Source organism: Frieseomelitta varia, unplaced genomic scaffold, assembly GCF_011392965.1.
Source record: "Frieseomelitta varia isolate USP_RPSP 00005682 unplaced genomic scaffold, Fvar_1.2 scaffold_731, whole genome shotgun sequence".
In the NCBI taxonomy this organism is placed as follows: Eukaryota; Metazoa; Arthropoda; class Insecta; order Hymenoptera; family Apidae; genus Frieseomelitta; species Frieseomelitta varia.
In genome coordinates this window covers 36,181-108,269 of record NW_025110514.1, presented here as the reverse complement: position 1 = coordinate 108,269, position 72,089 = coordinate 36,181, and the positions used below count along the sequence as shown (strand labels likewise).

General features: G+C 29.0%; 7 protein-coding genes and 1 pseudogene across 16 annotated transcripts in view; 4 read left to right on the top strand and 4 right to left on the bottom strand.

The window, feature by feature from the left end:
* Positions 1 to 2,199, top strand: part of LOC122535516 (dynein beta chain, ciliary-like) — a 93,545-nt gene extending 91,346 nt beyond the window's left edge. Inside the window, exons 55-57 of the mRNA XM_043667113.1 lie at positions 547 to 720; positions 1,444 to 1,592; positions 1,905 to 2,199. Of these exons, the coding sequence (XP_043523048.1) occupies positions 547 to 720; positions 1,444 to 1,592; positions 1,905 to 2,199 (618 nt within the window). The remainder of the gene's footprint in view (positions 1 to 546; positions 721 to 1,443; positions 1,593 to 1,904) is intronic.
* A 305-nt stretch (positions 2,200 to 2,504) lies between these two features.
* On the bottom strand, positions 2,505 to 6,525 carry LOC122535523 (PHD finger-like domain-containing protein 5A). 2 transcript variants are annotated; one of them, XM_043667128.1, is made up of 3 exons: positions 6,257 to 6,525; positions 4,031 to 4,221; positions 2,505 to 2,675 (listed from the first exon to the last, which is right to left on the bottom strand). In XM_043667128.1, the coding sequence occupies exons 1-3, from the start codon at positions 6,306 to 6,308 to the stop codon at positions 2,586 to 2,588; spliced, it is 333 nt and encodes a 110-aa protein (XP_043523063.1). In that variant the 5' UTR covers positions 6,309 to 6,525; the 3' UTR covers positions 2,505 to 2,585. The 2 variants fall into 2 exon arrangements, with proteins under 2 accessions (XP_043523063.1, XP_043523064.1); XM_043667129.1 differs by lacking the exon at positions 6,257 to 6,525 and adding an exon at positions 5,877 to 5,937.
* Positions 6,526 to 7,648: 1,123 nt separating this feature from the next.
* Positions 7,649 to 10,651, top strand: LOC122535522 (26S proteasome non-ATPase regulatory subunit 10-like). Its single transcript, XM_043667127.1, has 4 exons — positions 7,649 to 7,852; positions 7,921 to 8,019; positions 9,759 to 10,047; positions 10,362 to 10,651. Exons 1-4 carry the CDS (start codon positions 7,751 to 7,753, stop codon positions 10,550 to 10,552), a joined length of 681 nt encoding a protein of 226 aa, XP_043523062.1. The 5' UTR covers positions 7,649 to 7,750; the 3' UTR covers positions 10,553 to 10,651.
* Positions 10,652 to 14,292: 3,641 nt separating this feature from the next.
* On the bottom strand, positions 14,293 to 39,347 carry LOC122535520 (myosin heavy chain, non-muscle). 2 transcript variants are annotated; one of them, XM_043667118.1, is made up of 13 exons: positions 38,683 to 39,347; positions 30,637 to 30,793; positions 30,272 to 30,390; positions 27,081 to 27,104; positions 25,243 to 25,335; positions 24,697 to 24,859; positions 22,406 to 23,095; positions 21,330 to 21,976; positions 20,069 to 21,049; positions 19,067 to 19,930; positions 18,629 to 18,898; positions 16,473 to 17,893; positions 14,293 to 15,383 (listed from the first exon to the last, which is right to left on the bottom strand). In XM_043667118.1, the coding sequence occupies exons 1-13, from the start codon at positions 39,037 to 39,039 to the stop codon at positions 15,257 to 15,259; spliced, it is 5,913 nt and encodes a 1,970-aa protein (XP_043523053.1). In that variant the 5' UTR covers positions 39,040 to 39,347; the 3' UTR covers positions 14,293 to 15,256. The 2 variants fall into 2 exon arrangements, with proteins under 2 accessions (XP_043523053.1, XP_043523054.1); XM_043667119.1 differs by lacking the exon at positions 27,081 to 27,104.
* Positions 39,348 to 41,330: 1,983 nt separating this feature from the next.
* LOC122535521 (probable low-specificity L-threonine aldolase 2) lies at positions 41,331 to 51,223 on the top strand. Of its 8 annotated transcripts, none has more exons than XM_043667121.1 (6): positions 41,331 to 41,466; positions 42,038 to 42,155; positions 42,285 to 42,368; positions 46,099 to 46,503; positions 49,357 to 49,499; positions 49,575 to 51,223. In XM_043667121.1, exons 1-5 carry the CDS (start codon positions 41,419 to 41,421, stop codon positions 49,458 to 49,460), a joined length of 759 nt encoding a protein of 252 aa, XP_043523056.1. In that variant the 5' UTR covers positions 41,331 to 41,418; the 3' UTR covers positions 49,461 to 49,499; positions 49,575 to 51,223. The 8 variants fall into 8 exon arrangements, 6 of the variants coding, with proteins under 6 accessions (XP_043523056.1, XP_043523057.1, XP_043523055.1 ...); XM_043667122.1 differs by having other exon boundaries at positions 49,357 to 49,504; XR_006308191.1 differs by lacking the exon at positions 49,575 to 51,223 and adding an exon at positions 48,246 to 48,391 and having other exon boundaries at positions 41,334 to 41,466; positions 49,357 to 49,409.
* Positions 51,224 to 55,545: 4,322 nt separating this feature from the next.
* Positions 55,546 to 55,668, top strand: LOC122535527 (annotated as a pseudogene).
* An 11,694-nt stretch (positions 55,669 to 67,362) lies between these two features.
* Positions 67,363 to 68,466, bottom strand: LOC122535515. Its single transcript, XM_043667112.1, has 3 exons — positions 68,325 to 68,466; positions 67,715 to 67,994; positions 67,363 to 67,636 (listed from the first exon to the last, which is right to left on the bottom strand). The coding sequence occupies exons 1-3, from the start codon at positions 68,464 to 68,466 to the stop codon at positions 67,363 to 67,365; spliced, it is 696 nt and encodes a 231-aa protein (XP_043523047.1).
* A 1,721-nt stretch (positions 68,467 to 70,187) lies between these two features.
* On the bottom strand, positions 70,188 to 70,742 carry LOC122535514. The gene has a single exon (XM_043667111.1). It carries the CDS (start codon positions 70,740 to 70,742, stop codon positions 70,188 to 70,190), a length of 555 nt encoding a protein of 184 aa, XP_043523046.1.
* Positions 70,743 to 72,089: the final 1,347 nt, after the last annotated feature.

The window sequence follows — 72,089 nt, the reverse complement described above, 5'->3', positions numbered from 1 at the left end:
AACGAGAAAAACATTATTCTCATAAATTATTTTATTTGAATTAAATTGTACGTTTTTAAATGATCTAAAAGAGATAAATATAAATATACGTTTTTAAATGATTTTAGAAAGATATAAATATAAATATACGTATAAAAATGAACTATATTAGAAGTATATTAAATATATGTATAAAATATTACATATTTTGTGCAGTGTCGTGGTATATTTAATCGTTTATTCACAATAACTGATCATTTTTTGATAAACATAATTCCAATTAGTAAAATATATTTGCATTAGTTACTATTGTATAGACTGCTTGCGATGAACTTCTTCGTGTGCTAAACATTTTTTATATTCTGAGAATTCATTGCAATGGAGTTAAATGATTGAAACGTTCTGACAAATGTATATCAGAACAACAAATAAATTAATTCTTATTTTCCAATTTTTTAATTTTAGATACTAATTTTAAAAAATAAAGATCGTTAATATTATTCATATAAGTTAAATAATAAAATTTAAAAAAGTAAATTAATTGATAATTAATTACTTTCTTGAAAGGGAGAATTAACTATCAATGCTGAGATGGAAGAGTTAGAAAATTGTATACTGATGGATATTGTTCCAATATCTTGGACAAAAAGAGCTTATCCTTCGGAATTAGGATTAAACAGTTGGTTTGCGGATTTGTTGAATCGAATAACTGAATTATCTAATTGGACTTCCGATTTCAATGTAAAGTTTTATTTATCATATAAAGTAATGTCCTGTTAATATCGAAATGTTTAAATTTATGGCAAATTTTAAGACTTGGAGTTCAATTCAAGTTATATAAATATATAAATATAAGAAATTTTAACTATTTTTATTCTTTCTCGATTGAAAATATTGTAAAAGATTGCTCAATTAAAATGACTTTAAATATTTTAATTAATTCATAAAGTATCATAAAGAAAAATTCATTCATTCATTCATAAAGAAATTAAATGAAAAAAAAATTAATCAGTTAAATCATCAATAAAATTAATTTTAAAATTCATCTAAGAAGGAATTTCTAAAACATAAAATATAATTGTTTTCCATTATGTTTGTGTTTATGTTTATATTACTCAATAAAATGTTTTCCTTGCAAAATTTCTTTATAAATTCATGTCAATTGAAAACATCTGACAAATCTATTTTCATTGAGAAAAAATAAAAATCCATTCTCAATTTTTTCGTGCATCTATGTTTAATATAAATTTGTTTTATCAATTACAGTTTGGAAAATGAATTATATTTGTAGAGTAACAAAAATGACAAAGTTAATATTTAGGTCTTTTCCCGACGATATTAACAAGTCATTATTATTTACATATGAAGCACATAATTTTTTAAATTTATCAATTAATGTTAAACTGTAAAAAATTCGTCAATTCGTAATTATAGCAATTAACCTATTTTAATAAAAATTTACAGTTACCACCATCGGTATGGCTAGGTGGTTTCTTCAATCCTCAATCATTTCTAACTGCAATTATGCAACAAACTGCACGCAAAAATGAATGGCCACTGGACAAAATGTGTTTATATTGCGAAGTATTGAGAAAATACAAAGAAGAAATCACGTAATTATTAAAAATGTTATTCTGTTTTTCCTTTCAATATACTTTTATTTATATTTTTCTTTTCTTCATATTTTAAATATTGGATATATTTTTTTAATATATGTATATATTTTTAAATACTTTTAATATTTTATTTCAAGTATATATATTCAATAAACCATCATTGACGAAATTCTTTAGCATCTGAATATTTCTAATAATTCTTTTGTATTCAAATACTTTTTTAAAATTCTTTTATATTATAAAAGAATTTTAAGCATTAAACAAATATTGTTCAAAACGTATAATAAATTTTTTATTATAACTTCACAGATCAGCGCCAAGAGAAGGCGCATATATAAACGGATTATACATGGAAGGTGCACGATGGGATATGCAAGCAGGATGTATTATGGACTCTCGATTTAAAGAATTGTTTCCATTATTACCAGTAATATATATTAGAGCGATTACACAGGACAAACAAGATTTAAAAAATATGTATGAATGTCCTGTATACAAAACACGATCACGAGGGCCTACTTACGTATGGACGTTCAATTTGAGAACTAAGGAAAAGTCTAGTAAGTGGATTCTTGGTGGAGTGGCAATTTTATTACAAATCTAATATTTTATGTATTAAATTATGAATTAAATTAAATAAAAGATTAAACATCAAAATTAACAAAAATTGTTAGCGTACATTTTAAAAAATATAATGTTATATTATATTATATAATATTACATACATATATTATATAAATATTATATAAATATAAATAATAATGTTATTTTATATAAAAAATGCATCATCTACGCACGATTTTTATTTATTTTATCCACATTTAATTTTTTTACATAATAAAAATTCATGTATCCAATTCATAAAATTATGAATATGAAAATATATTTTTAAATATCATAAAGAAAAAATTATTACAAAAAACGCAATTTATTTAGAACATATAATACTAGAAATATTTTATACATGTTACAATTTTTTATTAACAATTCTTATCTTCTCTTGAATCCATATTTTTTCCTTTCGTAAAATAGATCAGTTTTCGAACTTCCAAGATTTACGATCTTTGGACAACCATCTCTCTGCAATAAACCAAATTTAAAATCTTAATTTGATATTGTATTATATATTGTATTATACATAAAATTATATAAGTTATAATTATATAAAGAATTCTGGATAATATTCTGCAATAGGCCTTACACTTTCATTTTTAAACATTGTAAATATATGTATGTTATATATGTATTATTTTAGAATATGAGAAACATACCTACGTAGTGATTAATTTTAAAGAATGAATTATTTAAAAAGGAGGCAGATTTACATTTTTGGTATTCAAAATTATCATTATTATAAACTGCAATTTGTTACTATGTAACAAAGATCTTCAAGATCAAAGAAATATTTATAGATATTTAATTAAAATGGTTTTTATTAATCATAAAATGTTTTCCAGACCATAGCTAATATACCAAACTAATATAATTATTTTCAAATTTTCTTCATTTTCTAGTATTGTTTCTATTGCATATATAATATAATAGTTTCCATTACATACAAATATAATATTACATAAAAAATTTGCAAGTAAATACACTAATCAAAAGACCAATAATTTATTACGATATTATAAATTTCATGAAATGAAATATATAAATGAAATGATGAAAATACATTGACCAAAATTTTGAAATAGCTTGTGAATTTAGTAATACAAACTGATTGTACAAAATTAAATGTTACATTAACATAATATTGATAGGTTTAATAGATTAAGAAACATTCATTTAATAATCTTCAATTAATCAATTAATCTTTAAATCTTTTGATCTTATTTTCTTATAAATCTTTTACTTCTTAGCATTTTTTTACAAGGAATTTATGAATAATCAAATAATATTTTAAATCTGCTTCAAAAAATAACATAAAATATAAAATAATAAAGATGAAACAGTAGTCATTAATCTAATCATTTAATAAAATGATGAAAATAAAAAATTTCATAATTTCATAACATGTGTTCGTTATCTGAAGAAGAGAATGACTTTACATAAAAAAATAAGATGAAAAATATTAAAATTTTTTTCGTTCAATATCTCATCAGATAAATAGAATTTAAACATGCTTACTTAAAAATTGACGTGATAAGTGTGTACCTGATAAATTTTCAAATTTAATTCTCTGAGAAACAAAACTTCTCATAAAAAAATTTTATTCTACACTTTTTTATTTATTTTCATATATAGAATAATCTTTTATTTATTATTCACTCTTATTCAGTTGAGATTTTCTTAAAAACAAAATCTTGAAAGAAAAAATTTCATTCTTTTTTTTTTATTTATTATATCATGTAGATATTTTTCCAATTGTTTTCGTAGATTAGAAATATCTTACATATTACAACAAATGTTAAATTATTTTTTTAATAACTCACATCTTTCTCCTGAATCGTGCATTCCTTGCAGTAATAAGCATCAGATACACCAGGTCCTCCACAAATAACACATCGACCCTGGTAAGATCCATAATTGCATTCATCACAAATTCTAACCAGAGTACAAGGCCTTACATAGGAATCACAAATTACACATTTACCATCACATTTTTCACATAATCTTCCTATTGCTGAAAATGAAAAATCTTATTTACTTCAATACTTGCACTTTATATTATATATATATATATATATATATATATATATATATATATATATATATATATATATGTATGTATGTATGTATTTCATATACAAAATTATAAGTATGTTTATAATTTTGTGTTCATTATATAAATTATTGCATAAATTGAATTAATTATATACAAACTAAAATTAAAATATGAATACATATATATTTTAAAAAATTATTGTTGTATAATTGTTTTATAATTACCAATGAAGATTCAAATAACAAATCTAATTATTTATTAAGGAAGCTCACTATTTGTTTATGCAATACCACTATACATTCCGAGACAAAAAATAGCACATTCTAAAAATTATTAGACTTCTGTTTATTGATGAAACAAATGATATAAAATTAAAAGATATAACATTTTTTTTGTTATATGCATTCTTCTGTAGTGCTTTTATCAACATGCATTAAACTTTTCGCAATACATTTTGTGTTATTAAAAAAGAAATAGAAATATGACAAACTGATAGCACAAGAACAATGGATAGAAACAAAAGAAACGAATTTGACAATTGTTTAATACTTAGTAATACTTATGATCTCTTTTGCATTTAATAAAGGCAGCCATTCTTTGAGGCAAAGATTTAGTTTATAGTTTAGTTTATAGTTTCTTAATGATTTTTTGGTTTAATTTTTTCCATTCCTTCATACTTTTAATTCATTAATATTTACAAATTGTCTTCCAGTCTGGTATATGACCCTCGTCAAATTCCCTCAACAATTTTCTATAATATTTAAGTTTGGAAACTTGACTGGCTATTTAAAATTTTTTTGTAAAGTAAATTTTTTTGTTTTACTGCTATCACGGTGTACAGGATGGCATTATCATGTTGCAAAATGTACTTATTTCCAGCAGTTTGTGTTACATGTTACTTTGTTCGTCAATCATTTCAACATACTTTCTACTATTTAATTTCTCTGTAATAAATTTTATTCCCATTACCATAATAACTAATACCTCCTCAAATCATTATACCACCGATTTTTATAGATTGATAACTCACAATCAGTTGCTGCTTCTTTCATAAATTAAGACATAATCAAGTCTGTCTGAACTGAATTAACAAGTTTCTCTGCAAATTACAAACGGTACAACTTATGCTTTTGCTTTAACCAAGGTTTTCGTTGCATTTTTAATCCTTGCATTTTTAATTCTTTAAAAGACATCGAACATTCCAAACATTTGACATATCCAGATTTTTCTGTAATTTGTCTCGCAATCTTGAATTTGACGCTACACGTATAATAGCACGTTTATCCAGAGCTGTTAGATACTGTAGTTGTCCACAACTTTTTCTTGATTTTCTATGATTATTGGAATCCTTTATTAAATTCATTATCACTTTATGACTTCAATGTTGGCTATTTCTTTCACAGAATAATGTTCTTTACTTAATTTCAATATTTGTATTTCAACTAAATTTAACATTTTCCTGCGACCCATTTTGTAAATTTATTTATTATGTTAATATGCACATAACTGACTGTATTTTACACGAATGTTACGCTTTCGACAATTTCTGTACGACTAAGGAGCGTAAATATTCGACTTGTGCTATCTTTTTCTCATGACTGCACAATATTTACATTTTCTTTTGTATCTCTTTGCGAAATTACATCTCAGTGATGACATTCAGTGTACTACACATTCACCACAAAAAATATTAATGTAATAATCTACGTATTCTCTCTATTTCACGGTACGTAATATAAGAAAATATAGAGTGTGTTATGTTTTTGTCTCGGAGTATATGTACTTTAAATGACAATAGTATATTTGAATTAAATACAAAATTCAAAATAATTAAATATTTACTAAAACTAAGAATAATAATAAAATAATTCTATTTTTTTGCTGAGCACGAATTTCATAAAAAATTAGTATTCTTCAAACAAATAATAAATTAATCAATAATACATGATTCTAACCTAAAATTGTCTAAATTGTAATTTAATATAAATCTTACCAACTCCTGGTTGTTTTCTGCAAAAAATTAAATCAGGATGATGTTTTGCCATATCAAAGAATTAGCGGAATATTTTAAACATATACAAACTGTTGCATAAATTTTTTTTAGAACAGTCTTAACTTTGTTTATGTTTTATGATCTTTTAAAACAACAGTTTTAGCAATTCAGCAATGATATTTAAAATATACAAATATTAAAATAAAGATTACAAATATTTTCAACTTTGTTTTATCTTATTTGTATTAAAATAATACAATATCAATGCACTTATTTTAGCAATTATTTTTAGGATTATTTCACATGGATTAGTAGTTGGTACCTATGAAATTGAGTCACTTTATTCGATGAAGCCCGCGAACAATTGAAATCAATTATTGAAATATAAGAAAATTACATTATGTTATATTATATATTATTATGTTATTATAACTTGCTCTAGATATTAATATTCTAAAATACAAAAAAGTCAATTCTTCTTGAATTGGAAATCTTTCTCCTAGATCTGCGTGGTTCAATGTTAAAATGATCATCAATGAAGAATTTTCACATTGTTATTACTCTTAGTGCAATTTATAATATTTTTACTTTTAAAATTAGAATTATGTATAATTAAGTCTTATTTTCAGAAATAGATCTTTAAAAATCATATGTAATTCAACTGAAACTTTTAATTTATTACAATATATAACAATTAAATTCGAAGTTTTCTATTGGTATTTCTTATTATTTATTTTATCCGCATTTCTTTTTAAAATGCTGCATGGATCTCTTTCGCATTTACATATACTACAGATGATTTCGAATTTTGCTCTTAATATACGCATCGATATTACATATAAAGCCAAGTTCATACGCTAGCATAACAATATTAATGCATAAAATTTCATGAAATGAAATATGCATTGAATATGATGAAATGACAATAAAATAAAATTTAATGTTAGGAGAATAATTTTATTTTATAAGTATATTACAATATTTACTTTACTTATTTATTCCTTTTTCTTTCTAACTTATTTAATATACATATGTAAGAAATATGTAAAATATGCATTAACAAAGTTTTTAGTAGATTTGTTCAGATAAAAAATTTATTTGTAAATAAAGTATACATTCATACAGTTTACTGTTTATTTGGTTACTGTTACAAATATATACTACCTTTTAGTTTTGTAATAATTTAAAAATGAAACACTATGGAGATATAAAAGACTGATTTTTTGACTAAAGATAAAATTTAAAAGAAAAGACAGATCTCCAACTAATAAATTTATAATTCTAAATATATTGAAATTATGAATTAATAGTTTTTACGTTATTTCAATGAGTATATTATTAATAGAAAAATGATTCCTAATTACAATTATATACCCTTATTTATACTTTTAGATTTGAAATTAACATTCGAGATTCGAAGAACTTGCGAATGCTTCAAACTTCAAATATAAACATCATCATTTGCTATATCTAGTTAAATACACAGCAGTAAATATGTCCGAACATTCGATATATGATATGGCTTATCGTGGTAAAATTACAGATGTTAAAAATTTACTGAGAGAAAATGAAAAATTAAAAACAGCCAAAGATGGTGTAAGTGTATAATTATTTATATAATATATTTTTTAAGGTTATGTCATTAGTCAAATTTATCTCCTCAGAATGGTCGAATGTTATTACATTGGGCAGCACTTGGAGGACATGATGATTTAGTAAGATTTTTATTATCTCTTGATGTACCAGTAGATCCTACTGACGACGTAAGTAAAATAAAACATTAATAAATAGTTTATCATATCTATAGTAAATTATAAAATGTTTTTTTCATTAGTTACTAGTTCTATTCAATATTACCAACATTTATTTTAAATATTTATCATTTCTAACTATATCTCGACATTTATAAAGCAATTTTTCTATTCATGTAGAGATTTTACAAAATTAGAGGGTTGCAGCAAGGAAGTAGCTACATATTTTTTGTTATATACATTATTTCATTAAAAAAACATGATCTTTCAGTTGATATAAAAGAAGTTAGTTGATAAAAATTTATCAACATGAATGTTATTTGACTATAAATTTATAGCAACTTTGAAACAGTATCAGATTTTTAATTGCTTTTTATTAAAACTATCGAAAAGTGGAATGAAAAAATCTCTTTGCAGCAGCACTTTAATTACTATGTGAAAGAAGATTCTAAAATTATTTAATTCTATGTCATGAGAAAATTTAAGCGAATTAGAATATTATTTTGAATTTTATTCAATATGTCATCTTTTAATATGTTATTTTGGTATATATAATAATTTGATATATAAAATCAATGTTGTTATTCATAAAATACATAAATATAAAAATTAATTAAAAACGATTTAAAAAAAGATATTTTTCTATATGAAATAAAATTTTAATTATTTTGAATTAATTTTTATAAACAGCAATAAAGTTATTTATTTAATTTTTATGAATAAACAATAAAATTTGTATTCTCATTTTGCATTTATAATTATCTTCATTTTTTTTAATTTTAAAGAAATTTGAAACACTGTAATTTGTAATTTATGATACATTAAATTATTTTATTTTTCCACGCGAAAGCAATTCAGATTGTGATTCTCCTATGATATATATTATATTCTAAAAATCAAAAACTAACAAAAATTAACAAATATATTATTATATATTATACGTTATTTTAAAATTATTTTAGTTTATTTACATAGTAATTCTTTGATGATTTGAGTCATTAAATTTACTTATAAAGTCGAAATCGTAAAATCTTGTTTTTTAAGTGGAATTGTAAAAAACGTTGTTTGTTCTCTCTATCGAATTATGTTATTATGTTATTATGTTCTAAAGTAAATTTTACTTATTAAACTTTCGATAATCTACTTATGGTGAATAAACGATATTATTTCTTTGTGTTATTCGTAAGATTTCTTGCATTTCTAATATTGGATACAAGAAATATATATTTTAAATTCATTAATTATTTGGGCATTTCTTAAAATTATTATATGAAAATTAATATACATGTAAGAAGTAAATATTAATACTTATTTTATATGTAAAAATAATCAAAATAATATCTTGAAATTAAAATAATATCTTAATAATAATAAAATAATATCTTGCAAATATCAATATATTAAGAATAATAATTTTTTAAATTTGACACATTTTAAAAAATGATATCCTATATAAAAGAATGAAAGAATTTTATTTTATATTTTCAGTTATGCAAAAAATTACCTTCTTTCTAATTGCATCAATTGTAACTTTTCAATTTTATTAAATATAAAAAATATTAAAGAAAGATTAAACAAATTTATATTTTATACTACAAATTGAGTTAACTTGAGTTATTATAATTTTATGTTAATATCTCTTTTTGTTATTATTATATTTATTAATATAATAACATATTAATTAAATTAATTAAATATTTAAATAACATATATTAATTAAATTAATTAAATATTTTAATTTTGATGTTTAGACGAATATGACACCATTAATTTTAGCAGCGTCAGCTGGTCGTGAAAAAGTTGTTAATACTTTACTAACTGAAGATGCAAATGTCAATGCCAAAACACAAGAGGGTCATTCAGCATTGCAATACGCGGCATCAAAAAATTGGAAATCCATTTGTGCTGCATTATTAGAAAAAGATGCCAATGTTAATGTTACTGACAATCGTGGTGCTACGCCACTGCATAGAGCCGCATCTAAAGGCAATATTGCTATTGTGAACCTTCTGATAGAACACGGACAAAATTTAGATATTGGTAGATATTTAAACTTAAATCCTTCTTTAATCCACAAATTATTATATGTAAATTTCCAATTTTCTATTAAATTTCAAATAATTATTTCTACTTAAAAGTCAAAATCAATATTTCAATTATGTTAGTTTAATTAAGATTATTATGCTAGTTTTTTTTTCAATTAATGTAATTTAAATTTTGAACTTCCTATTGTTTTTAAATAAATTTAGCTAAATTTATTTTTGTTAATCTTGAATAATAATTTACATAAGTTATAAATATTAATTTTTTCATAATGTGTATATTTTATCTAAAAAAAAAACTCTTCTTTTCAGACAGTAAAGATGCTGATGGCAATAGTGCATTACATTTGGCATGTGAGGAAAATCGTGTCGATGAAGCTAAGCTATTAGTAGAAAATGGTGCTAGTACGACGTTAATGAATAAACAAAAGAAAACTCCTCTTGATTTAGCAAGTCCAGGGTTGATACGACAACTAAAAGAAATAGAGGAAAATTTGTCTTAAATAGTAAAAGAAAGTATTAGTGTTTTGGTTCAGTGATATTCAATTTATTTCTTTAGTGTTAATGCAAATTTGAATTTTAGCAATAAAACAGATGTTTTATGTTTATTAAATTCATAAATATAATATTTTTATTACACGAGTAATTTTGTTATATTAAAATTAAAAATAATAAAATTTTTAATCTATGAGATATAATTATAATTAATGCTTGAATGAATTCCCATGTATTTTTTAAATTAAAAATATGTGAAGGGAGAATGAAAAACAGAATATTTTATACCTTATATAATTAGCATTTTGATGTACATCAATATTTATAGTTGTAATAGATATAAAATGAATAAAAATAACATTAATATCTTTTCTAATTTGAAAATATAATATTTCTATATGTTATATGAAAATGTTATAGAGGAAAATCAAATAATGTATGGAATAATGTTTAAAATTATAACATATAATTAAAAACGTAAAATGTTTAAAAAATTTTACAACATTTTTATAACTAGTCTTCATATAAAGTTTAATGAAATCATTTAATTTAGCACCATTTAAACTATTCCATCTTTTATCCACACAGTCTGGATAATTGAAAATGTTTCTTCAAACGAAAAGAGAGAAACATGGTGAATATTATACAAATTAAAATGTTATAGGTCATTTATATTTAATATGAAATTATAGAAATATTCATTTTAGTAAAAATATATATACATACTAAATAAGACAAACATTTCATAATTATATTAGTATATTGTAATTAAAATCATTTATTATTATAAAATTTCAAAATTATGTGCACATAGTTTAAAAAACAAAAAAGTACGAATAATAATAACAAATAACATAATTAAATATTTAATTTTTTTCTATTAATAAATTGAAATACTATTCATTTTTTTAAATACTAGAAAGGATTCAATAAAAAATACACAATTATAAAGGAATAATATATCAATCATTAATTACATAGTTAATTGAAAATCACTGACCATAACAGTTTCGTTATTATTTTCAATTTTTAGCATTTATTATGCCTTCCTTTTAACATACTTAAGTGTATTATTAATATTTGATTTATATTTATATAAAAGGTATCAAAAAAGTTCATCATTTTGCTGGTCAAATCCTATTTACTTATCGACCTCTCTTTCTTATTCTTTCAGTTAATTTATTTTTTCCATAATTATTTATTCCAACCCTATCAGAATTCATATTTTTATATAGAAATAACGCTTAAAATTTCAGAATTAGTTGCTTAAATAAAACGCACCACAGTTGAGAATTATTTTCTGCGCTTATTTACACAAATTCACAGCGATTCGCATAACATTAGATGGTTTAGATTTCTTTTTTCGTCAGAGAAATTTTGGATGGTTTATAAAAAATATATTATTAACGTTTTTAGTTTTTAGCTTATTTTTATATATAAAGTTTTCTATATTATTTATTATCTTAGACAAATAATTTGTTACAAAACAAATGATCAATGTAAAAAGTATATACATTATTGTAATTTTTTCTAATTCTATATTAAATTTACACTCAACTTTTTGAGAATAAATAAAACAACAAATATTCATCCTCTAAAATATTAATCCTTTTTAAAATTTTGAATAAATTAGTTGAAAATCTTTAATAATGGATCAGGAAAGAATGGCATTTAAAATATATATACTTATATGTATACAAGTATATTAAAAATAAAAAAATTCTTACTATTTATCATAAATTTTTTTCATTAATTGAAAAAGGAAATGAAGGAAAAATAAAAAAATTTTTATTATGGCTATATTGAAGATATTTTAGTATAATTGTTATGTTGATTGAATTCCTTTTACATTATTTATTTATTATCTATTCATTATTTATAATAAAAATAATATTATAGTACGATTTTGCACAGTTAAAGATGTATATTTTTTACAATCATCCAAATTTTCATCAAAAAGAAATACGTTTGATGAAAAGGTTGATGTTTCGGCGTTCGGTGTTCAAGCTTTCTATGCCTTATAAAAGATCCTGAGGCTCAGAGTTTTTATCTATGTTTCCAGACCTAAAGAAGTACAAATACGTGTATTTTCTTACAACTCACTTTCGCTCTCTACTCGCGCATCGTCGATATTTAAATTCAATAAACACAATTGAATATAGTAATTTATTTTATGTACGAAATTATAATTTATTTATTATTATGTAAATTCGTCGAAAATCTGTATAAAGTTTATTAATCAAAAGATTTTCAAATTTAATGATCATTGTTACGTAGAGGAAATAATCCACAATGGTGTGAAATGGCAGTTCAATTGCGAATTTGAAAAGCTTGCCTAAAAAATCACTAGAAAGCTGTTTAATGTAAAGAACAGGCCGGTTTTGTCCAAATACAATCATTCTACCATATCAAAAAATAGAATAACCCTGACATACATATATATGTATATGTATATTCATATAGAGAGAGAGAGAGAAAGAGACAGAGTATACAGCAAAGTATGCTGCATCTAAAAAATAATATTTTTGTACCAAAAATTAATTTAATTGTTTTCAATACAAAAATTGACAGTATGCATGCTAGATACTTTTAAAACAAAAGATACATATCTATATAAATTTTTTGATTTTGTTCTATGTTTTGATATTTAATTAAAGAATTAAATAAATCTATATAAAAAAAGTTATATAAAAACATTCAGAAAATTATTTTCGATACAAACTTGTTCAACCAAATGCTCCATACTTTGTGATACTCTGTATATGTATACATATGATCGCTTATTAACCTCCTTTTATCTTTCATTCTACGTTATGAATACTTTTATAAATACTTATTTAATTAAATGTTGATTGATAACTTGAGGTAACAGACAAAAGCACATCGGAAATATTTTCAAACAAATGATTTTTCATATACCTTATCTGGAAAAAAAAATAATTTTCTGCATGTAAACTAATTCTCCCTTTTAAATTTTACATTTTTCGTTTAAAGGAGGTTAAAAAATGCGTTTTTCTAATGCACAAGAAATGCACAAGTCGTAAAAAATGCACATATAAAAACAATTGCTTTCTTTTTTTTTCTTAATATTGTTCTGTGATTTTTGAAGATCCAATTTTAAATGCATAGAGAAATTCATGGGAACATTATTTTCTTACCTAAAAACGTAGGTTTTTGAAATTCCAGTTTGGAAAGCTTTAATACACATATATAATATATGATATTATATATATGCATATAATTTATATATATATATGTATAATTCTAAAAAATCGATCTTTATTAGTATCACAATTTTAAACTCATGCACATTATAAAAACAATAATTTGAAAGCGTACGTAGATTTTTCGATGCATTTAAAATTGAATAATACGAAACAGTTCTTGATCTACGATCGGCCCTAAGTACCAATTGATAAATCTCGATCGTCGATATCTAGTTCGTTCCGACAGACAAGTTGAAATCAAAAAAATTGATTACTGTATAATGATTACTTCGAAGAAAATCAAGTAGAGCAATTATTAACAAATTCGAACAAAACATAAAGAATAAAATTTTTCTTAAAAAATAATAATACTATTTTTTTCTTTGCTTCGAAATTCAATATTTGAATTTTTTTTCTTTAAAAAAATATTCAGATGTAAAAAGTAAGTTTTCGTTTCTCTTAAATGTTATTTAGCTTTTGATCGTTCAATTAAATTTGATTTTTTGTTAGAATCATTTTTAAACTTCTATAAAATATAGAACAAAGAAGTTTTATCTAGATTTATTCTTATTTACTTGATTTGATGCTGATATTTTTCCCAAAATAGTCTTTTTCAACATCTTGATCATCAAAAAGTAAATTTTAGCTTTTTGAAAATTCTATTATAATCTTACATCTTTCGGAACGATGCCTAGAATCGTCCATCATTGGCTCCATTATTAAAAATAATTACAAATAACATATTACAATATTTTTCGCGATAAAAATAAAAACTGCGGCAATATAATAATAATTAATAATAATAATTAATATAATAACTATAATATAATTATAATAGATATTAATGCTGCCTAAATGCGGTGTTAATTCGTTATCGATTATGCAGCCCCAATAATATATTTCTAGTCTCAATCTTACCCGACGAAATGGTAGCGTATTCCACAAAAAATGACGAAAATCTTCAAGAAATAAGACATAATTAAAAGAATGTCAAATATAAATGTGTAAGTATGGCATTTAAATACTATTAATACGTCATAGCATTAATATATTCCATATTATTCCATATATTAATATACTCTGTAAATTTATATCTTGGACACTAAACTTATTAAAAACAAAAAAAGTTCGGTATTGACGTTCTTCTGCCATTTACTTATTAATTAATGTCAAAGAATATTAATTAGCTTATTGTAAATAAATATGAAAGACCTGCTTTAAGTTAATCAGAAAAAAGTCGTCATTTTTTATGGAGTTCTGGAAGAAACAGAGATAAAATACTAGTTGGTACGGCCCTGTCGGGTTTTTTATGTACAGAAGAAAGCCGTCGCCCTCATCTAATGGCATCGTTGGGCGCATTGGAATCGATTTCTGAACTCATACAAATGAGTTCTCCGATTCGAACACAATTTTGATCGAAACGGATCTCGTACACACTTCTTGGACCTGGGTAATTTTATGGATTTCCTGCGTTGTGAGGGTTCAATAAGTGCTGTGTTTTCTTGTTCAGTTGACAGTTTCCTCACCATCGATACTTTCGTCCTGTGTCGTCGAATCGTCACCGGATCCACCAGTTTGGACAGAGCCGCGTTTCAGACGCGTCGAACTAAGGCTTATTGGAGGACCACCTCGTCTGCAAACATTTTTAGCAGTTTTAATCAAATATCTGTTGGATGTTGAATAGGAAAAGGTGACGGAAGTTTCACAATAATAAATAAAATAATTTCTAAATTGTCAAAATCGAATGTTGTTTTTATCTACAGATTTTTATACCCTTTTCTCAAGCAATCAATTATTCGTATAATCAATAAAATAGTAACAAATTATGCGACAAGTATTTTAAAATCAATTAAAATATTTTAAGATATTTTTAAAGTTATATAAGGAAAAATGAATAAATAAGTAAAGTTAGTGAAAATGTAAACAAAAATGTATAATCTTGTTTTAAAAAATGATATGTATAATGATAAAATTAATGATATTTTTATGATAGAAAATAAATTTTGAGACATAGGAATTGTTAATGGGATTAATAGATAGAGAAGAAGAATACGTTATAAAATAATATGCAATTAATAAAATAAATGAAAATTAATATATGTACAATACTGTATATATACTCGTATATAAGAATAATAGGAAAATATAATGCTAAATATAATCTATATTTTATATGTAACAAAGTATTTTGTTGTTTTAAAATATATCTAAACTATATGCATACATAAAAATGATATAATTCAAAATATTAATTTATAGACTAACCACGACTCAGGACAAGAATGCTTGAGGAGACTTGAAGAATTTCCTTTTTTTTCATGTGGGGTATGAATTATTCTTTTTTCCTCGATGCCTAAATATTTTAATATGTATAGTCATTTTTTATTTTCAAACTACTTTCCAATAATGTAAATCGAAGGCAAAAAATTAAAACTTTTTACTTATTAACTTTCTTGATCTATTTGTCTTCTTTATAATAAATAAGTTATGCCACAAAGCTTTTCGTGACAAGAGCAAAAAATTTATTATTATTTATGAGAGTATTAAATGTTCTTTTGTATAATTTATACATATTCATATATATTTATTTTATATATTATATTTGACTTCACGTTTATAGTAACGTTAATAGTAAACAATTTAAAATATAAAAGAAATAAAACAAAAGATTTAAAAAAAATGAACGATTGAAATATATTTATTTAAAACAACGAAAACTTACCGTAATTTATTTTTAAGATTTGCAACCTCCCTGGTTAATTCTTCTTGAGATTCAAGCATGTCATCCATTTCTCTCTGCGCTTTCCTTTTCATCGCCTTATGCCTGCTAATTTCTTCTTCAGCTTCATCAAGTTGTCTCTTTAAAGCTTTCATTCTAGCATTTACTTTTTCTGCTTGTTCCTTATATTGATCTGAGTTTCTTCTTTCGTCTTCCAACTGCAAACTTAATTCCTTTAGTTTCTTCTCCAATTTTCTATTAATTTTTTGCTGTGTAAATCTCTCTTTTGCTTCAGTTTCTAATTGCTCATCAAGATTATTAATCTTTGACTCTAATTGTTGAATGGTAGCTTTAGTTTTTGCTCTTTGAGCAGTTTCTAATTCTGTAAGTTTCGCTTTCAGCTCCTTATTCTGCCTTTCTAATAACAATTTGTGCGATTCCAATTTCTGTGTAGTTGATCTTTCAGCTGTTAAATCGTTTGTTAGTTGCTCGATACTTATTTGAGCTTTCCTAGCTTTATCCGTTAATAATTCAGCATATGATTGTTCTTCTTCTAACTCTTCTTCCAATGTTGCTATTCTAGCTTCTAATCTACGTTTTTCATCCAACATCAATGTACCTTTGTTAGCATTATTATTGAGTTCTTCCTGTAATTCATCTCTTTCATTCTCAGCTGCTCTTCTAGCCCGTTCACTGCTGGCATAATCTTCAGTTAATTGCATCAAGTCTGCTTCTAAACTCTTTACCTTTCTCTCAGTTTCTTTAGCACTTGCTGCAAGTTCATCTCTAGCAGCTCTAGCTTCTTCAGTTTCTCTAGTACAATCCTTTATTTGAGTTTGAAGTTTCTTTAACTGTTTCAATGCATCTTCCTTCACCTTATTGTGCATTTCCAATTGCTGTTCAATATCTTTATAGTCTGCTTCCATTTTTTTACGTTGTGCAATAGCAGCAGCTCTTTGCTTTCTTTCATCTTCTAATTCCGCTTCGAGATCACGTAATTGTTTCACTAATCCTCTTCGTTTCTCTTCAGCTTGTTCTTCTTTAGCTTGCAAGTCACGCTCAAATTGAGCTCTTAGAGCTTGCATATTTACTTCAAGACGTAATTTTGCATCTTCTGTAAATTGCAATTCATCCTCAAGTTCTTCTACTTGAGAACGTTGTTCCGCTAATTGGGATTCAAGAGCACGTTTTGCTTTTTCTAATTCATGTACATTTTTATCTGCTGTTCCTTGATTGTTTACAAGTTCATCTAGTTCCGATTGAAGACCACGACGAATTCGTTCAAGTTCTTCAACCTTCTCATTCATTTCGTCGAGTTCCCGAGTTAAGGATAAGACACGAGTTTCTTTTTCACGAGCCTCACGTTCGGCAGCATCACGTTGTTCTGCATATTGTTCAGAAACCGCTTTTTCTTCAGCCAGCACCTTAAACATGATGGTAATATAAGAAAAAGAATTTTTTAAATTGATTTAATGATAATTCTACTATTACTTTAGAAATTCATTAAATTTTTCTTATATCTAAAAGTTATGTTATTGGTAATTAACATCTTATGGGAGAAGCGTGCAAAAATCATGCTTATGATTGCATAGTGTGCTTTAACACACATAATAAATGTTGTGGAAGTGATATTATCATAGTAGTATAATATTATAATAAACTATGTAATTAATAATCATAATAATGATAATATAAATATACAAAAATTTAAAGTAAAATGGAAAATTTAGTTGTGCATAAATGATCCATAAGATATTCAATAAAATGAAATGAAAAATGATATAATCTTCATATTGTTATCAAATATCAAATTATCTACATTACATATTATGAATAATTAATTAATTATAATTAATAATTAAATGAAAAATGATTAAGAATTAAATGAAAAACTCACAGAAAGTTCCCCAAACTATTGTTAATAATTAAAAAGAAGTAACATAATTCTATTAATTTCAAATTAATATAATATTAAAAAATAAGAATTATTATTATTATTATTAATAGAAACACGTAACTAATACAATAATGGTAATATAAACATTAAAAATTTGTTTATTTTTGCAAAATTAATAAATTGAAATTTATTAAATTAAATATAAACTAAGAATTACTTTAATTTTATATTTTTCTAACAAACAAAAAGAAGCCACAGTTACCTTATCGAAATTTTTCTGCTTCTTCTCTAGTTCCAGCACCTTTGCTCTTTGCGCTTCGAGTTCAATGATACTATCTTCTAATTCTGCTTGAACTTTTTTCTTTGATTTATCTAATTTATCATTAGCAGCTTGTAATTCTTCAACTTGTCTTTGAAGTGCTTCAATATCTTTCATACATCTCTTTCTTGCTTCTTCTAATGCTGTAGCAGCTTCAGATTCTTCCTCAGCTCTTTTCTTTGCTTCAGCCAGTTGTACAGTCAAACCCATAACCTATTTTAAAAAAATAAAATTGATAACTGAAGGTATTTGTAACTTTTCAAAAACAAAAATTTTTGATTTAACATCCATACAAATAATAATGTTTATATATATGTAACTGAAATTAATTGAGCTTATCTTATTTTTAAAACAATTGTTAATTAAAATTAAAAATCGTACTTGTTTATCTAAGCATCTCTTTGCCTCTTCTTCTTCTTCTAATTGATCATGCAGACTTTCTTTTTCACTTTCTAACGCTCTCAATTTTGAACTTAAAGCCAATTTTTGTCTAGTTTCCTCTTCAAGTTGCTGCTGAAGTTCTGTAAATTGAGATTCGCAAGTTGCTGAAGCTTTCAAGGCTGTAGAAGCTTTCAACTCTGCTGCTTCTAATTGTTGCATGATACTTTCAGATTCTTGTTGTAATTTTGTTACTCTTTCCACCAATTCCTGTCTATTTCTTTCTACTTCTGCAAGTTTTGCATTTACTTCAGCAAGTTGTTGTTCAGCTTGCTTTCTTCTTCTATCAGATTCTTGTCTGCTGGCACTAACAGACCTAAGTTCTGTAGCTAAGTCAGCATTTTCAGCCTCTAAGGTTGCCTTTGCTTTTTCTAAAACAGCTTTAGTTTTCTTCAATGCATCCATTTGTTCGTTCAAAGCAGTTAACTCTTGTGTATGTTTATGACGCATGTCTGCTAATGTTGCCTCGTGTATCGATGTTTCTTCTTCTAAATTTTTCTTTAATGTTGCTAATTCCTGTTCTCGCTTGCTTCTTAATTCTTGCTGCGCAGCAGTTGTGTCTAACGAATCTAATAATTCATTTTTCAATGCTTCTAATTCCTCATTTAAATCTCGTTTTAATTTTTCTGCTTTTCCTCTAGCAGCTTTCTCAGCTTCTAAATCCTCTTGAAGTTCAGCCAACTGAGACTCCAATTCACGAAGAGCCTTCTGAGCTTGAGCTTTAGCCGCACCTTCTTCATCCATTTTTGCCATTACTTGATTTAATTCTTCTTCACGTTTACCAAGTTGCAATTGAAGTTCTTCTACCTATAAAAATTTATTATTGTTACTATTGTTGTTTTCACACTATAAATTAATATTAAAATTACTTCTACTTTCTATTTTTCTACTAATTTTGTTTTATTTAAGAAAAAAAAAAGGGAAAAAGTGATAAAAATCATTAACCTGTGTCTTTCTTTCTGCAAGTTGTTCTTTCAAATCTGACACTTCAGTTTCTATTTTCCGTTTTGATCTATCTACTTCTTGTCTTTGTTGGTGATCTTTCAATAATCTTTCCTCAAGATCTGCAATTGTTGCTTCATGTTTTGTTTTTAATTTCAACAAATGTTTTGCTTTTTCCTCTTCTTCAGCAAGTGTCTGAGATAAATCGTTTGCTCTTTCTTCAAGAATCTTTTTTTCCTTTAATAATTTTTGATTTGTATCCTCAGAAAGTGCAAGATCTTCCTCAAGCTTTTTAATTTTTGCATCACATTGTACTTTTTCTAATTGTAATTTTTGTCTAGCAGCTTCTTCTTCCTCTAACTGCTCTTCAAGATCGCTTATATTTAATTGTAATTTCTTTTTTTCTTGAGTCAAGCCAGCACTTCTTTCTTCTTCCTCTTCAATTCTTGTTTCCAAATCATGTAGAATTTCTTCTAATTCTTGCTTTCTGGCAGCTAATCTCGCTCGCATTTCTTCTGCTTCTGCACATAATTCCACCTCAGCTTGTAACTGCTCTGCTAACATGGTTTTTTCTTCCATAGCTTGTTGGTACTTCCGTTCATATTCTTGCGCAGAATGTAATTGCAATTCCAACTTATCCCTTACTTGTTTCAATTCATCTTCTTTTTGAGTTAATTTTTCCTCTTGTTTTGTTACCTCTAGAAGCGGTTTTACCTTCGTATATAAACGCCACCATTGCCAATTTCGGAGTTTTAAATAAGCAGCACAATTTCTTTGGATAATTCTAATAGCATTTAATTGTTGTAAACGTTTTTGATAATTTCTGCGAGCAAGAAAACCACGGCAGAACGCTTGAAAATTGACAATTATATCAGTAATTTTATAATCACGTTCTTCTTCAAGATGAGCCAAAACTCCAGCACGGAAGAAAATTTTTGATTGACCAACACGATAGAGATTAGGATCAAGTTCAAGGGCTTGAATCTGCAATACAAATGTGTTTTAAATTTCTAAAACAATTAAAAGGACTTTAATTACATTTACATATATATACATGCATACACACCTATTTATATAATTTTGAATTTAATTCAATCAATATTCTACAAATTTTAATTTGTAGAGTATTTGTTAATACTGAATAATACTCATACTAATACTCATATTTCATTAATACTGAATATTGTATAATTTCATAATTATTATTATTAACGATAATCATTTCTGATTAATATATATAATATATAAACGAGATAACATTTACCATTTTCTCGCAGGCCTTTTTTCCATCCATGAACCCTTTGGGGATAGCGTTTGGTGTCAAAAGTTCATATCTTTGTCTAAATTCTTGAAATGGTATTCTATTTGGAAATCCTTGTCGACAAATTCGAATTCCTTCTAAAACTCCATTACATCTCAATTGATCTAATACTAATGGTGCATCAATCTTTCCAGCCTTTTTCTCATGATTCGGTATGATACATCGTACAAAATTGGGATTTGTATTTCTGAGAGTAACCATTAATTTTGCCAACTGTTCTTTATACAATTGAGAAACTGTCCTGAACATGCCTTTTCTTGTTCTTGCACCAAACTGTGTATCAGTTAATGCTTGTTGAGCCATTCCAACAATTTCTGCATCCTTCCAAATATGGCATACAAAAGGATCTTGTGAGTTTTGTAAAAGGCTAACGACATTTTCATTCAAGGGATCCATGTTTTTCATTAACCATTTAGCAGCTGAATAATCAACTTTTCCAGCATAATGTATGATAGCAAAATCTGCTACACCTCTAAAGTCCGTTTTCATGAATTTTGGATGCACACTATGAGCACCTACTAATTTTTCAACAAATGTTTTATCTGTTGCTTTAGGGAACCAACATTCTTCATCCAATAAAGCCATGATGCCTGTTTTGAAATAAAATTTTTTTTATTAATAAATTATTAAGAAATATTATTAATAAATTATTAAAGAAATATCTATCAATAAATAAAAAAATCTATTAATAAATTATTAAAGAAATATCTATCAATAAATAATAAATATAATTTGAAAATAACGAAGAAACTTCTAATAGAAATATTGTATTGTGTTTTAAAACATAGAAAAAATAATATTAGAATGTATTACATTTGTATTATATAATCCCATTAGTTTTTTACTTAAGGAAGAAAATAACTTAAGAAAGAAAATTTGAAATGTATATGCATACATTAGTACCAAATAAACTAACTAAATTATATTAAAGAATAAAAAATTAAGTGTACTATAGCAAATAATTGAAAAAAACTTCAATTTCAAAAATTTATAAGAAAAACATTTATCTTTGAACGTACCCATAGGTTTGTCGATCAAATCAATAGTTGGTTGCAAATCTAATCCAAAATCAATAAATTTCCACTCAATTCCTTCTCTTTGATATTCTTCTTGTTCCAAAATGAACATGGTATGATTAAATAATTGTTGTAATTTCTCATTGGTATAATTAATACACAATTGTTCAAAGCTGTTCAATTCAAATATTTCAAAACCAGCCATATCTAAAATACCGATAAAACTTGCTCCTTGTCTTTTAGTTCGATCCAACGATCGATTGATTCTGTTCACAAGCCATCTAAACATTCTCTCATAGCAAGCTTTTGAAATTGCTTCCACTGCAAATTCAACTTGCTCCTTTGTTTGTGCTTTCGTTACGAAGTCTCTACCCACTTTGATTCTTGGTTTTAAAAATGCTTTCGTCATTTCTGTTACACTCAGACCCAATAAATGAGAAATTTTTTGAGCTACAGTATTATCCGGTAACGTGGCTTGATCAGAGTTTCTTTCTTGACGGAATTGCATAGAACCAAAAAGCATTACTGCAGACACGATACGAAAAATCGATGAAAAATCTTCATTCGTCATGCCCATAATATGCATGGATTTCACGGTTGAGAAGAATTCAGCTGAATCGTCCACTCCTGGAACTGGCAGTGCACCATTAGAGAGGAATGGATAATGTTTTGGATCCTCCAAAATAAATTCCTCTGAAATCATTTAAATATTAAATCATTTTAATATTTATTTAACTAGGTAACTAAAATATGATTGAAATAAATGGAATTTTTCTATTGCACTTGTATCAATATTATCAAAATAAAACATTTAATTGAATACTATTTGCATTTACTTTTAAATGAATTTATATAATCCATCCACAAATGAATAAAGATTAAAATTCAAAATTAACGTAAAAAAATCTATGTATAAAAAATAAACTTTCCGTTTCAATTTCTAAAATTAGATTATCGTTCCAATTTAATCATTTATAATTATTTTTCTGTGAAATTATACTTTGAATGAAACTTTTATTTTTTTTTAAATTACAGAATGATTAAAAATTACATTTTTTCAATTATTTTGTCTTACACGTAATTTTTATATTATGTCAATTCAATTTAGAATGATATTTCTTTAATTTCCAAAGGTTTTCTCCAAATTCTCAATAAATATAGAAGACCATATATAGTAGATCATATATATATATTTCGTTATATCGTGAGGAACAACTTTGTGAATTTGCCATTTTAATTTTATATTTTGGTGAATGGAAAAATGCATTCATCATAGTGATACATTATTAAACAACGTCCAAATTCGTTGCTTAACATTCTACTCGTCGATGATTGAACTTCAAGTCAGGTAGTACAGCTGAGTCATCTATGAAAAAGGTTGGTTAAAATCGTTCGTATCCCGAAAGGATAGGCTTAATCGGAGAATCTGTGATTCGTGTATAGATCAAAATATCCCTAACAAGTACAACATATAATGGGCGGAAATGTTTCAGTGTCTCGAAGCGGGAATATCGATTCACTTGTCTGTTCCGAATAGTAATAAACAGTGCGTCCTATGGGCTTGGCCTGAGTCAATAACATTTTACACAGCACAAACGTGCACGATAAACTTACATAGGATGAGTGATCAACTGATAACTAATATTATTACTCCATTGGAATTTAATCTCTAATTTTTATTTATTTATTTCTGAAATACTTCTAAAAATCTATTTTAAAAATTATTTATAACAATAAAATTTTTTACTTAAATATTGAAAAGACAGTTTTTATTTCAATTAATGTCCTTTATGTCCGATATTATTCGTTTTATTTTTCTATCTTGGATGACTTTTGTAAACATATTGTAAACATAAGAAAAAGGAAATTAATTTTCTAATAATTTCATGTATAATAGAGCCTTCCTTAGTTGAAACTCTATTTTTCGAATATCTTGATATTCGAATGTTATATTAAGTTTCTAGTTACTAATAGACACTTTGTTCTGACAATATAATATTCGAATATTAAGATCATTGAAAAATACAGATTCATACAACGAAGGTTTTATTATAATTACATTTAAGATAAATCGGAAAAAATAAGCCAAAGCAAGAACAAGAAGCTTAAATTTTCGTGATTTCTTCTCACAAATGTTCAATTTACACATCTTTTTGAGTATCATGAGGAGTTGTCACATTAAAATGCACATAAAACGGTACTTTTAATAAGTAGTTCCAGGATATAAAAGGATACGTAAAAGAGATACGTAATTGTAGAAAACGAATGATTAATATTAATAAAAATCAACTTACTCTTTTGTTCAGGTGAGGCACCTGCTAAGAGTTGATAAAATATGTGGAAAGTTCTCTCATCTTTTGCTTGTCGAATTGCTCTTGACTTCTCCAAAAGATAAGTTTCTATGTTTGCACCGGCAATGTAACCCGAGGCATCGAAGTTTATTCGAATAAATTTACCCTGTTTCACAAATATTTGATTATCATTAAACTTAAGAATTAGTATCATTCAGACAAATTGATTTTAACTTACACTTAACAATACATACTCAATATTGTCTACTTTAAAATTCTTGCTAAAAAAATTTATTATTTTATTTTTTAAAACACAATAAAAAGTATAAATTTCATCGTATTATATCTGTCAATAAACAATAAAAACTTCAGTAGAAGAGCAATTATTATGCAACTTTATAATAATTAATTACTAATGTATAACATTGTTTCACAAGTTATATATTTTATATTAAGAAATAAAAAACTTTCTTGTACATAAGAAATTACAAAGAACAATCAATTTGGAAAAAGGTTATAAAAAAAAAGAAAAAAATTTGCAGCACTTACAAATCGGGAGGAGTTGTCATTTTTCACTGTTTTAGCATTCCCGAAAGCTTCTAAAATTGGATTCGCTTGTAAGAGTTGTTGTTCCAATTCACCCTATCATCAAAAATTATTAATTATATTAATTAAAATGAAAATTTTTAATTTATTTTACAGTATGAAATCTGTTCATTACTTTTAGCATAGATATATTTTTTGAATTTATCAAAATGATAATAATTTAAAGGTTTAGTAGAAAAGTTGTAATATAGACATATTCAATTTATAAAATTACTATTAATCGACACAAATAATTCTATAAATGGGACTTTCAGAAACTACATTGATCAACTTCATTGAAAAATAGAACACTGATTTAACTCACTCTGAACACACACTTAAAATTTACTTCTAATTGTAAATCGAATTACTTATGCAACTAAATCATTTATTGCTTGAAAATTAAGAAATCAGTAAAAAATGAAATTAATCGACTTGGCTCAGAATAATAAAATTGTAAAATATGAATATGTCTTTAAAATATTTGAAGAATAACAAATAATGCGTTCATAAATTTATGTAAGCAATAAAAGTATTTTATAAGTTAATATGTCATTTAGAAAATTTAGAAATTTACATCAAGTACACAAGTAAATAAACTTTCAACAGAACGAAAAATTTCTTTATTTTAAAATATACGATTAAATTAATAACTGTGACGAATAAAAACTAAGCAATGTACGAAATGCAATAAAAGTTATAATATAATAGATGTTTCTCAAAAAAAGGTTACGATGTTTTTATAATTTACTAGATTATAACTAATAGTATATTAGTTGTAATAGTTACTAAATAAATACAATTATAATGATTATATACTCATTGTTTTCAAGGAACACAAAACTTTGTACACTTCCTTTTGGGTTTCTCTTTAACTTAAAAATCAATATAAATTTCTTAATAAATATAGGAATCAATGGGAAAGAATTCAGAAAAAGTTAATTTCTCAACTTAATGTATCTCTTTATGGAGCAATTAATCAATCAATCTTCATCTCTCTATCAAAGCAATGTTTCTTAAAACAGTTAAGATAAATTAGTTATAAATATGTTGAATAAAAACAAAACATTGATCTCCAATATAAAAAATTGTTATTTTACTTAAAACTTTATATAATTAAGCGCAAAGTAAAATAAATACGTATAAAGCATACACAACACACATACATAAATAGACACGACAGCGAATATATTAATAAATAATTCAATTAGTCGACTCTCACGTTAATTACCGCAAATTTATCCGAAACATTTCCGGAACCCTGAATCCAGCGAGCAGCAATAAAAAATACGGAAAATATGTTAGAACTAGAACTTCAGAATATTTTCTTTTTCACTCGACTAAAGCTATTGTGTTAAGAATATTTTCAATTTAATTTTTTCATTAACGCCACTTTATTAGTATATAGAATACAATACGTAAAAAAAGGGAAAGATGGAAAAGGAAGAAAGGGAGAAAGAGAGAAGTCTTATTTTTCTATTCAGACTGGTAAAATTAAATGCGGTTAATTTAAATATCACTAGAGTAAAATAATTATTAGAAATATCCGCTAGACGAAACAAAGATGCAATAACATACATATATTTTCACGTGCATAGAATATATGACAAAGTTAACAAAGTTATCGAAACAGAACTTCCAAAACCTCGGGATACAAATTGTTAGTGAACGAAAGCTGAAAAACATATCACAAAACAAGAAGCAATAAGGAAAAAAAAAAAAAAAAATAAACGTAAAGAAGGCAGATAATAGCGTATATATATCGCGTGAGCGGAATGTTGATCATTTTGTTGTTGACTTACTATGATTAATGCCGGACTTGGTGTCTAGGTATGTTGAAGCCGCCGAAAGTCAGCACCGGGAATGAAAGAATTTATAAAATTACTTGATTTCACGATTTTTAATTTTCATTCGAAATTTTGAAGAACTCAAACGCCAATTATGCAAAATTACTCGAAGTGTGTCAATAAAATCCGAGAAAAATTTCAAATAATTTAAAAAAAAATCATCACGAATAAAATTAAAACGAAAAAAAAAAAAAAAAAGAAAAAAAGAAATTCCATTTTCATTTATATGATTAATTGTTTAATATGTATCAATGAAAATAATTGGATAATTTATTAGTCAGTAATGGTCTTTTTTATCTACAGTTAGAAAGATACATTTTAGAAAATATTTAATTCTTCAATTACAAAATTCTGATATGTTACGTATTATAAATCCTCTCGCGACTCTTTCTTAATGATTTTGCAGTTTAAACAATTCGCGCAGTCGTTAATATTGAATTATGAAACACGTGAAAAGGGAATGACGATAGTTTTTTCCTATATAAGAACACAAGTTTCGAAGCATACGGTGACTCAGAACAGTCAGACGAGAATGACTCAAAGCCGAGTTAGGCCGATAAGTGGATCGTTTCACTGAAAAAGGAAAGATCCTTCGAGAGCCAGTAATCTACGATGGCCTATCAGTACCTATCGCGATCGTAAAACAGTGATCCAGTATTCAATGATCAGGTTTTGAAACAGTTCACGTAACTCTTACACAATCAACATTTAACGTACGCATTTATCTTCTGTTTTATTTTTGTTTTCTTACGTGTATTTTTAATGAATCGATGCTTTTCTTTATAAGTCACGATTCGATGTTTTTGACAAATCATGTTCGTTTAATTGTACAGTTATTAGTATTTAAACACAACTATATGTGGAATATTTAGTATCTACTATACAATATACTCTTCAATACACATATAAGACTATTTTAAATAGAACGGCAATATCTAAGTATTGTTATGAAATTGTTTATATTATAAATGTAGTGAAATTGATCAATGTTTTATTTTCTACGGTTTGTTAATCAATTTTTTGATAAAAAAACTATTAATTTAATCGAGGCTATTAGAAATATTTTATATACTTTTTATGTATTAAAATATTATGTGCTTTTCTTGCAGCAGAGAGTTCAGTGTATTATAACTTTATCTAACCGCGGAAACTGTGACCGAATTTCCGTTTTGTGTTATCGTTGATGTATGTGTATGTATATGATATATTGATACTGCACATATATATGTAACTTTAGAGAAAATTCTAAGATTATTATGATTGCAGTATTTTGTTATTAAAAAGTCGTACAAAACACAATTATTGAAAATTGCCAAATTTTGAAGATTTATTTTTTTTTTGGCTAGAAAAATTTAATAATTCATAATTCAAACGATATTAAGAATTCATTTCAAAATAACATTTTATATTATTTTAAAATACTAGGTATTTGAAACAAATAGATTTCAATTGTTAGAATTTTTATTTGCATTGATCTAAAACTTCAAAATATTCTTTCTGTATTATATAAATTTGCTTTTGTATAATTTCTTAACTTTGATATTTTTATCATGTATTTGTTTATGTTCATACGAAGAATTTACGAAGCATCATGCACGGAAAAAGAAAAGGAAGAATATTTACAGAAATTTTCATGCACCGGATGAAATTTACAATACTTTCAATTACTATTTAAATAAATCCTTTCTAAATTCGTATCCTCTTGAAAATCATTTTTTGGAACATATTAAAGTCCTAACTGATTCTTCATAAATATGTAATGTAAACAACTATATAATAAATTTTATTTCAGAATAAACTAACTATTTAATATATCATTAACATTATGCCAGGATTCATATTCAAATTATGAAACTGAAAGTAAAATTACATAGTGATACGAAGTGAATGCTTACACAATTATAAATATATTTTCAGTGCAGATTCAAATTAAATAAGTGAAAACCTGCCCTCGGATAATCTATTATTTGTAATCATTTGCTATTTTTATACAACTAGTTTTAAAAACATAATTTTTATTTAGAAAATAGAAATGATATAACAATGTACATATATGTTCTTAATAATTAGCTATTGTAAAAAAATAAATAATATTTTTATATATTAAACAATATGTTTATAAAATAACAATTATTACTTTCACGAAAATGCAAATTTTATCTTACTAAAGCTTCTCTTTCATGAAATATCTCACATTTTTCAATTAAGATAAGAATCGTCAATCGTCATAAAAGCATACGTTGTAAATTCCAATAAATTTATGAAACAATTTTTAATGTCAAAATCGATATGTTCAGAATCAAAAATCGAATAAAAAAAATCGATATAAATAATAAAATAACATTTATCATTTCAGAGATTAAATATGTGTATATATATTATTAATGAATAATTTATAAAGTATTATAACATCTAGCATGAAATTATGGAAGGGACACTAGAAAGAAAGGATATCCTTCTATTTGTTATTGTTTATATGAAATAGTATTTAAACATATCAAGAAATTCACAAATCTATTAATTTGTCTATTTGTAAAATAGAGCAAAGCATTTAGAATATGATAGATATAAATATATCTGTTAATTTTAAAACTATAAAAATATATAATATAACTCTAAAAATAATAAAGTATCATAATAAGAAAAATAGTTGTTTAAAGTATTTTTTTATAAATTTTCATAACAATCAATATTTCTATACATATTCCAATGACTAACAAAAGAATATGAATATCTAAATAATTTTAATAGTATTATATAATATTATATAGATATTATATAGATTTAATAATATTATATTTTAGTTTAGTTATACTTATAAATATTTAACTAATCTAAACTAATGAGTACTTTGTTCAGTATATTATATAATGAATTTCTTTAAATTTTTTTGGAGTGAAAAAAGGAAAAAATGTCTTACACTGCAATAAATTTCGTTCATTCTATACAAATATAGGAAAAAAAAAAAGAGACCAATGCATAGAGAAGAATGTACATCTTAATATTAAAAAATATATATAATTATAGCATCTTGTCAATAATTTTTTTTTTTTTAGTATTTCTTCTTTTTTTAGTATTTTAAATATTATAAAATTCTTTATATATTGAATCTCACCAAAAACCGAGATATTTAGTTATTAACTTACCGCATTTGATTTTGGCTTTGAGGCAGCGACATACGCCAAGTATTGAATGACTTTTTTCGTGTTTTCAGTTTTACCAGCACCGGATTCACCGGTGCATAAAATTGACTGGTCTTCACGATCTATAAACAAAGATGCGTAATACAAATGATCTGATATTTTGAAGAAATAAGCAAAAATACTCTTATTTTAAAATTCATTAACAAACTACAATCAATTATATAAACTTTATTTTATGGACATATCACAGATAAACGACTAATCGCAAATAATTAAACAGAAAAAATAAAAGAACAACTAAATATCTCGATAACCCTTAATGACTAAATAAATTAGCGAATGGTTGAACAAATAGAAGAAGTAATTACCTTGGAGCATAGAACGATATGCTGTGTCGGTAATAGCAAAAACATGGGGTGGAACCTCGTGTCTCTTAATACCCTTATACCTCTCCATTATCTTTTCCGTATAAATTGGTAGCCTCTTGTATGGATTTACCACCACACAGAACAGTCCTGAGTATGTCTGCAATCATACCAACGAATCGATGAATGGTCTGGACAAAGAAAATTTCAATCATGCTGAAGTTTTCCCTTAAATATCTTGAAAAATTATAGCATCACTCAAACAATACATTTTATAGATAAAAACTACAGATAAAAGTACAATTTTAAATACAAATTTTAACTCAATAATTGACTTTTTTTTTTTACAAATCATGACCATTTATAAAATAATATATCTCAAAACTTATAATACTTTCTACATTTCCTATGAAAATTTTACTTTATTTGTATTAAATTTTATATATATATAAGTATATGAAATTTCTATTAAATAGATTAAACGAATATTGATATAATTCAATATTTTCGTTGGTCAAATTTGTAAACACAAATTACCTTTAAATAACATTTTCTATTATGTTATTCAGGTAAGAAATTTCACTTGCTTCGAATTTAAGAATCATTCACACAGTATCTTGGCAAATCATTGAATCAAATTCCAATTCCTCTGTTTCTCCTTTATCAAAGCATATGTGAACAATTCCAAACAACCAACATTCTTGTTACATTTTTCGTACAAAAAATTCAAGATTAACAGGATTAACATACTATAGGCACATTATAAAAAAGAAATAATATTTTTCTCTCTTTTTCCTTCATGATTTTAACATGGTTTCGAATATGCAAGGAAAATTAAATGCTTTACTAATTTTTTCATGTTGTACATCGTGAAAGTATTTTCTCTGCACGAGAGTTTCTCTCGCGCTTTAAAGAACGGCGTACAACGTTATTGACAAGGAAAATGGACAGACTCCCTATAAGTTTTGATTTGTTTGTTTAATGTATTGAACGAAATAAGCGATATACAAATTAAACAGAAAAATCGATTAAACATAAAAATAAAATAGCACGAGAGGAAGAAATCAGTTATAGCTAGTTCAATGAGAATAGCATTGTGTTAAAGTTTCTTTGAAATTTTATCAATTAAGGATAAAATGATATGCATTCTGTTAATTAACCACTTGCGCTGGCAACTGATTGCGGATCATAACGAGTGACCAAACCGTATAAAATAATTCGTCGCTATCTTTTTGAATTTCGTCGGTATGATATCACTGGATAGAAATTATTGAGAAGTAATAAATTTATTATTATTTGTTTTACTTAAATATACTTACAACTGATTGTGAGAAAATATTATAATTTTGGAACAAAAAATTCTTGACATGCGTGGAATGTCATTCCAGCGCAAAAGATTAACAGATTTCACTGGAGTTAATAATCTATAATAAATAATTACAGAGTATATTACAGAGTATAGCATATGATTTAATAACAAGAATTTCATTAATTGAATGATATCGATGCTACAATTTAATTTTGATAAATAGAAAAAAGAAAAGAAAAAACGTTAAATATGAGCTCTTTGTTTCGATGACTGCGTAAGTGTTCAATTACAATGCGTGTAATTCACGTATGAGGCACTTGTAGAAGTTACGTAGCGCATACACTTGAAATGATTTGCTACGCACGTGTTGCACTTTAACCATCAATAACCCCATAAATTGATAAACGACTATACTGTGTAAGCAGATAAACACGAACAAGAGAAGATCGATTTATATTTTATTTAAAAATCACGATGGCTCGAACAGACTATGCGTCACAAAATATATCTCGTATTTCGTAAAGGATTGAATTATGAACCATGTTTTGCAGTACGTTGAAACGTTCGGTAATTGTTCCTTTTCTAACATATTTCGACGAATAATTTACAAGTTGAGCGGAACAAAAAGCCTAAGGTATGCGTCACCATATGGGAAAGATGAGCAAGCGGGTCGATTTCCACAAGCCTATACCAGTGTGTAACCACGAAAAAATGTCAAGCAACGGGCAATCAAAGAAATTTTTGAAATTAGATCTCGAGACTAACTCACTTTCAATATTTCTATCAATTAATTTTTTGCATTACTTTCGTACAGTAGATGTATCACAAAAATATATTTAAAAGAAACTTATGAATGTCGCGACAACTCATTTCACGGATAACAATTGTACCGGTAGTTGTTCGATAAGAGGTTAAATAACTTTGCTCCGTTTCAGTACCCGTTGATAAGAGTATAGCGGTAGATTTGCGGTACATTCGCTGAAATAATGAAATGATGACCTAATAATCGATACACAAACAATTTTATTGTTATGCAATATAAGTCGCAAGAAAAATCATACGATAGAAATTACAGCTATAAAACATTTTTGAAAAAATAGATAAACACATGTGCATCGTTATGCACGGTTATTTTCATTGAACTGAAAAATATTTCAAACAGTAAATTATGATCAATTACGATAGAGAAGGTATAGTATTTTTTAACTATTCTCTATGATTATGTTTATAATGTTTCATATTGTTGAATGTTTGTGAATTAATGACAATAACAATATTAATAATAAATCTGTATTATATTCTATATTATTTTTAATTCTATCTAATAAATATAAATCTTTTCACACGTAACGTCAATTACACGAAATTTTTATTATTATTATTATTTTTATTGCTATATATGCTTTCTGTGATTATTTTTTTAATAATATAAAATCATTAGATTTCCACAAATTTCATAAGTAACGTTTCTTCAATCTTTTGTAACGATTTTAATTTTCAAACTGTAATATCTCTATTAATAATTTTCAATAATGTCGAACGCAGAAAAATATTTACAATTTTCCTTTTTTCCTCTGTTTAAAACAGATGAACCTAATCGAGGTCGAATAAAGTCTCAATGCAAAGTAGGGATCCACGGCTATTTTGTTCCTTTTTTTTTAAACAGAACTCTCTCCTCGAAGGTCTCCAAAACCGGTCTTTGAGAGTATCGTGTCGTCGACCTGCCCAACATTCCTGGTTATAGCTCACTAACAACCACTGACTCTAACTCCCTCTAAAGGAAAATTGCATGTCTTTCTCGACTTGGCGACGTAGAAAAAAGCTAATGTCACTTTTCACGTTAATTCATAAGACACTGATCTTTTATGCCTTTCAAAAAGTAACCGCGGTGTTGTCACTTCGCATTTAATAATTTATTTTTTATTTCCTCTCGTTATAAATCAAAAATTTACTTTCAAAATCTTTTCATTAACGGTGGAATTTTGTTTTAGAATTGCATATTTTAGAAATACGTTTAATTAAAGTTAAACGATGGCGAATGTGTTATCTAAAAAAATATTCATTTCCTTATAATGAATTATAAGACATGATGATATTCGTCAGACATTGTTAAAGAGTTAGTAATACTTGGGCCGCAGACAAATGACCATGGTCATCACTTTTTTATATTGCAACATATCTCGTTGCAAAAGTGCAAAAAGTTTCATTTTATTTAAAATAACAAATGCGATAAAAACGTTAGGATAATTCTGTATTTTGTTGATACACGTAAAAGATATGGTGTTTTCACATAATCAACAATCATTAACCTTTTAAAAGTTATTAACTATTAAAATTGGTTGCACATACAGAAATTTTTAGTAATTGAAGCATATTAAAGTGGGCCATTTTCTGCACAATTTATCACGGGTTTTAGACATAAGTATCACGATCACGATACGTTATTATACGTGTATAGAAATTATCACGAGAAAAAAAAAGAATATTCACATTGTATCATATTTTCATGATTACGTGTCACTTTTACTAACAGAATCATCTGCGAAAGTATGATGCACTTTCTATTTGAACAAAGTAAAGCCGTAATGCATAATAAGCATTTTGAGTAATATAGTACTAGTAATATATCTTTTACGGAATATTAAAATTTGTACATATTCTAATTATGTTTAATCATTACTCTAAAATATTTTAACTATATTTTGCTTTAAATCCACTAAAGTTCAAGGTAAAAGAAAGAAAAAATAATTTTATGTAAATTGAAAAACAACTTAACATTGGATTTTATAAAAAAAATATTATCCGATATTGAAAGTAAAAAGTAGTCAAAAATTAGTAAACATGTAAGCACCTCTTTTTGTTGGACAATTTTCCGAATCATATTTAGATGAATGAGAGTAAAAAAGAGAAGGGAAACGAACGAAAAGTGGAAAGAGGGAAAGAAAGATAAAAAGGAGAGGGATCGTAAAATAAGGAGAAGGAGAAAAAGGAGGAGCTGGCGAAAAAAGAGAGGAGGACAAGGATATATGACGAAGCGACGTGTTTAATCAATCCCGGAATCTGTGTGGTTTCATCAGAGTTCGGTTTCTTTCCTAAGAAGACCGAAACTGCGTCTTGACTATAAAAGGTATGAAATCTTCAGCGAAACTGGCTCTTTCTCTTTTCCTCTTCTACTCGTCACTGGTGTATTACATCGGAACGTTTACGGTACCGCCAGGAAGCAGGTTAAGGACACTCGTCCTTATAAGGACTGCTCCCTGATCATTCTCTTTCTCTTTTCTCTTTTTCTAAATTCGATGAAGAGTAAACAGCAATGTGTCTCAAACTTCTTTCCTCGTTCGTTTCTACATTAACGACTTATATTAAAGCATATCCCCATATATATAAAACCAAAGTATGTACAACAGGAGACATACATTCGAACGGGTCTCAACAAGTATTTAAAAATTAGAAGAGACAATGATCCAGTTTAGTACGTGAATTCATTTGAATTTTTATGATAAATCAAAGAAACTGATGTTGTATAGGTAATCAAATTTAATATTTTAGCAATAGTATCCCAATTACAAAGGGTCATGATTTTAAAGATTTTGATGATTTTCGGAACACTGTACGGAATGCAATATACCGCGGATTGAAAGAAGAAAAATCAGCACGTACGAGGCACATGCATGACGTCACTCTCTCGTGTCCTAGAATGCTTGTCGTACGTAAGCAGATATTTCTATATCGTAAGGCTCAATAAAAACCGCAGTTCTTTTAATTAAAATTGACCGATAAAATCCTACACGATCTTCAGCCATGATTTCAGCTACGGTTTAGCTAATTATTAAAAGGGAAAGAATTTAAGCGGAAATACCTAGAATATATTTGCATTTCCAAATTTATATTGAAAGATGTGAAAGTAAAATGTTCCAGTTCTCCTGCTTTACCTCCCTCTTAATTATCCCAAAGTTCTTATTTACCAAAATTGTGATACGTACTACTAAATTGAAACATTTATGACATAGAATTAAAGGACCGTATTGCGTGTGAATTTTTATGAATCAGTCCGCATACTTTTCATCACATGGCTCTACCACTTGGTTCTACAAAATTTTAAATGTAACCTTCAAACTATGCTAAAAATTACGGTGAGTCAATGTTATACATACGTGGAAATGAGGTATGGCTGTTATCAGTCTCAGATAAGAGTCAAGAATGAACCACAGTTGTGTTATCTTTTAATATTGAAGTTCCAATCTTCTTTAAAGCTTCGAGATTCTATACTTTTCTCTATCGATTAAATTATTTCCAAAAAAATTATTACTTGTTCAGTCTTTATTATAATTAATATAATTAAAAATAATAATAAAATTACATGTGAGGAATTACTTTTTCTCTCATACTAATAATAAAAATAAAGGAGTAATATCATTTAACAATGATTCCATAAGTATTACTCCATGAAAAAAATTCAATGTAGAATGAAACAATTATTTTTTAATTTGTTGTACATTAAAATATCGCCTATTTTATGTTATAGATGTAGAAATTTGATGTCAATTTTACCACAAAACTTACCAACAATAAATTACTAAATGTATTAACGTATCATTAATCATTTCTGTTTGCTTCTAATTTACTTTCATGAAAGAATTAATTACAATAAATTTTGTTTGTTCCAATATTTTTTGGTGAAGTTCACTCATTAGAAAAGCAAGTTGTGCAATCATTTATACAATAGAAAATTACTTTAATTATTTATAAATAATAAAGAAATATTCGAAGCTTCAATAATCATAAGTTTAATTATTATCTATAAATATTTCTATATTACGTGTCTTTTTATAACCAGGTTCTCATAATTATTAATTTATACACGTTTATAACAAACGTAAAGTAAAAGATTTGTCCATTGTTATTATCGATTATAAAATTTCAAATATAAGAAAATACAACGGAGACAGTAAATATAATACAATATAACAGAAATAAGTAAATTCAGTGAGAAGAATCTCGAAGATAACTTTTGCTTAGAAACATGCGAAAAAAGTTTGACACTACACTGTAAGATAATCAAATTCAGTGAGAGCCTTGAGCTAGGTCAGTGTTACGTTTACAAGCGCGTTTGATTTATTTAAGATGTTTAATTCGTAACACAACAACAAAAGGAAAGAAAAAAAAGAGAAAGCTCGAGCGTAAAATAAAAATTTGATAATACAAATTTTCCATTCAATATTACATGATTCAAAATTAATTTCAATTGATTCACTTTCCATATATATATATATGTACTTCCAGTTCGTGCAAAACATTTATTTTATGTGTACCAACTGAATTATGGAGATGGTAAAAATATAATTGTAAGTTTCGTTCTGATTATGACTTACATATAATGATTTTTAAAGAAATCTTTTGAATTTGAAAGACAAAAATATTGTAAAAAATAAATTATAATATTTTGGTGATTGTATATCTAACTGTTTCTAACATTGTTATATATAATTTATATTAATATGATTATTTAAAAATAACCATATTTCTTTAATATATAAATTGCATGCAATTAATTCAGTACATTATATAAGAAATTATTTTATTATTATTATATTATAATTTATACTATTTATTAAATATTTGCATACATTTTAAAATATTGACAGTTAAATAAAAAATCAACATTATTTCAAACATAAAGTATATATAATGTAAAATTATATATAATGTATATGTAATGTAAAATTAACATGTTAATAAAAAGAATTGATAAAATATTGATATTAAAATATATATATCTATATAACTGTTACAAAATTCATGGTTAACGTTAAATTATTTCAAACTCTTGTGTGACGGTACACATAAAAGCAGTGATATATATATATATATATATATATATATATCATGTATTATATCAATATTATTTGTTAATATTAATATTATATTAATATCATATATTATGTTAATATTAATATTATATTCACATATTAATATTATGTTGTTTTGCCTATATATTCCAATTGAATTTTTTTAAACAAAAATATGTTATAAAAATTAACTTCTAATTGAAATTTTAAATATGTATATATATGTATATGTTTCAATTTTTCTTTTCAACATAATTTTCTAAATAGGTGATAAATTTTTTTTAATTCAAATAGAATTTTTTGTGTATTATCAAGATAATGATATCTGATACAATTAATACTAATCTAGTGAACAAACTAACTGATAAGATATTTATAAAAAGAAATACAAAAATTAAGATTAAAAACATTAAAAAATTAATTATAATGCAGTTCAAAAAAAATTTTACTTACCCGTATAATTTAGAGCAATATTTTTATACTATTATAGGCAATATGAACTTAATTAAATAAATCAATTCAATTAAATAAGTCAACTGCAAATAAATTTGATGATTTTGAATTGAAAGCATTTATATACTGACACATTGCATGCATGTTCTATTTAGAAAATAAATACATATATGTATATATAACATTTGTACTAATGTTTAATCAAAATAAATCAAAAAATAAATTCAAATAATTTCAAAATTGATATCATTGTAACTGACTTCTGCTCCATTTGAAAAAAAAAAAAGAAAAATGAAGAAAAGTACATTGCTATACTTTACAATTAATTGTAAATTGTTTCTCAAGTCAAAAGAGATAAAAATATTTTTAAGAATAACTTTCGTTGGTTTATCTTTGACAGTATTAGTAACGGAAAACGGGAAAATCTGTCAAACTTACGTAAATGAGGCCGGAATAATATCTGTCTTTGAGGTTATGCAGCACGGAGGCTTCGTTTAGGCACGTTAGCTCAGCCATGTCCTCAACTTTGTCAAATTTTGGTGGATTCATCTTCTGTATATCGTCTTTCGCGACAAGGACCCGTTTCCCAGTTTCGGCAATCTCCACCTCAACTTCATCACCCCGTTCACCCTTTATCCCAGCTGCAACAAAACCCTGGGTTTCGTGTGGCACCCAAACCAGCTTTTTCTGCGTCCATTCTGCCTGAGTTGCAGGATCGTTAAAATTATTCCTGTCAACGGAAAGGAACCGTAATTCGGGATCCGAATGATCCACCCTCGAGTCGACATCCGCCATTTTTGTTTTTGAGATCACTAGCTCCTCGAACCGGCTTTAGGGACGAGCGATTCCAAGGACGATCCTCGACAGACTGACCTCTTCGGAACAAGGACACACATGTAACTATTCAACACTCGTTTTCCCGTCGTTTTCGAGCGTCTGTTATACGGTGGTATACTTAAAGTAATCTGAAGTCGGAGAGTTTTAGACGATTCGTAGCTCGTTCTCCTTCGAGGCACCGTATTCTTCTACCACCTTTAACGCTCTTCAAGATTGTTTTCTTTCTCGCTCCTCGCGGCCATCTTCTTTTCTCCTTAACGCCGAAATGATGGTGGGGTTGTGTTTTGAAGGTATGCTGCATAGCAGCGCTCGTATCGCTACGTGACGTGTTTCGATAGAAATTTGATTGGTTAGGAGGCAAACGTAGTTAACGCAGCAACCAATCGAAAATCGATTTTGTATATCGTGAAAAACAGATATTGTTTTTAATCATAAGCAAGACATTCTCATTATACTTTTTTTTATGCTTTGATTTTAAATATGCACCTGACGGTTCTTAACTGAAAACTAGTAATGATACAATTGTAATAAAGTACTTACACGATTCATGGAAGATTACGATGGAAATTAAATTATGTGATGTTAATTACTTCAAAAATACGTGTCTTTTTATAAATATTTTTCTATTCGTGATGTGATGTAAGTTGTATTTTATTTTGTAACTTTGCAACATGTACTTGTCAAATTAGTATCATAGAATATATTAATTAATATATAATATAATTAATATAAAAATTAATATATAATTAATTAATATAAAATAATAATAGTTTGATATTTTCTTTGTTTCAAATCAAATTTTTTTTCGTGTATAGTACTACATTAATATAAAATGTATGCTTGGTTATAGTAATGAATTAAGTATTTTTAAACATTAATTTAAATAATTAAATTAATCTTTATTAAATATTTTTTAAAGAGTAAACATATTATAGGAGATGAGAAATTGAAATTTTACTTATTTTTTAATATTATAAAACAGTTTCCTTTAATATAATGGCATCATATATTATTATTATATTCCTACCTTACGAATTGTATGTACAACATGAAAAGCAAATACAGTAAAGAAATTTTATTTATGTATATAATAATTCTTAAATTAACAAATTTTTAGAATAATTTTTTAAATTTGTAAGTAGTAAATAATCGTCGAATGGAAATTTGTAAATGTGTATAGTATATAATCATACGACTCGGAAGATAATCAAGTAATTCCTTATGAAAGAATAAAAAAAATAATAAAAATTTTTTCATCTTAGTTTTCGAGGAAATTGAGTTTGATAATTTATTAAATACATTTGAATTTAACTAATTCTAGAAATTATAGAAAAGAATAATTAACAAGATATTAATGTACATATAAAACTGAGTTAAAAATGCAGAATAAAATTTTTTCATTTAAAGCTTCATTTCCAAGAAAATAGGTTTTGAATATATATACAGTTTGTTAAAAATTGCCTTAACGACTATCGCACGTTACAAAACATGTAGATATCACCTGTAATTATGATATTCTTGAATCGTTTTTTGTTTAATCAATATAAATATAATTTGAAATGAAAAATCTACGATGTAAAGCTAGTGCTAAATTCATAATAAATGTATATTGATAATAATAATAAATGTATATTGTACATTATACATTAAAATATCATGTTCTTTACGTTTTAGCTTTCGTTAGGTAATCAATCGAATAATAATCAAAGACGAGTCATTATACTAAAATCAATAACGATTTATCTTTGCTAACAAGACTAAAATTTGAATTGGAAAAACTCTTAGTTATCGTGATTAGGTTACTTGAATTACCCTCTCCTCACTTTATTCAATATATTAGAGGGAGAGAGAGAGAGAGAGAGAGAGAGAGAGAGAGAGAGAGAGAGAGAGAGAGATATTTTATTAGAATCGTAGTCTTGCGGTTAGTTAGTGAGTGTGTTTCGAAGCTAGTTCTTGTATCTGGTAGTGGAATCCAAGAACGTTCAGATAAACACAGTACAAAATATACGCATGTATATATATATATATATACATATAATATTAAATATATTGTTCGATATATTGTTATATTATTAAATATATAACGATTTTCTTATATATTTTGTTATAAGTGTAATTTTGTTATAATATTTTGTTATAAGTGTAATTTTGTTATAATATTTTGTTATAAGTGTAATTTTGTTATAATATTTTGTTATAAGTGTAATTTTGTTATAATATTTTGTTATAAGTGTAATTTTGTTATAATATTTTGTTATAAGTGTAATTTTGTTATAATATTTTGTTATAAGTGTAATTTTTTAACCTATAAAATTTCCTTAATTACGTTAATAAAACATGTATTACGATAAGAGTTCTTCAAATATAAGTTATGATCAAGAAAAGGTAACAAAAAATAAACATATCAAATTATTTCAATGACATGTATATGATAAAATATTGAATGATTGCAATGATTTGTGCCTGATTTGAAAATAAAATATAAGCTGTATTATAGTATAGTAAAATATAGTAAAATAATAAGCTTTATTATAATTGTCGTTGTACAACCCTTGTGTTATTTTCCATTGTGCGGAGAACTATCACTAATACCAGAAAATTTGTCCAGAGGGAAATCGATTAAAATCACCATTTGAAATCAAAGAAATTACTTTTTAACTGTTTGAATATTTTTTGTTGCGATTCCAACACCTGTTCCTTTCCGAAATTCGTATAACATAATATGTCGAAAATTTAATTTCTTATTTTCTATATTGAAAAATAATTCTCATGCACAAGTCAATTTAATTCAATACTATATAACATGACACCAAACAAACATGTACATACATTTAACTGCGATAATGCTCCTTCATTTGTGAAAATTGGGCACAAACTTTTGTAATCATTTAATATAATCATTATAGTAATAATTTAATATAATAAATCATTTAATATAATAAATAAATTTTTTTAGGTGAAGATTGTTGATCTTCGAAGTGATACTCTTACAAAACCAACTCAAAAAATGAGAGAAGCTTTATCCAGTGCTGAAGTTGGTGATGATGTTTTCTGCGAAGATCCAACAGTAAAAGGTATGAAAATAATCGTTTTGAAATATATTTAGTATTAATATGGTATTAATATAGTAATACAAAATGCAAAAAATAATACAACAAAATAATATTATTATTAACAATATATGTTTTGTTATTGATTTTTAGTATTACAAGAAACAACGGCCAAAATGGTTGGAATGGAAGATGCATTATTTGTATGTTCTGGAACTATGGGAAATTTAATTGCAGGTAGGTATAGTACATTATATGTATATATATATATTAACTTTCATTTATATTACAAGTTTTATTAATTTCATTCACTTAAAGAGATAGTAATTCATAAATAATTTTGTTAGCTCAAATTATTATATCTTCAATTCAAATGTGAAATTAAATAAGAGGTATTCACTTCATATTTTAATTAATGTTAATTAATACAGAGAAATTAAATTCAAGTGTGTGCTATTTTTAATTGTTCTGTAATTCATGTAGAATTTTATGTTTGTAACGAATAATATTGCTAGAATGCAGTAATCACTGAAAAATCACATCACAAGACTGTTTGCATAAAAAGAGAAAATTATTTGGCAATAGTGAAATGACACATTTTGTTTATTTGTTTAAAACTTGTCCAATATTTCATGATCTATCAATATATGGAGATCTAAAAGTATTATATTATATAGATTTTTAAGAATGGAATATGCAAAAATGTTGAACAAATTCAAAATAAAACAGATTTTCTAATAAAATAACATTTATTAGTATGAAAAATATAAAAAAATAATGCAGAGAAGTTGTAAAGTAAGGTACTATTTATTAAAAGGTATTGAAAATTATCTTATCAAGATGAACGACGTATTTTGCGCATTTCTTCCAAATCTTAATTCACAATGAGGCAAATTATATTATACAAAAAGCTGACATTGTCGTGTAAAAATGTTAAAAGATTGAAATTATAGAAAAACATCTGTATTAATATATATTAGCGAAATACAAAGAACAATGTTTAACGCTTGCTAAGTAGCGAGTTTACTGGAATTTTCAGATGAAAAGAAATGCAATTTTAATGACTATTTTCAATATTATTTCTATGATGTACGAAAAGAAACATTAATAAAAATTAGATGACAAATGTTCAGCGGTAGTTTAATGATTTCGACGGCAGTCAGATACTTTGATAAGATATTTAATATCAAATTCATTAATGGAAAAATGAACAATGCTAAATATTTAAATTTGTTAAGGGAACAAACAAACAATCGTACAAAAGGCATTTCTGAATTTCTTCGGTATAATAGCTTTATACAGTTATATTTTACAAATAGCTCTATTTTGCCACGACCTGGAACATTAACATATGGGAAACAATATATATTGTAATATATTCTAATAATTTTTTGAATTTATTTTATTCTTATATTTTAATATGTGAAATTTGTTACTTACGTTTTATACAGAGAATATTTATAAGAAAAAATAAATAAGTAAAAGTCTCTTTTTTAAAAAATGATAGAAAATTCACATATTATAGCAATTTAAAAAAAAAGAAGATAATGAGAAATATTAATAAGCAAAATGTTTTTTAAAATAATTAAGTATAAATTAAATTAATAGAGATATATGTAAAAAGTAATATTTTGAAATGAAAAATTTTTGATATTTAGTTATTGACAAAAATAGTTCCTTTAATAATTCATAACATTTGCTTTGAATTACCTTGCAAATTGCTAGTTATTATCTGTATTTTATATTTGCTTATTATCTTCATAATTTATTGTCTTCTATAAATAATTATGATAAGAATACAGATAAGATTACATTCTAGTTCGTACGTTTTTTAAAAATTTTGTCTTGTTCCTTTTCCTAAATTTCAGATTTTTTGATGATTTTTTGATAAGACTTGAAAAATAATTATAGAATTATAGGACTTGAAAAATTTAGCTTAATGATATCTTATTTGATACCTTTCCTAAATAGATAATTGGCAGTTTAATGTTAAAGTTACAATCTCTGTTTTTTTTAAAGATGTAAATAGTTTTTGTAATGTAATCAATAATATATTAACTTGCTGATAAATATATGGATTCAAGAAATTTCTTGTAGATTTTATTACTTATGTGTATATATGCATATATATATATATATATATATATAATGTATTAATTGTATTATGCAATTTATGTATTAATTGATACAGTTTGACATTCTTCATATCAAAAAGATATTAATTTATGTAATGTAAAAAATTACTAGTTTAGGAGATATTTTAACTTTAATTCGTGCATAAAAGAAATATGAACACAAGAATATTGCTCTTATCTTTTCTTGTTTTTCACGTGAATGAACCGTATATTATATATATATGTATTTACAATGTGTCTCACATAACTAATGCCACTATTTTTCAAATATTTTAGATAATCTAACAAAAGTTGTTTCAAGTGGAATCTGATTAGTTTTCAGTCAGTTACATATTCCAATACACAAAATTTCAAAAAAACTTTTTTTTTAAATTTTTTAAATATTTAATTATTATAATACTATTTAGTATTCTAGTGATATTTTTAAATGTCATTGTATTATTGATTTTACATTGTTGTAGTCAATGAATTCAATAATCTGACACTGAATTGACCTTGAATGTAGAAACATTGAAGAAATTTTAACAAAATTTAAAGCATCAAATTTAGTGTAGAACGAAAGAAATATTAATGTAATATCATTGCAACTTATGAAGCGTAGAATCAATTATATTAAAATCTTTAATAAAATTTCTTTTATATATTGCATACTATGCGTATTAGAAAGTGTACATTTTTGAATCTACCGCTTATGTGTCTTCTACAAAAGATTTGCGTCTTTTGTTTCTAGTTATTTCCGTAAAAGTCTTCTCATAATAGAACCGTATGTACGCCGAAAATTAAAGTGTTTTGATCTCAAGTTATATTCATTAAATAAAGGTCAATTCTCTTCAAATTTTGTTATGCCATGAGTGTTGATGTATGAGGTAACGTATATGTATTTTTATAAAATGTAAGGTGGTATGAAAAACCAATGATGTGCTTCGAATCAAACATTTAAGGTAGTGGCATGAGTTAATTATCATTTGTGTACTGAATGCGGTATCCGCATTCAAATTCTAATGAGTCAGAAATATGATTTTTCATGGTAAAACATGGTGTCGAAATAGATGGTATGAATAAAAATAACATGATGTTATATGTTATACTTCCATATTAAATATAATTCATTTGAAGATTTGTTAAGAACATGATTAGAAGTATAAACATGATGATATATACATACAGGGTGTCTCGTAACGTTAATTCCATTAACTAGCTTAAAAAGATTCAACTTATTCGAATTTTATTTGATTTATTATATCAATCTATTATTTGAATTTCTATAGCTTAAATGTTAACAAGTTCACATTCCAATCACTCAAACAATTCGAACAAATTAAATTAAGTTATTTGAAATATTATTTTTAGATGACTAAATTATCTACTTATTTCATTTAGTTTCAAAAATTAAAATTCAATTCTGTGTTTGAGATTATAATATTTGAATATTTTAAATAAATACTTTCTTTTGATATATAATTGAATGATATTCTAATTTCTTTTGTTATCAATAAGTATTTAGGGTACATCATTGTAAGAATATGTTTAATGTTTATTGTATGTATAAATATCAACCATTTGTAAAAAATACTTTTGATGCAATTAAATGATATAATTTAATGCATCTTTTATACTATATTAATTATTAATTATTATGCTTATTATTATATTAATTATGTTATAATTGTATTATTAACTACATAGTTATAACTATTAATTCTTAAACTATATCAATTATACTAATTATACCAAAATGAATTTATTTATTTGAATTTTACTTTAATTGTTAAGAAAATTCAGTTAATCCATTGAAACAACTAGTTCTATTTAATTATTTTTTAAAATTGCAGTAATGAATCATTGCAATGTTCGTGGAAGTGAAGCATATTGTGGCGATTCCGCTCATATTTTATTACATGAACAGAGTGGTGCTGCCCAAATTGCAGGAGTAAATCTTAGACCATTACGCAACAATATCGATGGCACTTTTGATCTATGTGAACTTCAATCCAAACTGCGACATGATAGAGATCACGAGCCTATCTCTAAATTAGTACTTGTAGAAAATACAATTAATGGTAAAATTGTTCCACAGAGTTGGCTTAAAGAATTAGTACCATTCTGCAAGAAATATAATTTGAAGTTGCACATGGATGGAGCTAGATTATGGAATGCTAGTGTAGGATCAGGAATACCTGCAAAAGAGATTGTTTCTGGTTTCGATTCAGTAACGTTTTGTCTCAGCAAGGGTCTTGGTATGTAATATATTCTTTTTTATTTGTATTTTTTGTTCATAACAATAACTCTTTTTTTTATATTAAGTTATGTAATAAATTCGTGCGCCATTTGGTACTATATTTTTCAGAATATTAAGAATATGTATTGTGGAAACTGTTCTGTATATCATCTGTAATAGAGAATAGAGAACAATGTGTCTCATACAACTAGACGAGCTTCCAAATGGTTAGAAATACAGTAGCTAGGAAATACAGTTGTAATACTACAGGAAATATTTTCTTTTTCTTGTATAAAAATTTATAGTTTTGATTGTCGCCAATCGATGCAATTTCTAGAACTATACGAAAAAAAGCTTATACTCTGAACCTAATAGTTCAGAAATTATTATAGTCAAAAGTTTGCTAAACGATATTTCTGATTATTTTTATATTTTCGTTGAAGAATACTCGTACTACACATTACAACGTTTGTAAACATGAATCGGTAAAAAATATCAAAAATTTTAAAAAGATACATACCAAATGCACTTAAGAAGAAAAGAATATTAATGAGTGTTGCTATAACGGATCACTGTTTTGTTATAATATAAGTATTGTATGACACTTGGCAAATGTATTGAATTAATTAGCAAACTTTTGAACTATAATAACTTTTGAATTACATATTAAGTTTAAAGCATGTGTGTTAATACTTTTTTGTAGAGATTTAAAAATTGCATTTATTATCAAAACTATAAATTTTCATATACAAGAAGATGCAACTGAATTTTTAAGGTGTATCGATGCATAAAAAAAAAATTATTTTTAGATTATATTTTATTGGATGCCATTTAATTTTTGCAGTTATATGGACATAATACATAATATATACATATAGTACATATAATTCAAAGATACACAAATTATATACATACAATTTTTTGACAAATAAACCTTTAAAATTACTTAATTTATTTAAAGCCATAATAACACATTAATATTATCGTTGAGATAATGCGAACGAATTTATTACAGAAGCTAATATATTTTATTCAATATTTTTGAACAATTTAAAAGAAACAAATAATTCTTGTTTGTGATAGAAGTTTTAATAAAGAAATGTATCTATCATCATAATAATTAACATTTTAAAAAACAAATTTGGATTATTAGAATTTCCCTTAATATTATTGTAACATATGAAATGGTTGAAATAAATACGCTCTTACTTTTTTTAATCAAATTAAATTAAAGTATTAATCAAATTAAATACATGCTATTTGAATCTTTTTCATTATGTTATAATATTTGAATATTGTTATAAAAGATTTTAAACTTCAGGATTTTATAGAATTTAAAAATGTATCTTCTGTCACCCCGTTTTTTTGAAAATCTTATCCTTTAAAATGAAAGAATCTATGTATAGTAACCAAAAGATCTCACATGGCTAGATCATCAACCCATTTAGCGCCAATCACGAGTAGAACTCGTGTTAAATGAGACAGGCCTATATAACTTGCCACGAGTCGGATTCGTGGTATGCAACATAGGGTATATAAAATAATGTTCCACATAACTGCCGCTATGATATTTTAGACACTTTCGATAATCTGACGAAAAAATGTTTCGAATAAAAATCATTATTAAATGGATTTACAAACTGCAATGTAAAAAATTACAAGCTTCAATTTTTTTAAAAATTGCATTATACATTTTTAAGCTCATAGTCTTGTAACTGATATCAAGATGAATTCAATGAGTTGCCGTTTCATAACTTTTAGATATTTGGTGTCACTCTAGTAATGGACAGTACCAGAATATGTGATTTAAGCTTTGTGAGTTAAGCTATGTGATTTAAGCTTTGCTCAGTGAAGTTGTTCATCATCTGGATCTTGAACGATTCTTTTAGACTGAATGCACTTGACAGGTAATTATCTTTTTGAGTAGGTGTATAAATTTTCAAACCAGAGTTTTTTTTGGATTGAAAGTTTGAAATATTTCCTTTTTACTGCATGAAGTTCATTTGGGGCAAATGTAACTCTTGTTTGAATATGTTTTGAGTCCTATATTCGGATTTGGTGGATGGGAGTTGCTTTTATCTAGTTTCTGATTATCTTCTATTTGGAAATTTGTTTTTGCTAGAAATGCTGGTTTTAATTTTTCTACTGAAATAGTTCTTCTCTATTGACAAATATAATAAATCTCTGATCATTTAATCTTTGTTTAATTTTGTGTAGATTTCAGTATAGTGTTCTTCTTATTTCATCGCATTTTAAGAATATATATATATTTTTATATATAAACATACTGATTTTGATATGATGGACTATTGCTGTTGGTTTAAATGTTCATATGTTTTTCTATGAAAATTTCTAGATCTATCATTGAAACGAATTAAAAAAATCTCTGGGAATTCATATTGTGCATCGACTGGTGAGGCTTTAATATCTTCTTTGCAAGTTATTTTCCTAAAAGTACTGTTAAAAGCGCATCGATCGATGGAATTTTTGCATTGCACATTAATGCTGTTTTGGTGCCATCTTTCTTCTAAACCATTAATGGCAGGATGATATGGTGTAGTACTTATTTTTTTTTGCCCCGATAGTATTTGCTATAAATAATACGCTTTCAAATTAAGATCTTTAATTTGTTGTTATTGATAATGGTGTGCCAAAAAGACTAATTCTTTGAAAAGTGTGTTTGTTACTGTAATTGCTTCAATGTTTTTTAATGATGTAGTCATCGGGAATCTAGAAAATCTATCAATCATTGTTAAACAGTATTACCTCGGGCGTATGAATTATATCTAAATGAATATAGTTGAATCTATTATTTGGTACGTTAATTTTAATTGGATCTAATTTTATATGTTTGTTTATTTTTGATTTTTAGCATGGGATACATTCACGAGACCATGTAGTTGCATCTTTTCGAATACCGGGCCAGATGTATTTTTCTTCAAGTATTTTGGACGTAATTCGACCACTAGAATATGACAGACCGTGTACTATATCAAATGTTTTTCGCCTCAATGAGTTGGGTATATATGGTTGAACATATCCTGTTGACGTATTTACAAAAATTTTATTGTTATCTATAATTAATTGCAGCTCAAGGGAGATTTCATTTCGAAGTAGTACTGCTAATTCTGTGGCTTCTTTTTATTCTTCGTGAATTCTTTTTGAAGAAAGAATGGTGGGAATTTGTATCGCATATATTCTTGATAAGGCATCTGCTACTATATTACCATAAACGTACTATTTCTGTAGTGAACTGTGATATAAAATCTGTCATAATTGTCTCAGTGATGCTTTATCTTAGTGTTGTGAAAAAGCGTAAATTAATAGTTGAGTATGATCTGTTTGTACAATAAATATATATAAGCATATATATATAAGCATCTCAAATCAGGTTGCCAAAAACTGAAAGATAATGGACTAACAATTAATGTACAAAATGTGAACTCGAAAGAACCGAAATCGATTTCTTAGAATATCATGTTACTAAGGATGGATACTACTATCCAATCCAAGAAAGTTAACGTCGATCAAGACGTACCTTAAACTGGAAACAATTATGGAACTACTTCCTTTTTAGGAATTACTACAGACAATGAATATATCAATGAATATGTATATATATATAGTAACGTCATCTACTATAAATGAATATTCATTTATTCCAAATGTAAGATTTTATTTCCATAACTTTTTATGATTGTGTTATTTGTCTTTTTTATGATTGTGTTATTTGCTTTTCTATCATTAGGCATTCAATCACGAATTAACAACTCAAATAAACTCTTTTAATAACACAATTGATACTTTTTAACAGCTTTTTCAGAATGCTCTCTCACGACTCTCACGACTTGGTTTTTCAATTCTGCTCTTTCCAAAAAGAAAAGTTCTTCGTGCCTATGTTGTGCTTTTTGCATCACATTTATATTTTATCGTATTTTTACGATCAACAAATAGGCCATCTGTTATATTTAAACATAACTAAAATTATAACTACAGATTAATTATAATAACTGATGCTACATATTTATGCTGGACTCTTTGAGAGAATATAAGAATGAGTAATTTTGGAGTGACTAATTCTGATCTTTGATTGGTGACCACTTGATTTTTTCTGGATAAAGTGGCATTCTTTTTATGGTTTTCGAAAAAGTTTTCGGTGATATTTTAATGCATAGAAGAGCCTTCTGCTTTCATTCAACTTCCCATTGTACTAGTTTCTTTGTTAATCAAGTCACCCATGTATTATCTGTCGTGTTGTCGGTTGTAGTTCCTAGATTGGCGGTTTTACTGGCAGTCTGGTTTGCTTTTCCGTTGCCAAAAATTCTTGCATGGCTGAGGACCCATTAAGTTTTATTTTCTTTCTTTTCATGAAGGATGGATTTCAAGAATTTGAAGAATGATATCGTTATTAGATCTCTATTGTATTTTTGGAATCCATCATTACTAGTTCTTTGATACGAATTATTGGGAGTAATTTTGAAAGCTTGAAAAATGGCAATTAACTAAACTATATAGATTGAAATATTCTTAAGGAGTTTTCTTTTAAAGAAGTTAAAAGAGACAATTGTATAATATTTCTTTATTGTGTGAAAGCACACAAAATATCCTTATTTGACGATTTTCTTTTGTTGTGATAATAACAAAGATGTGCTTTAACAAATCATTATTAACTTATAGTTACAATAGACTATGTTACGATGTTAGAAATTATTACAATAAATATGTACCCTTATTTTTAATTTTATTCGTATTACTCTTTTAATAGTGTAAATGAAATGGTGTAAATGATTTTAAATAGTGTAAGTGAACTATCATTTTTCCGATAGTGATGTAATCATCGATAACTATCGGTAGTTGATTATTATCAACAGTTGATTATTAGATTAGAGGAAATGCACACCGGTCCCGCCATATCCGTTCCACGTGGGTTTGTTTTACGCGAATGAAAAGTCTGTTAGTACAATTTTCATTTTCATATCCAAAAATAGATTTTTCTTTTTCTTCGTGTTATCGAACGTTTGTTAAACGTTCTGGGCTAAAATTACTATATAAAGTATAAATCTGAACAGTGCAGTAAAAACGTTGCTTACTTATTGTGTATTGAATAATATACCGTTGCTAAGGCCGATTGTTTAAGACTGAGTCTAATGTCTATATGTTTAGATTAAATATTGTTTTACCGTCTTTTATGCGTATAAAAAGTACTGCGTTGTGTTGTAATTTACTGCATAAAAAGAGTGCCGCGTAAATGGTGTGTTTTGATTGGACAACTGACAATGAGTGGACAATGAGTGGAATAGGGGTCGCCACTTGAACGTGGGGACATTTTAGGAAATATGTATGTTGAAATCAGAGAGTTTAGAAAGGGACAACGGAAATAACGTGTTAATATAAAAAAATGTACGAAGTTGTAATATTTGAAAAGTGATATTAATTTTGACGTAATAAGTTATTTAAATTAAAATGTGGAAATTTTTCTAAACTAGTAAGGAACAGTCTTGTTTTTTTACGATATTTTGGCGGTATTGGACATGTGGTGAGTAACGATAATAATTTATCACTATTAATTTCAGTTAATGATGAAATTTTGTTTCGTGATTAAATTTTAATTGTCGAAATCATTTAAATAATTCATAATACATCTTGTGTGAAGTAAAATCTGGAAAATTGCTTGAAAACAAAGTAAAAATAATTTTAACCCGGGATTACCCACGTGAGGGTCTAGTCGCCGGGATGTACCTGCGCTAGACCCCCACGTGGGTAATTCCGGGTTAAAAACTATAAATTTATTTGATATATTTCTGAGAAACAATTCGGTTAACAAATAATACGTCATTTGATTCATCTTATTGAGTTATATTTTAAGAGAAAAAAAATTTTCTCAGTTTACAATCTTTTAAAACTGAAATTTCAGTTCAATCACACACATTCATATATTATACATATATCCATATAGCATTCAAAAAAGATATATCGCAATACTTTTATTTATAATATCATTTCAAATACCAAATATATAGAAAGTTTGTAGGAAAGTTTCAATACAAAAAGAAATCAATAGAGAAAAAGTAATTATACATTATGTTTATTCTAGTAAAAAAATATTTGTAATAATTAAGAAATTATCTATTAGTGTTAAAAATTAAAAACTATTTTATCATTAAAATATATTTCTGTAAATGACATTTTAATTCACTTCATATATGCTTGATTGAGAGATTAAGAAATTGCTTATAAAATATGGGGTTATATAACAACTATTCTCTAATTAAATATGATTTGCGTTTAGGGTTGTTATTTTACTGAAACGAGAAACGATTTAAAAGATTCAATTTTTTAGCATTTTTCTAAATTTTTGGAATATTTAAATATGTACATTTTTCCATTATTTCAAAATGTAAATTTTCTAATGCCTATAGACATATATAATCTTACAATCAGTTATAATACTATTAATATTATGCTTTATTGCATAATACTGATCATATACAATTATTGTGAATCTGATATTTTTATTCCTTAATGCTTTTCTTTTTTTCTTCACATCAATTTCCTTTTATCTTAACTTCAAATATGCTGTTTGTCAATTCAGATTACTTCTTTCCAAATATCTAATGGCTTTTCTAAAAACATTCAATTTCTAACTTATGTAATATTTTGCAGTAATATTTTCTGAATTATTATATTGAATGATATATTTATTTAATTTTGTTTTTTCTTATTTATTCTTCAAGTATTCTTCAAATTATAATAACAAAATGATCAATATTATGATGCTTGGGAAATATTATAGCTATTATTATGTTAATATAGGGATCATAAAATCAATGAGAGATTAGTCTTAAAAGTGATAAACTAATTAAATATGTATATGTATAATATATTTGTTTATGTTTTAGACTTCCTTATTATACTTTATTGATTATGTTTTATTCTGATTTATAAAATATTTTATATAACTGGAACATAGATATTTTATCTAATTCTTGTACAACTAATAATAATACTTTAAAAATATATTATTTTTGTTATAATCTGAAAGATAAAGCTTACATTATGCTTGTTTGTCTCTTTCTCTGTTTGAAATTAAAGTATTTAAGTTTAAAAAAAATAATAAAATAATTCTAGATTATTTATTAAATATTAGTTTCTAAAAATACTGTAAAGAATTAATAGTATTTTAGATTATTTTTTATATAATATTTACTATATGAATTATTCAGACTTTATCTAATTCTTATCTATCTTTTGTTTTGAAATATTGTGTTTCCAATCTCCTTATTTGTGTTTATAACAAAGATATATTATGAGTATATCCACAATTTGGTTTTATATAGACTTATCACATTCATGTTATGTTACAATACTTCTAATTTAACTATTCTCATTGAATATGAACATTTTTATTATAGAAACCAAATGCTTTACAAATGATTTAAACAAGATTTTAAATAATAGTTTTATTAAACTATTTGCTAATTGTTTTTAACTGTGAATGTATTTAATGTAATGTAATAGGAATAATATTCTTTTTGATTTCGTGTTTCACAAAATGAGATTTAACATTCTCATGTTATAACTTTTTCTCATCTGATTATTTTTCTCTCTCACATGCTTTTACTATCACTTAATATTATTAGACTATAGATTTTTATGCAAATTCATATTGTTATAGAAAATTGTCTTATGTATCAAATATAAAGACAATTGTACTTTGGATATCTTATATATTTTTTTTTCATATTTTATATACGATGTACAATTCCATATTTTAAAATTTCCTACAAATGCATAACAATCTGCAGTCTAATTATATATAGTTCAACAAATAGTCAATAGTACAGTTTGTATTTGTATAACATGCTGAATTTACTATATAACATGCTGAATCTCTATATATCCAACCAAGTGTAAATTCATTTTTAGTATATTTTAATTTATAACTTCGTATATCCTAAAATTTTTCTAGACTCTTGATTTAAATAGTGTATTGAAATTGCTAAATTATGTCTTGATCTACTGTTGCATATTTATGAGAATTTTACTTATTCTGTAATATGATTTATTTACAATATTAATTCATCAAACATAAAATTAACATCTATTTCTGATTCAGCACTTCTACGATCTATTCCATATTTATTTAATAAATTTTTCAAATACTGTTTGAGTATGATTGGTTAGAGTAAAAAGAATGTATCATTTCTCCTATTTTTTATTCTAATTTTTTATTCTATGTCATTTGCCAAAACGATTACAAATATTAATCTGTTTGTGTGGCAAAAAGTAAATAGATCATCAAGATACAGATAGTGATATAGTATGATGGAACAAATTATTAGCATGTACATAGATCTTAAAGTGTATACAAAAATTTTCATTATTTTTCATACATTTAAGGCAAAGAATATTTTTCAAAGTCATTTTTACAACATTTCAAAGTGAAAGTGATGGAACTCTAATATTTTTGTCGATATTTTTATGGACCGTAAAAATTGAAGTTTAACCACCTGGATTTCAGTCCAATCATTTGATCTAGAGAAATTTTTTCGGAACAAAACGTTTATTAACTCCTTGCCTTACGATTTATTTTTAAAGAAACGTGCGTGTGCAGACTATTTAATTTTAAAGCAACTCTGTGCGCGGAGTTACCACAAAATATTTCAGTTTTTATTGACTATATTTAAAAAAATATGGACGATATTTTATTTGTGATAGAACAGATTTATAAAATAATGATAATAATGAAAAAAAACTTGAAAGCTAATTCTCTTCAAATAACAATGAAATTAAAAAAAAAGAACATATTCCTTGAAAAAATGAAAATTATTATGAATATAATTAACAAAGTATTTAAATTGTTTTCCTTCTTAATTTTATTTATTTTTTTATAATAATTGCCTTTTACTAATATTCTTGAAGTGTGTAATAGTTTCTTGCTGATAAGTACTTTGTAATTTTCCTTTGCAAATATTATGTTTTTTTTTTAAATACGAAATCCATCGTTGTGAAGCCATAAAATAAAGATTCATAAAATTCGTATAAAAATACATCATTCTCAACCAACGTTCAAACCGCACTGAATACACTCGTTCTCGTCTGATCACGAAAGTTAAGCAGTGCTGGTCACGGATAGTTCTTAGATAGATGGGTGACCGCTTGGAAACTCCGTGTGATGTTGGTTTCTTTTTTTTTTTCTCAATAATTGGAAACTTTTGGTTGCTATTATACAACTATGTTGTATAATAAAATTTTCTAAATTTTCATACGATTTCTTTTAATTTTTTTCATTCTTTGAACTTTCTTCTGTTTGCCATTATGTGATCATTTTAAGAGTGATAATCGAACAAAGAATAATATGTAGCGAATGAAGAATTTGCATTGGAACATCAAACGTATTTTACTATATATGTATTATAATTTATTTATTTATTCATTATGGCCTTCTCGGCCATGAAATAGGACTTAATTTATACTATATTCTAATTTATACTATATTCTTTATCTACACTCTTCCACCCTGTCCTCAATAATGTGATATTTCAATAGTGAAATATTATTAACTAAAAACCATATAAATTTCATTCAAACAAGTGTGTTTAAACTGTATGCATATTATTCATTATCTTGATATTCGATATTGCGATACAGATCTATAATTTTCTTTGGTGCAATATATTATATTTCAAAACAATCCACAATGTATAATCATGGTTTCGTGACGGGACGGTTTTTCTCACTTCACAAAGTATGTGATGAGACTATTTTATTCACGTCACGATAACTAATAACCAGTTTCCTTTATTCGTAACGAATAAAAAGAATAAGTTATTAATTGAAATATTCCCAATAGGAACGACTGAATCAATCTAGGAGAGTTCTACCGTAGTAGCTGTCGATTCGTTACTGGGAGAATAAAGAGATCTGTATTCTGTGCTCGTAAAAGTTAGACTGCTTTATTGAGTGTCTGCCGGTTATTTATACAGAGAGTTTGGGTATAGTCTACGTTGTTACGCGGGATTTGAATACAGCAACTTTTTAAAATGAACCGGAATACCGTAGCATTTTAGCGTAGCTTTTATTTATACTTTAATACAATAATTTTAAAGACTTACGTTTAGTTGATGTAATGGAACTGCCTTGAGGAGTTTAGGGATGGCCCTTTTATATTTGTTTTATCGGAGTTTTGGGCAAAGGTGGGATATCGTTATCGTTATTTTGTTAGTGAATGAGTCGTCGTTACAGTCAGTACGTGATTCATAGTGATTCATTGTTACACCCCCCGACCTAGACCCAACTTGCTCCTGCAAGGTGTTAGGTTAATAGTTGGGAATCTTTCTTTGTGGGTGGCTGAAGAGGATTCACACTTAGGTGGTGCATCATGTTGTTTTGGGGCGTTTGTATTGTAAATTACTGGTGATTCTATGGTTACCCTATGTGTTATTTTTGGGCTGAAGATTTTTATACAAATGTTTTTTGGTATACATTTACTTCGCAGTGAGAATAGTTTTAGTCGATATAGTAAATAGAGAGCTCTGATTGTAAGGGCTGTGTCTATCCTAAATAATTTGCTGTGTTCTTTGCTTCTATGACTTTGTTTTACTAAATTGATATCTTTTTCAATTTGGTTCAGATTTTCTGAGAGTGTTTTATACGTATCCGTGTTTAAATTTCCGTGTAATGTGGGTATTTTGTTAGATATTAATATCTAACAAAACTGAATATAACTGAATATCACTCGCGTTGAAGGATAGTGTGATGTTGGATTTGTAAATTAGAGTTTGATCAAATCTATAGGTTCTGGCTAAATGATGCGTGAATTGGTCTCCTAAAAGTGAACAATCCTCTGTTGTGCGGAGAATTGTGGGTTGTCTTATCTCTAATTGTGCGGTATTTTTGTTGCAAATTAGATGTATTGTTAGCGCATATTCTGGTATTAAAATGTAATCATTGTGTATTGCTATTATTGCTAGTGTATTTTAAATATACTGTTTATGCAAATTTTGTCGCTTGTATTGTGCTACCTTTGATTATTTTGCTGTCGCAAGTGTCTATCGTATTGATGGGGTATATGGGTTGAGTTCATCTGCAATACCTGACGTCAGCGTGTTGTTTGCAGTTGCTGATCCATAGTTGGTCGACTTGCATATAATTGTGTCCAGTCTTGTCTATTGTGAGCCACTCTGATTCTGGGATTACCACAACATGGTGTTGTCCGATTGGCTGTGGTAGGGGGATGAGGTGTTGTATTTGGTAGGTTGGTTCTTCTGTTACAGGTATTGAGAGGTGGTAAACCAGTGCTCTCGCGTGAGCGTGATTGCAACGTTGGCGATGTCGAGTATGTAGTCTCTTCGTCCATCCTATACCGGTTGCTTTGAATTTTGATTTTGAACCCCAGTGATTCCCTGTGCCAATATTTCAGGTGTTAGTAATCGTGTGTCTATAATTCCATGTCTTCCTATGATAATCGTGGTTTGAAGTGTGGAGACGTCGTATCGCAGTTCTTGAATTATAGTGCTCAAAATTTCGATTGCTTGCATCATATAGATTTGTTGCGTTTCGTTACTCATGGCTTGGGTAAGTGCATCGTAGTTATTTGTTCTTTCTTTGTTTACTTCCTCCAGTAAGACTCGTATCATGGCTGTTTGGTTTGAAATGCTGCTTGCTAATTTACGTTGTCCACCGTATATCCATTTCTTTGTGAAGGAATCAAATGTTCCGAAGAGTGATTTGCTGAGTGATCCAATCGCGTTTATCTATCCTCTTCGCTGTCGTTGAGATTTTCCTTCGAATGTTCGTATCGTTTGTATCTGTTTATATACATTCTTTATTATTTGTCTTAGTTGCTTTAATTCATTTATTTCTTTGCAGTTTCCACAGCTATCTTCTAGAGTAGTTAAATAATTCCAAGTTTTTTCATAATCCTCTCGAAGTTTGCTAGTGTCAATTATAGTAAATATATTCCATGTCTTATGGTATACTCTGGCAGAACCTAATTGTTCAATGTAGATTGTAGCGTCATTCAATGGTTCGGTCTGAATTTCTGCTCGTACCGGGAGTAGCCTCATCAGCGGTATCAGAATTAGTAGCATCTGTAACAGAGAAGTACGGTCGTATGTTATCCGTGTGTATTCTCTGCAGCCGTTCATTGATGTTAACAGTAACGTTGTTGCGGTCTTCATGAAACATTTCTATTTGGTATGGGCCCTTCCATGTACTGATAAGTTTGCCTCTTACCATATGATCCTTTATTAATACTTTATCCCCTTGACAATAGATCGGATGGGTTCGTACTCTTCGCGAATCGTGCCGTTCTTTATTTCGTTTCTTGCTTTCTTTTATCCTCTCTTGTGCCTTTTGTATCAAGTAGTCGTGACGTTTTCTCCATTTCGTTATTAGAGTGTCATAAGTCACTCCAGGTGTGTTGCCGATGGCAGATGTTTGCTGTTTTACCAAACGTGAGCTTGAATGGGGTTCGTCCAGTGATTTCGTGAACGCTGGTATTGTATGCGAAGGTGATTGGTTTCACTACTTCGTCTCATTCCTTTTCGGTGGCTTCGGCCGTTGCAGTTTTTAACAAGTCTTCGATTACTGCATGGGCTCGTTCTAAAGATCCATTACTCTGCGGGTGTCAAGAGGTTGTTTGAATATGACGAATCCCAACGTTTTCTTCAAACTCTTGCATCACTTGTCCTATGAAATTTGCGTCTTGGTCGGTAAGTATGGACTTAGGAGTTGAAAAGGTATATACGTAGTTTTCTAATAGTGCTTTGACTACATCTTCTGCTCTTGTTGCAGTTAATGGTACCAACACTAGGTATTTTGTGAGTTGATCCTGAATACTGAGGATGAATACTGTTACCTTTCTTTGTAGTCGGAAGTGGTCCGAAGATGTCCATCGCGATCTTGTCATTTGGTTGTGAAGGAGTGTCTGTAATAATAGCTGGATGTGCGAATGGTGTGCGTTGAATCTTGTTGCGTTGACACATGTCGCATGTTGATACATAATTTCTGACGTCGTCGTCCAATCCTTTCCAATCATAATTCATCTTAATCCTTTTGATTGTTCTTGTTTCACCAAAGTGTTGACTCATTGTAGTACCGTGATTTTCTCTAATAATTATTTTTTTTTCTTCTGCTGTAAGATTTGTACTTCGTTTTGTTGGGATGGGAGTCCTTTTTTTTTTTTTGCAATAAATTGTAACATCACAAGTAATCGTTGGGGTGTGAATTGTTCTGAAATTATAACGCAGATCTTGTTTTGCCTTTGTTTCCAGAATGTAGCTTCATGTAGGTAATTAATTCATTGTTCTTCATCAAATATTTCTCGAGGTGTAAGGATCACATCTTGCTTGTCGGTAGTTACGTAGCTGGAAATTGAGGGGGTTTCGGTTCCCAGACCACAAATCGTGTCCATGGTGTAGAGTTTTGTTGTTGACTGTATTCTTCTAATTCTTCGGTAGTAAGGTTTACTCTTGATAGGGCATCAGCACCTTGATTTTCTTTACCTTTTTTGTAATCGATCTCGTACTTGTAGTTTTCGAGTAGTAATCTCCATCGAAGTAGCCTTGATGATGGGTCTTTTACATTCATTAGCCAGATTAGTGCTTTATGGTCTGTTTGTATCTTGAACTTTCTTCCAAGCAGGTATTGCCTTAAATGACATATCGCTCAGACAATTGCGAGCAGACCTTCTCGGTCGTAGAGTAATTGATTTCGGCAGGTTTAAGCGTTCTTGATATATAACAACACGGGTGTCCTTCTTGGGATAAGACTGCTCCAATACCGTAGTTAGAAGCCTCTGTTGTTAGTATGAATTGTTTAGAGAAGTCCGCGTATCGTAATACAGGGCTCTCTATTAGTTTTTGCTTTAAGGTGTTAAAAGCGTTTTGACAATCCCTTATCCAATTCCACTGTTTGTTTAGCTTTGTTAAATCGGTTAGTGATTTGGCAATTTTTGAGAAATCTTTGATGAACTTATGATAATAACCTGCTAATCCAAGAAATCCTTTCACTTCCTTTGGTGTAGTAGGCTGTTTGTAGTTTTTGACAGCTTCAATTTTTGTTTCGTTAGGTTTCACTCCATCTTTAATTATAGAGTGCCCCAGGTATTCCAACTCGGGTTGGAGAAGTTCACACTTGTCTGGTTGCAATTTTAAACTAGTGGCTCATAACGTGCGGGATGTAAACGCGGACCCCGTCGGTCACGAGGCGGGATGGTACTCCGAAGATTGCTATCAGTTGACTCAGCGATTTTAAAACACTCCTCACGGCCGTTTCCCGGACCGGCTTGAGCACGCAAAACTTCGTAAACCCATCGACAATGACAAGAATCTGTGTATTCTTTTTACGACTGCGAACGAATGGTCCTACGTGATCTAAGTGCACCGTGTGAAACGGTACTGCTACCTTTTCTATGGGGTGTAATAGCCCCGGCTTTCGATCGCTCCGAGACTTATAGTATAGGCAGTTAAGGCACGACCGGACATATTTCGAAATAAATTTTCGCATACGCTTGAACCAGTAGTTTTCCTGCATTATACTCAGCGTCTTTTCCAGCCGAAGTGATCTTGTTCATCGTGGCAGTACCGGACTACGTTGAATCGCGACATTTTTGGGACGACCCATTTATTCCCCGCTTCGGTTTTCCGAAATAACACATCCGACTTTAACTTATACTTTTCGAAGTATTGCTTCGTGGATGGCTGTACGTCGCCTGCCTCTAATATTTTTCGTATAACCTCCAAGTCCGGGTCTTGGACCTGTGCGACCTTTATCCACTCTGATTCCGTAATGTCGACAGCGCAACAATCCACCGGGTTGCGGCTCAAATAGTCGACGTGCGCCAATTTCCCCCCCGAACGATAGACAATGTCGAAGTCGTAGTCTTGTAAATAGACCCACCAACGTGCTACGCGGGGCTGAATGTCCTTTTTCAACGCGGTAGCTCGGATTGTACTGCAATCCGTGATCCTTAAACCTAATGCCCAGTAGATACACTCTGAACGCTTTTAATGCGGTAAAGACGGCCAAAGTTTCCAAATCGTAAGAGTGATACTTTTGTTCTTCCGGGGTAGTCTTGCGGCTATAATAGGCGACTACCCTCTTTCCGGATTCGTGGATCTGGAACAGTATCGCTCCCAAACCGATCGCGCTTGCGTCCGTGTGCACCTCAGTCTCGAGTTTCGGGTCGTAAATGGCTAGAATGGGCCAAGATTTTTTTTTCCTCTACCGCGGCAGATTCTATTGGGCCCCAGCTCCAACCAGCATCCTTACTTAATAGTTTCGTCAGCGGGTACACTTTCCGCGCGAAATCCTGAATAAACCTCCGAAAGTAGCCCGCGAGACCCAAAAACTGCCTAATCTGTTTCACGTTTTGCGGATCCGCAGTCCGCAAAACGGCTTCGACTTTTTCTCTTCCCAGCCGTACCCCTTCCTTGGAAATCTCCCGTCCTAAATAATTAATCCTTCTCTGGAAGAAACTGCATTTCTTCAGGTTCACCGTTAATTGATTTGCCCGAAAAGCTACTAGGATTTTTTCTAATTGCGTAAAGGCTTCATCTAGATTCATTGTCGGTATTAGAACGTCGTCTACGTAAACGAGGGCGAGATCCTTGACCACCCTCTTAATCATTGCTTGGAAGACAGGTGGAGCGTTTGCTAGTCCAAATGGCATGCGCAAGAACTCCCACTGTCCGTCCGGCGTAATGAATGCCGTTTTTTCCACCGAATCAGGGGTGCATGGGAATTTGATAGAACCCGGATTTTAGATCCAGCGAGGTAAACGTCTCTTTGTTACAAAGTTGGTCTATTTGGTCCTCAATAATCGGCAGTGGAAATTTAATAATTCTAGTCTTTCTGTTAATGGTCCTATAATCTATCGCCATACGAATTTCTTCTTCCGAACGAGCACTACGGGGCTACTATAGGGCGATGTGCTCTCCCGAATAATGCCGTTCTTCTGCAGATCCGCAACTAGCTCCGCGACCTTCTCTCTATCGCTCTTTGACAGCCGATAAGGTTTATGATAGACCGGTTCGTCGTCTTTCAATTCGATCTTCATCTCTGCCGCGGATGTTCTGCCTAGCTCACGAAAATTCAAAGAAATGCAGTTTCCGAAAATTCAAAGAAATGCAGTCGTTGAAAAGTTTTGCTAAACGCGCCCTATCCTTTTCGTCCAGTTCCCCGCACTGGATATCGTTTATGTCGATCGCTGTCCTGTCGTCGACGTTCACCACATTGACTTCCAATGTGTCATCCCGTTGATTGGATCGATTAAACGTAAACGTCACCCCGGTTGCGTCAGATATCGCCTGTACCCCCGGCTTGCTCAAAATATCGCGTCCGATGATGACTTCTTTCGACAACTGATCGTCCGGAACGATTAAGACCCTTATCATTAATGGGATGTCGTCGATCCTGACATTTATTTTCGCGCGAGCCAGAGGTACGACTAGGGAATGATTAAAACCGGACAGCGTTGTATCCGTTCTTTTGAATGTTAGTTTCAGCCGTCGAGCAACACTCTCTCGAGCGAACAATCACTACCCAGATCTACCGTGCACAGAATTTCTTCTTCCCCTAGGATACATTTCTTTAGCGGTTTGTTTACCTCATTAGATCCTATCCCAAGCACTTGGGCCGTGGTCTGCCCGGTCCAACGACGTTGCCCCCCCGCCTAGTCAAGCCCCCGGATTCTCTTCCTTCTGTTTCTTCAAACATTGCCTTTCTATGTGACCCGTTTTGCCACAATACCTACATCTCGTCAAATTCCGCCTATCCATCGCGTTCGGGACGCTCCTCTCACCTCTCTTCCAGTCGTTTTTTCGGTCGTCTTTAACATCATTTCTCCCCGGATTCGCGATAACCGTGCAATTAGCTCTTCTATGTCCCACTCTCCCGCAACGATAGCAGGTTGTCTCACTGTCTACCCGTCTGCCTTTATCCTTCGCCCCTGCCGGACTTGTTATTTTCTTCCCCTCCCTTTTTTCCCTCGAGTGCGCCGCAGAATTTGAAGAATTTGACGAATTTATTAAGGTTTGGGAAAAAGCCCATAAAAACCAAACTAAGAATGATATTTAAAAAATTCAAAATGCAGCGTATTGCGGGAGAAAGGGAGAGTAATGTAATGCCAATTGTACTTCAATACTTATTGAAAATCATATGAATAACAGCAATATAACCCCTTGCACTACGCTGAAACTCGGAAAAAGCCGTGCCAAACCCGTGCGCCCGAATGGTCGGGGAAGGAGCCGAACGGCGGAGCCCGAGTGTCGGAATTTGAAACACGAATCTTACGACTGAGTGCGAGATAGCCGCACCCGTATTTACTTCACGCGATGAAGCTCTTGTGAAATTCAAATGAATTTGAATCAAAAACTTTTAAAAAATATTTTAATTATTATATATGATTAGAACAAATTCTAATAATAATATGATTAATTAATAATGGAATACAAATAAGTGAAAGTAAAGCCACGGCAGTAATATTCGAACTGAAATAAATTTTCAGATTATGTCACAATCACGAGACCTAAAAATGAAAAGCAAAAGATAAATAAACAATTAAATATCAACAAATTATTAAATTGAGAAATACTTACAAGTCTAAAATTAATAATCCTGCATGATATGATACTTTATAAAATATTCCGGTAAATGCAAAGCCACCTTACATTTTGTGCATTCCCAAGTCGTTTCGCTTCTTTTTTTGTGTTTATAACACACTTTACACATTCTAGTTGGGTGTTGCTTTCTAGGAGGTTCATCAATATATTTCGCGAAATGAGCCCAATATTGTGCCTGTAAGCGTGTTGGTGTTTGATTTTCTGCGAATTTCACGCTTCTTGTGTAGTCAGGTAGCTGTACATATTTTAAAATTGCCTCGGCTATATTTATTCTGTAATTCACGTATGATTGTCTTCCTGGATCTTGTAATTGTTTGTTCATAATGTATGTATTAAATAGGGTCATGTCAAACATGTAAAAAAAGAGTTTTTTTATAACCCTTGAGGTATTTCCTCATAATGGAGAAACATGCCAACATTTGGTCATTTAGGTCAATGACCACCCATTCCTTTGTTGTACTCAATCACGCAGTGGGTTTCAATTTCGTCCTATCACGTTTGTCCCTTACTTCGGTCAATTCTACCGTTGTCAACATATAGACGTCACGTCTGTCCTTCCATCTTAAAGCTAATAATTTGCACGTTCTTACGACTGAGTGCGTTGCACGTTCTATGTAGATGTTCTCCTGGTTTTAACTTGTTTGTTGAAAGATCCTTCGGCATATTTTTTCTGTTATTACGCACGGCGCTGATAACATTTGTTTTTTGTTTGTGCAATCTTAGAAAAAGAGCGGGTGAGGAGTACCAGTTGTCAATGCACAATGTGTATCCTTTATTTAGTACCGATTCTGCCAATTCCATTACAACATTTTCTGATGCACTATCATTTATGTGAATTTTGTCTTGGCCAGTATATATTTTAAACTTGCTGCAGAATCCGATACTTGCTTCACACAGTTTATATATTTTTAATCCAAACCTGGCTCGTTTGGATGGGTTAAATTGTTTATACATTAAATGACCTTTATATCGCATTAATGACTCGTCAATATTTATGTTTTCATCCGGCGTGTAAATCATATTAAATTTGTTGTTCCAGTAATTAACAATTGGTCTTATTTTGTGAAGGCGATCGTTGTTGCAATCCGTTACATTACTTGAGAAATGCAAACATCGTGAAATCTGTGTAAATCTTTTGAGCGGCATTACTTTTACCAAATATAGGTGTTTCTAGCACTTCCCGATTAGATTGTCACGGTGTGACGGTGTCGAAATGGGAGGAAAGAAAAAAACAGCGATAAAATGATTCCCGTCCGTGGAGCAGGAACCGCACTGAAGAGAACACCTTTTAAACTTGCTAAATTTCCAAAAACAAAGAAAAAGACACCTCGAATTATTTTATCCGGATGTCACTTCAACCCTTATTATTACTATCTGTAGAAAAGGAACGAGTGCAGGACGTAAATAAAAAGATGTGAACCAAATGAAGGACAAAACTAAACTGAAAACTTTATTACGTTTTCCATACAGTTTTTCGGCAAAGTATGGTAGAAGGGGATTTCCCAGAACGATGTGTCGGGTGACACTTCGTGAGCCCCATACCTCCAGGCGCCAGCCGGACTCAAGTGATTTGCGTTACAAGACCAATGCATTTGTATATTTGGTTTTTTGACTTGCGTCATTAAAATATACAGCGCATAATAGGCCATCATTTCATCCTTGGTAACTGGAAACCAACCATCATTCAGTTTCCTTCTTCTCCCATTGCTCATTATTTGTTGCGCGTGAAGATTTGTTTGTGTAACTACAATATCCCACAAATTTTCGTCGAACACAAGACTTGAACATTTGAATCATATTCTGGTCGAAGTCCTCTCAAAATATACATTTTAAGTTCAAATTATTCGACATTTTTTCCTAGTTGTATACATTTATTTGCTAACGCCTCTGCCTTGTTTATGAACATGTCGACGATTTCATTTTTCTCCATTTTTAAATTCGTTAGCTCATTAAGCGACCTCGTCTTTTATTCTTCGCTTTCAGCCGCCATATCTAATTTTATTCTTGTCCACAATTTTCTGGCGTTTTTTTCATTGCTGTATTTTAATATTTGGGCTTTACTCACGTTTTAATCATTATCGATCTTGCTGTGTAATTATCATTGTCCCAATCATTTCATTCTTTCAGGTTTTTTCGTATTCCGTATCTCCAATTTCTATTTTTTTTTTCTCTTTTCGCAACCACGACGCTCTGCTACCAATTGTGATTTTCTATCTTTTTTTTTTTTGCAACAACCATGCTCTTCTACAAATTGTGAGTGAATTAAATGAAACATACACTTTTAATTAACACGTATAATATATAAGAAAATAGAACAATGTGTTTAACAGCTCTCTCATATGAAATCACTCTCTCACTCATCAATATTACTCTCTTAACTCTAACTCGCAAATAGACACTTGTTTCTTCGCTTTCGAACAAAGGCGTACTACTACGCAATACTCTCATGCCATTGTCTCCATTCGACTCTCATATACATTCACACACATATAACTTAAAGTCAAATCTACAAACATAAAACCTAATCCACAAATATAAAACCAAATCCACACGGTATAGGGTAATATTTAATGATGGTCCATTCGTTTTTCTCTAACATAGGTATCTCGATTTTGTAGATGATTGTGTTGTTGACTATTATTGCTGTGAGTTTACTGATGTCTATAATAGTTTGAAAATTTTCTTTTTGTGCGGGAATTGTAACGGATTTAGTCTTGGTTACCTTTTTGTATGCTTGTATAAATCGATTTATGTCAATGAGTATCGTGTCGATTATTCCGTTTTTTCCCTAGTATTATGATGTTATAAAATTCATTGATGTTACTCGTAAATTCTGAATATAATATTTCTAAAGTGAACAGCATTTCGCCAAACGCTAGAGTGCTCTGTGTTTCCTGTAGTCTGGTAGATTGTTTTATTGGCTTGGCTGTGAGACTTTCAAAGTGATCATCCGCGAATATTTGTTTTAGCATAACATAGTCTGGTTTTGTATTACGCTGCTGATTTTGTTCTGGTCATCAAAAAGTTCGTCTATATTTTTATTGATTAGGTCTAAGTCGTCGTTGTCTAATGTCCCGAATAGGGTTTTGGATATTGAACCGATCGCGTTTATCAGTCACCGTTCTGTTCGTCGGTGTAGTATGGTCTAGAGTTTTTGTATTGATTTCCCTACTTGTCTTATCTTACTTTGTATTATTGGGTATCCTTTCCTTTTACATCTATTAGAAATACAGTATCAGAAATGTGTTTGATCACGCGATAGAATACGGCTGTTCCAAAGGGTGCCTTACATGATCCACTTTTATAAATACGTGCGTTGTCTTGAATAAATTATCAAAAATGAAATATGAGCGTTTTGAATGATGTCGCGTTGGTCTTGGTCGATTCTCTTGCATGTGTCTTCTAAATTTGTCGACGGTAAAGTCCGTATGTGTCTCTGTGTCCACGAAAAATTCTCCTGGCATTCTAAGGCGTGTACCGTATATCATTTCAGCCGCGGTTGCCTGTATGTCGTGTTTATAGCTATTCCTCAAACCAAGCATTACTGCTGGGAGTACTTCCAACTAATTTTTGTCTTCGTGGCAACAAATTGCCGTCTTCAGAGATCTATGCCACCTTTCAATCATTCCATTGGATGGAGAGTGATACACAGTTGTGCGGATGTGCCTACATCCAATTAGTTTTGCTAACGAATTGAATATTTGCGATTCGAATTGGGCTCCACGGTCTGTTGTTATTGTGGCCGGGGCTCCAAATCTCGCGATCCAATTTGCATAGATCCCTGTGGCTATGGTATCCGCGCTTATTTCTTTTAGCGGGACCGCCTCAGGCCACCTGTCTATTATTGTTAAACAGTATTTATAATTGTCGACTGTCGGTAGTCCTATTATATCGATGTGGATATGTTGGAACAGTAATATGGCTCGACGGATTTTTGACGTGTCTACCAATTTTACTTCTTTGACAGTTTATACAATTTCTTGCCCAAAGTAAGATGTCTCTATTCATCCCCGGCCATATGAATCTTTTCGCGATTAAGTGTCTTGTGGCTCGGCCGAAATTGTGTACGCTGTGGGATGGGCGAAATTGTGTACGCTGTCAAAGATTTTCTTTCGCAGCACTACTGGGATATATGGCCTAATTATGTCGGTGGATATCACAAAATACTGTTTCGTTTGTATTATCTTTAGTTTTTTAATTTGTAGGACTGTACTTTGTAAGACTTGCGTTAATTCGGGGTCCTTTGATTGTTCTTCGGCAAGTTCTGTTGTGCTCATCACGACTGGCATACTGATAACGTTCAGCCGCGATAGAGCGTCTGCCACTTGATTGTCAGATCCCGGAATGTGGGTCATTTTTGTCGTAAATTGTCCACTGTCGTATCTGTCTTGGTGAGGCTTTGTCGGATTTTTGTAGGAACGCGTGCGTCAGCGGTTTATGGTCCGTCAGTATCGTGAAGTCTCGTCCTTTTAATAAATGTTTAAAATGTCGTACCGCTTTGTAGACGGCAGTCAGTTCACGATCGTAGGTACTATATTTTGTTTCCGCTGGTGAAAATTTCTTTGAAAAAAAACGCTATGGGTTCCCACAAACCGTTCACTTCTGTTGGAGTACAGCCCCACAAGCTAAGTCAGATGCGTCAGTTATCAGTTGTAATTGAGTATTTAATTTTGGATGGGCCAGTAGTGCCGCATCCGCCAACGAGTCTTTGCATAGTTTAAATGCATAGTCTGTTTGTTCCGTCCAGTTGATAGGTCTTTTGTCCTTCTTTTTCGCTCCTTTTAATAGCTCTGTCAGTGGAGCTTGTGCAGCAGCGGCATTTCTTATAAATCGCCGATAGAAATTGACCATCCCAAGAAAACGCTTTAATTCTACTATGGTCTCCGGCTTTGGGAAATTTAATATTACTTCTACTTTTTCAGGTACAGGCTTGGCTCTCTTTTTATCAATTTGGTACCTCAAGTACTGTACTCCAAAACCGCATTTAGCGGTGTTAATTGATACCGTACTGCTGCAGTCGCTCCAATACCTGTCGTAAGTGTTCTTGATGCTCGGACTCGTTGGAGGAGGCTATTAATACATCGTCAATATAGCAAAATGCAAAATCGAGACTCCGGAGAACGACGTCCATGAAACGCTGGAAGGTTTGTGCCGCATTCTTCAATCCGAATGGCATGACGTTATATTCGAAAAGACCGAATGGCGTGATTACTGCTGTCTTTTCACGGTCTTCTGATGCCATCGGAATCTGGTGGTAGGCTTTCTCTAAGTCTAATGTCGAGAAGATATTCTTACCGTCCAGTGCGTGCGCGAAGTCGTGCAGATGTGGTATCGGGTATTTGTCCGGTGTCATCTGTGCGTTTAGTCGGCGGTAGTCACCACATAACCTCCAACCGCCATTTTTCTTCGGAACCATGTGCAGCGGGCTGGCCCAAGCGCTGGAGGAAGGACTGCAAATTCCCTGCTCCATCATTATCCGGAATTCTTCGTGTGCTACCTTGAATTTGTCCGGTGCCTACGAGGTGGTTCTGCACATGGTCTACCTGTGGTGGTTATGTGATGACGTACCTTATGTTTCGGTGGTCCTTGTCCTTGTGTAGGTCTTGTTACGTCGATATATTGCCTCAACAACGTATTGTATTTTTCGTATAGTCTGTTTCCTATGGTTGAGATTGATTGTTGGGTGGTCGTGCTAATTTCTCCTACCGTGTGGATTTTGGTGTAGTCGTCCATAATTCTTTTATTCTCAAGTCCACCAGAAGACCGTGATGTTTCAGGAAATCGGCGCCAATTATCGGTTGCTGGACCTTCGCGACGGTAAACTTCCAGATAAATGGTCGTCGCAGTCCGAAGTCCAGAGTGAGCGTTGTTTCGCCTAAGATCGGAATCGATGTACCATCTGCTGTGTAGATACTGAAAGGAGAAGGGGCGACATTTCCTTTTGCCGAACTAAGCGGCAATACAGATATGTCGGCCCTCGTATCTATTAGAAAAGCAATTTTATTTTTGTAATCGGAAATTACTAGACGACTACTTTCCACGCCACCCAGCGTCGTCAGGGCTGTGGGGCGTGCAGTTAGTTTTCCGCCGGCGGTGCGATTGCGGGGATATTAGTTTCGCCCGGTTTTGGCTTCCACGCGCATGGGAGTATGCATCTGTACGCCTTTGCTCCAAAGCGTCGGTGGTAGTAGCAGTGGCCCGTGGTACGTCTTGCGGAACTGGAACGAGATCTGGAACGGGCCCCTGAACCGCTTCTCCATCTGGGTTGCTGCTCCTGCCGCGTTTCTCGCATTTCCAACGCCGTCAATCGCCTCAGGATTTCCGCCATTTGAGACGCTAGGAACTGGCTCGCGTCCATTCCTGGCGCTTCCGGTTGCCTTTCCGATCGTTGTTGCAGAAAGGAAGTCGCCATGTTTCCATGGGTTATCGGCGCCGCGTGTGGCGTCTCCATCACCTTGTCTGCTATTTGGGCCAGCTTCGTTAGGTCTGTGCTCTCACTTGCCACCAAAATATCGTGCAGGTTTTGGGGCACTTGTTCTAGGAACATTGATGTTAGCACACTTTCCGCTAGTCTTCCTTCCGCCAAACTCCTCAGTCTGTGCACGTAGTGGGATGGTTTTTCGTCACCCATCCTGCATGTCTTCAGGAGTTGACGGGATCTTGCTTCTTCCGTTTGATCGTACAGGTCTAATAACCGCTGCTTTAAGGTGTATTTGTTCAAAGCAGGCGGTGTCCTCAACGTCCGCTACGTATCTCAATATTTCGGGGCGGAGTTGCGACAGCAGGAAAAAATATTTTGCCTCGTCGCTGGCGATTTTTGCCGTTCTCATTGCTGCTTCCGCCTGAATAAACTAGAACTCTGGATCCTCCTTCATAAACGGCGGGACTGACTTAAATGCTAGTGCCGTTGTGCAGTTGTCCTCTTCCTGCTGAGCACGTGGCTCCTCTTGACTGTTTCCCGACCGCGTGCGGATAGGGGATCGCGATGTGGGCCATTTCGAGTGTCTCACGTTAATTTATCAAATATTAGTATTTAGATTTCGGATTTTTTTTATTTTTTTCGCGGTTCTAATCACGTCGGGCTGTCACCACTTTGTAGGAACACGTAGTAGAGTAAAGTAGAATCCTACCACGGGTTCTCACATAAATAATTAGACTCGTATGAATTCTTCGGTAAATATATATTTTGAATTATACAAACTTTGGCTTTCTTATCACAGTACACTCAGAGCTTCGATGGTAGCGAACGAAGACTAAGAAAAAGAAGAAGGGCTTTTCTTTTTTTTTGTGTTTGCTGGTTTTTCCTAATTGCAGTCCCTGGGGTTTCCTTGAAGCCTTGTACCTGCATTTAACATTGTTGGTTAGCTTTTGTTCAATGATTTCATGAGTGGTTTGTTTGTTTGTTATCCGTGTTTATTCGTGTTGCAGGAGAAAATTTTCAAAAAACCTGCGTTTCATGATATGTGAGAATGAAGTGTGGTGTGTTTTGGTTCCTTAATCCAGTGCGTGTTTTGGTAATCTAGTTTTGATTTTTAAAGGAATGTCATGGGTGTTGTATTTTCCGATGGTGGCGATGAGAGGGTTTGGGTGGTTTTCGTTGTATGATCCGGCTAGAGATTTTTTGATGTATTTTTTGGTGGGGATTTTAGCGATTTTGTGAAGGGTTTTGATAGGTGTGTCGTAGGGTTTGTTGAGTATTATCCTCAGGAACATGTTTTGAATTATTTGGATCTTGTTCAAGTGTGTGTTAGCCGCTGCTGCCCATATTTGATGTCCGTAAATGATTATTGGTCTGACGCAGATTTTGTATAGATTCAGTTTTATTTCAGTTTTTAGTTTACTGTTCTTAGATATGAGGAGTATAATTCTATGCATCGCTGGATATGCCAGACTAGCTCTCTTTGATAGCAGGAGCCCATGTGATTTTGGAGTCTAGGATGATTCCTAGATATTTAGCAATGTTTACCCATGGAACTTT

Excerpts from the sequence above, each read along its gene's own strand:
- LOC122535523 (XM_043667128.1), bottom strand. The coding sequence starts at position 6,308 with ATGGCAAAACATCATCCTGATTTAATTTTTTGCAGAAAACAACCAGGA. Across the intron at positions 4,222-6,256 it reads CAGAAAACAACCAGGAGTTG|CAATAGGAAGATTATGTGAA; the intron begins GTAAGATTTATA and ends TTTCATTTTCAG. Across the intron at positions 2,676-4,030 it reads GCACGATTCAGGAGAAAGAT|AGAGATGGTTGTCCAAAGAT; the intron begins GTGAGTTATTAA and ends GGTTTATTGCAG.
- LOC122535522 (XM_043667127.1), top strand. The coding sequence starts at position 7,751 with ATGTCCGAACATTCGATATATGATATGGCTTATCGTGGTAAAATTACA. Across the intron at positions 8,020-9,758 it reads CAGTAGATCCTACTGACGAC|ACGAATATGACACCATTAAT; the intron begins GTAAGTAAAATA and ends TTTGATGTTTAG. Across the intron at positions 10,048-10,361 it reads CGGACAAAATTTAGATATTG|ACAGTAAAGATGCTGATGGC; the intron begins GTAGATATTTAA and ends TCTTCTTTTCAG.
- LOC122535520 (XM_043667118.1), bottom strand. The coding sequence starts at position 39,039 with ATGGCGGATGTCGACTCGAGGGTGGATCATTCGGATCCCGAATTACGG. Across the intron at positions 19,931-20,068 it reads TTGCAGAAAGAAAGACACAG|GTAGAAGAACTTCAATTGCA; the intron begins GTTAATGATTTT and ends AAATTTTTATAG. Across the intron at positions 17,894-18,628 it reads AGCAGAAAAATTTCGATAAG|GTGCTGGCTGAAGAAAAAGC; the intron begins GTAACTGTGGCT and ends ATCATGTTTAAG.
- LOC122535521 (XM_043667121.1), top strand. The coding sequence starts at position 41,419 with ATGTATTACGATAAGAGTTCTTCAAATATAAGTTATGATCAAGAAAAG. Across the intron at positions 41,467-42,037 it reads TAAGTTATGATCAAGAAAAG|GTGAAGATTGTTGATCTTCG; the intron begins GTAACAAAAAAT and ends AAATTTTTTTAG. Across the intron at positions 42,156-42,284 it reads CGAAGATCCAACAGTAAAAG|TATTACAAGAAACAACGGCC; the intron begins GTATGAAAATAA and ends ATTGATTTTTAG.
- LOC122535515 (XM_043667112.1), bottom strand. The coding sequence starts at position 68,466 with ATGACCCACATTCCGGGATCTGACAATCAAGTGGCAGACGCTCTATCG. Across the intron at positions 67,995-68,324 it reads ATTAACGCAAGTCTTACAAA|GACTACCGACAGTCGACAAT; the intron begins GTACAGTCCTAC and ends TCGATATAATAG. Across the intron at positions 67,637-67,714 it reads ATTGAAAGGTGGCATAGATC|TAGCTATAAACACGACATAC; the intron begins TCTGAAGACGGC and ends TGGTTTGAGGAA.
- LOC122535514 (XM_043667111.1), bottom strand. The coding sequence starts at position 70,742 with ATGGGTGACGAAAAACCATCCCACTACGTGCACAGACTGAGGAGTTTG.